Raw genomic sequence first — 60,408 nt, forward strand, 5'->3', positions numbered from 1 at the left:
TAATATTATAATATTTTCTATTCTAACACTCCCCCTCAAGCTAAAGCTTACTAAGCTTTAAGCTTGTTACAAAACTAACCCTGAAAATAAATTAAATCCATTGATAGCAAGCCAACGAAGAGCAGCAACCAAAGAAGCAGTAGAGGAGCGGCTGAAGAGATGAATCCATATCAAATTAAGTAAAAATACCCGCGGATTAAAGTATCGCAAACGGGACTGCCCGCGGATTAAAGCATCACAAACGTGTATGCCCGCGGATTAAAGTATCGCAAACGGGACTGCCCGCGGATTAAAGCATCACAAACGTGTATGCCCGCGGATTAAAGTATCACAAACGGGACTGCACGCTGATTAAAGTATCACAAACGGGTATGCCCGCGGATTAAAGTATCACAAACGGGACTGCCCGCGGATTAAGGTATCACAAACGGGTATGCCCGCGGATTAAGGTATCACAAATGGGTATGCCCGCGGATTAAGGGATCACAAACGGGAAATTAGACCACCAAAATAAGACCAATAGAGACTGAAGATCAATCTTGAAGAAAAAAAACGGTGGTTAAATGTAAAGGATTCATGGAAAAGTGGGCTGCATGTGTCAGGGTAACATATGAATAAGGTTAGAATAAAAACATAACGGGTAACATACAAATAAGGTTAGAATAGAAAGGAAATAAACAAGAACCACAAAGGTGGAACAAAATAAATAAAAAGAAATCCCAATGACGGCTAGAGTTTATATGGAAAAAAAAGGTAAATTAAAGAATAACCGAGAGTTATATTTTCTTGGGAGAAGTTGCAGCGGAATTGTGTTTCAAGGTGGATACCATGGCTCTGATACCATGTTGAAATTTGGGGAATTTAGGTGAAAGAATATGAGAAAATAATAAGAAACAATAAAATATTATTGATAATGATGTCAATAACCCTAATTACAATATTTACATTAATAAAATAGTATGAATAAACTTAAATCTAAACTAAATCCCTTTATTATAGGGCTAAGAATAAACAAACCAAATCGAGATATTTTCTCAACAAATAATATTATAATATTTTCTATTCTAACAATTTATTTATTTATTTTTTAGGAAAACAAAGAAGTTGTGTTAAAACCCAGATATTTGTTGAAGTTGATGTTGATTGAGGCTCAAATTAAGAATTTATTTATGGCTTATCTTTTGTTTTGTATTGGGGTTGTAGATTTGGGTTTATAGGTTTGCTTGATGACTGTCATATTGGGGTTATATAGTTCTCAAATTTAATTTAATTTAATTAATTACTTTGTTACTCATTGAATAAATTGGGTTTTCAGTTTCCACTTCACTAAGCCACTAGCCAGGGATGAGAAAAAGATTATGAAAATAGATAGAAAACCAAAAATGAGGATGAAGAGAACACAAACTCTTGTAACGCGTACGTTTTTCTCTATGTAACTTTCTATTTTGTCTTTTAACTGCTGGATTAATCCGACAGCTCAAAACAGTGCAGTAGAGATCGCAGTGGGCAAAACTGCAGTCGAGGGGAAGGAAAATCTTCGATTTTTAACAGTTTTAATCGATTGAGAGACCCTAAAATTGATATTTTACACTTTTTCAAGCACCAATCGATTGGGAAAAACTTATATGATGAACCGATCGATTGACACGTCATAAGAATGATATTTTGAACAAGTGTAAACCATTTTAGACACAAAAAACTTTATGTGGATGATTTGCTTGTAACCTCCTAAGTTTTAAAACATTTCTCTCAACAATTAGGACAACTAATGTCTTCAAGCTCAAGATGATCATTCAAAGGCATAGAGAAATAGAAACACAAAACCGAAAGAAATTTGACAACATTAAAACAAAAAACGGTAAAGTATGAACTACAAACTTCCCCTTTTTTATGTTGTCAATCCTTGAAGTGGATTTATTGTGCCCTCTAGAAAGAAAAAGAAAATCTGAAAATGTTACTTCTACAAAATTTCCACAATAACAATTAATTTTTAAATAATTTTATTATTTTTAATAAATTTTGGAGAAATATCTTGAAAATTAAGTGAATAAACTCTAGGTTTGAATTTGTTTTATTATTCACAAAAAAGGAATGAAATTGTGTTATTAAATTTCACAAAAATGTAAATTTGGACGTAATGCAATTCACACCACTATTTTAGGTATACACCACCTTGTATAACCATAATCGGGCCAAACCCAATATTTGTCATTAACCCATTCCTCCTACACTATTTTTTTCATCATTTTGTAACCCTAACTAATGTTATACTCTCTCAACTAGACCCTTACCCGTGCGATGCACGCGTATGATGCGATTATTTTTATTTTACAATTGCATAAAAATGAAATATTAAATATTATCAAAATAATAATAATAATAAAATAGAGTATCTGAGATTCAAAAGATTTATTTTTTAAGGAGAAGTGGTGTGACATTATAAGTGAGTGGTTAAATGAAGAAATATTATTGGTTTAAGGATTATGGTTTACTTTACATGAGTAACAGAATGACTATCTAAAATTTATATATACATGAGTAATATGATATATCTCCGCACAACATATAAATCTATTTCAAAACACACAAAAGATTGAATGAAAAGAGATGTGACAAAATCTAAGTCACACAATTGACATATAAATAGTGACAGAATTAGAAAAACTCAAATAAAACAAATAAAATTAAAGGGTACATACCTTTTAAAAATATTCCAAAGGGACATATGTGAAGAGCATCAACCTCACAGTTCAGTTCGTTTGAGTAAGAGATGATGACCCAAAGCTTAAAATAAAAAATTATAAAAATAAGTATATCAATAAAAAAAAAATGAATAAATAAAAAAGTAAAGGAAAGTAAAACAACTATTACATAATTCAATTAAAAATAAAGTATATATTATTTAATTTGTATCATAATAGAATATGAATACACATATACAGTAACAATTAACTAAACATATAAATGATGTGCAACACAAAAGTTGAATGTATGATCTGCAACAAACAAAAAATGTCAAATTCTCTTAATTTTATTTGTTATGCAAAAATTTAATTTTTGCAAAAAATAAAATAACTACAACAAATCATGGTTCTAGAAAATAACATAAGTATTTATACCTGATGCACAAAAGATGAAGAGGCAAGATAATGGAAAGAGAAATTGCACATATAAGATATGAAAAAATCTATTCTCACATTCAACCGAAAAAACAAATGGTAATCTTGTTAAGCACATGATTGAGCATCAGAGGATGAAAATATTTGTTTCTAACATTCGTAATGGTTAGTTAGGAAAATATGAATAAGATACAAATTAAAACAATTGTAACCTATATATTAAAATATTGGTAGAAGAGTCCAAAAGATGAAAATTGAATGATGACTTAAGAGATGAAAAATATATTACCGGGAGTTACAAAGTTAATTAGTGTGTATTTTTGTATTCTCCTTATTATAATATAGTAAGCAAAAGTTATTATATTCGCCAAAAAAAGTAAAGGTTAAGTAAAGGCTTGAGTGAATGTATATTAAAAAGCCATAAGTATATAAATGTAGAATATGAAAAGTATAGAGATGACATTAATAATAATAATAATAATAATAATAATAATAATAATAATAATAATAATAATAATAATAATAATAATAATAATAATAATAATATAAGTAGAAATGATGTGGCATTGTAGAATGGTTTAATTGAATTTAAATAGATGATGTGGCTAAATGAAACAATTTGATTGATCTAAGTGGATTAGGGTTAGGAGAACTATTTAGGAATTATATATATAGATTCTCTGTTCTCTCTCTTACTCTTCATACACCGCCGCAAGATTTCCTCTAACACCGACCGTGAGCAAGTCTTCTTTGACAAAAAAAAAAACAAAACCTCGTTTTCTTCATCTCCTCAATTGTCTCTATTCTTCTTTGTTACCGAAACATCATTGTCAAAAGCTCCATTTTCGAACACATCTGAGCTATCCCATAGAGTTTCGAATATGTAATACTCATCATATGTACATTCTGTTAGACTGCTTTATTTCATGACGTGGACATTGTTATCGGTGACCACCGTATCAGGAGTCATCACCACCGCAATATTAATATTGATAATGTCATCAACAAAAATACCATGATGATGATGATGATGATGATGAATGCTTATGTTGCTACTTATCATCGTGATCTCCAAGCAGTCTCATCATCCCGCTCACAAGAGCCACCCAATGTCAGAAGATTAACATTGATATGTTTGGGGGCAGCAACAACAAGAATAGGAAGAACAACAAGAAAAATATTGATGATGGAAGAGTCCACAGCATACAATGCCAAAAACATGGACCGCACACATGTCCAATTTAAAACATGCTACTCAGGACATCACAAAAGTATGCTAATCATGTGAAGACAATTCACTACAAGAAACTAATTTGCAATATTGACTTGTCTTCAGTTTCGTTCTTGTAGTCAATTATCTTCACACATGACTAGCATTTTTTTGTGATGGTGTGAGTACCATGTTGCAAATTGGAATGTTTTTGGCATGGTAGGCTGTGGTTCTTCCATCATCAATATTTTTCTTGTTCTTCTTTTTTCTATTATTGTTATAGCTGCCCCCAAACTCATCAACATTGACCGTCTGAGATGGTGGCTCTTGTGAGTGTGATGATGAGCCTGCATGGATATCAAGATGATAAGAAGTAGCATAAACATTCATCGTCGTCATCATCATCATGTTGTTTTTATCGATGACATTATCAGTATTAATATTCTTATTAATTGATAATGATGTTGATAATAACGATATATGTGGATGACCAACTACTACTTACTCCCTCTGATATATCTAGTTTAGATATAGACTTAGATACATTGGTTTTTCAATAACTAGGAATGAAGTGTTTTATAATGGAGTAGCTTAGATTATATTAGAGACACACACTCTTTCTTCCCTCCCTATATGGCTTCACACATGTTAGTTATTCAACAAAAATGGCTTCCCACATGTTATTAGGAACAAATTATAAACAAATAGTTTTCATTCCACCTCTGTGAGTAGTAACTATGTTTCATAACGAACCATTTTATTAAGAACCATTATTCTAAAAATTAATTAAAAAAATCATAATGAACCACAATTGATAATGTGAATAATTTCTCACTTATAAGTACTATTCTGTAATTCACAAACTTAAAAGATTCTCTTCTCTGCCAACCATGTCCTTTCTTGGAACAGATTCTGCAGAGGGAGGCAGGCAGGCAGGCAGGAGAGAAACTAATCAACAGTTACTGCCTCTCCCTCAGTCCCACCAAACACAGACAGACCATCATCATCATCATCATCAAGTTGAATGAATTCAATCAGTATAAGTCATCAAATCCGACGGCTGCCAAGCAGAAGCAATTAACAGTGAAAGATCCTTCCAACCAAGCTTGAGAGAACCATTCTCTTCCACCAAAGTATACCCTCTCCAAGGAAACATCCCCAACAATAAACTGGCTTGTGCAGCCGGGTTACCCCGAAGTGAAACGGGTCGAAATCCGACCCGTTTCAATTCATCTCCCCATCTCTCAACTTTCACTTCGCCAGTCCTCTTTGGCCCACCAACGGCAATAATGTTCCTTATCTCACACCCCAACAGTTGCTGCTCCACCATATGCCTCTCAACACTGTCCACACCTAATCCACCCCCAAGCGCGTCGAACAACGCGCTGTAATAATGCAAAGCTTCCACAAACCTCGCGAGGAAGCTACCAGCGTGGCTAAGATCCTGTTCAACGGTGGTGATTAGTTTTGGCCGAAGCTGACTCAGCAATCTCAACGTTCCTAAATCACTTCCGGTTATATCGTATAAACAATGATGCATCCAGTGAACAACGATTGCTTCGTTTGGTCTAACACCGAGTTGACTCGGTTCCGTTACGCTTCCGATTTTGCCTTCAATTGGATGAAACTCGAACGGAAGGCCGAGTGAACTCGCGAAATCGGCGAGTCTTCTTCCCGTTGATTCTAGAAGCTCTGAAGAAGATCCGAAACCGGTGATTCTAACAGAACGAATTTTCTTGGATCGTGAAGCGAGGATGTGAAACAATCCTGGCCATTGAAGTCCTTGCATGATATCGAGGTCGATGATGTGGATACGATCCTCACCGTCCACAGCTTGGAAAATTGCTTGATTAGCGGTAAAATGAGAAAATTTCACCAACGGTGAAACTGAGTTGTAGGATTGAAACGCGTTGAAGATTCTTTGCGACTGAGTTAGGGTTACCGATTTAGCAGTTAACGGCGAGTAACTACCGAGACAAGAACTCACCACACGCGCTTGTAACGCCTGTGCAAAATAAGCTCCGACGCGCTCCGGCGAAGTTCCAAACGGTGAGGAAAGCTCGGTAATCTCCGGTAACAAGTCGTTAGCGAAATCGAGGTTATCCATGGCAACGCACTCAGCGCATTGAAGCAAAAGCCCTAGGAGTTTCAAACCTGTTGATTCACCTTCGTTTTCAGGTTCGAAGGCCTGTGCTTCCTCGTGTTCTTCGGCTTCCGCCGCCGTGTGCTCGGCGGAGTAGTTAGGTCTTTTGAAAGATGGTTGTTCCTGAAGGGTGGAATCATCGTCGTCATGTTCACGTTCGGCGCGTTTGGCATTCATATTATTATTATTAGGTTTGGAAGTGAGAGGTGGACGAGGGACCAAGCTTTGAAGCATGATCGTGATGATGAGGGAGAAAATTTTGTTGAAGGAATCGAAAACTTTGGAGGAAACTTTTGAGAGAAAAGTGACAAAAATGAGAGGGAAAGACAAAGAAAGTTTGTACAGAAGAGTATGTCAGAAAAGGAGTGTTGAGTTCAGTGTTTGGTGAGAGAGAAAATTCTGAGGAGGAAAATTATTAATGTGAGATGAGATAAAGAAAAGAGACAGAAAGGGTTATGACTTTGTAGCCCAGAAAAGGTTTGGGTGTTATTCTATCTTATCATCTTTGGGTGCTCCGTTTTGTTTTCGCTATGTCTTTACCTTTGTTTTGCATGTAGAAATTGTGTCATTATTTATTATTATAGGCTCATAATGATAGATATTAGAGGTACAGCTGAAACATGTTAATTCGGTTGATAAAAAGTTGATTTATATCTCGTAAAGTTGTCGGTTATTGTAAATATTGGTGTAAGAATCTCGTTGGTCAGTGATCATGAAATATCTCTGGGTGCTATGTAAATCTTGAGGCTTGCTATCCTGATGAGTACTTAAAATTCAACGCATCTAAACTTTCTTCTATAAAAATCGTTAACATATATTCTACGGAGATATGTTAAAAAACTCAATATAAAAATTATGTTAAAGATTGTACATTCAATATTAAAATTTCATTTGTAATTATCTTAATATGTGCCCTTAAAATCATCATCCAAAAGTAGTATTGTATTAAGGATAGATAATTAATTAAGGAAAATTAGTTTACTAATCACGTCATGTTTGGATGTTTGGGACTTTGGGTGTGCCACAAAAATTTAATTTAGTTCTCATCTAATGTTTTGTCCTGTCCTACGAATAGGACAATCAGACAATGATATGTCTCATGTATTGTTTAATTATTGATCATCTTACCAGGATTAGATTAAAATACTCCCTACCTGACCATGACCCTTTATTTGATTATCATTACTTGCATGAGTAGCTTTTCACCTAAATTGCATTTCTCTTTCACAGCACAATTATTACACTACTATCCTAATCTTTTTGCATAAGGAAATGATGACAAATTCTATGATCAACCACTTTAATAAGCCATCTATACTATACTAATCCGAATTGAAAAGAGAAATATGGCTCCAAAGAGAATCCACGAATTGCACTTTTGTCATTATGGGTATCTACGAATACTTAAACGTTCAATTTAGTAGATATCAGATGAATTTATAGCGAATAATTTATAAGTTATTAGTTTTTAGTTTATAGCGAATAAGTTAACTAATTGAATTTGTACTCCCTCTGAATCTGATTTTATATATAAGCAAAAATTGGTTTTGGGTATCTACGACTAGTTAAACGTTCAATTTAGTAGATATCAGATGAATTTATAGCGAATAGTTTACAAGTTACTAGTTTTTAGTTTGGCTTTAATGCAGTTTTGATCCTCCTATTTTGAAAAACCTGAACTTTTGATCCCCCTATTTTAAAACTCAGCACTTTTGATCCCCCTATTTTAGTTTTTTGTTAGTTTTAGTCCTCCACCTCAATTTGGTCAAACTTTTGCTAATGTGTCATGCTCACTGATGACGTGGCATTGTACATGTGGACAACTTGCTATGATGACGTCAGAAAAATTGGTGACACACAATATTTGACCTATAGAGATGCATGTTTTGCAATGGGATTCCTTAAAGATGATCGTGTTTACATCACTGCAATCAAAAGATTGGGGCTCGGGACACTATCTAAGGAAATTGTTTGTCCACATGTACAATGCCACGTCATTAGTGAGCATGACACATAAGCAAAAGTTTGGCCAAATTGAGGTGGGGGACTAAAACTAACAAAAAACTAAAATAGGGGGATCAAAAGTGCTGAGTTTTAAAATAGGGGATCAAAAGTTCAGGTTTTTCAAAATAGGGGGATCAAAACTGCATTAAAGCCTTTTAGTTTATAGCGAATAAGTTAACTAATTGAATTTGTACTCCTCTGAATCTGATTTTATATATAAGCAAAAATTGTTTTTTTTTCGATTCATTGAAGACTATATACATAATTTTTTCAATAAATCTAAAAAGTTAATTTTTGCTTATATATATGAGATCAGAGGGAGCAATGTTTGGTAAAATTAACGATTAAACTAGCTTATAAATATAAAATGACATAAAAATTTTATTTTGAATTAAATATATTTTTACGTAAGATGACAGCCGGTAAAATTGGAAGAAAAAATGATAAGCTAATAAGCTACTTAAAATAGCGTTTGAAAAGCAAGTTATAAACTCTTTTGAAAAAACGGTTACCAGGTCTTTTTAAGTCAAATGAGCTTATAAGCTATACTCCCTCCAGACACAAATATAAGAAAAAAAAACACTTCAAATTTTGGACACAAATATAAGCAAAAGTTAACTACTTTTAAACTAATTAATACTATTATTCCTAATATACCCTTATTTAATCACTTACACTTATTTTCCTTTTCAAAAGTTTATGTGATTTCCAAGGCATAAATCACTTTTCAGAGGGTAATATAGTAAACTAAACTCGTGTTTTGCATTAAATCAAGAAAATTAACTACACTTAACTAAATTTCTTAAACACCGCGTAAACGATTTTTTTCCTTATATTTGTGTCCGGAGGGAGTAAACTCTATACTAGCTTATGTGTTCCCAAACAGAGCCAAAGAAAAGAAAATGAGAGGTATTGAGAAATGTTGTTAATCTCTTTTATGAGTGATACTTGTAGATGAAGATTAGACTCTCAGAAGTTTTTACAACGGTTGTCGAAAAATGCCGTTATACTAGCCGTTGCAGGCGTGTTGAGAAAACTTTAATTTTATTTTTGGTTCTGGAGACCATCGTTGGTTATCCACAGATAGGGATGAACATCATGGATAAACCAAAATAATCGTTCATCATAACCAATCCATAACCAAATATCATAACCGGATATTAAAACTAAATATCACAACCGGTTTGGTTTTCACATAACCGGTTATATCCATAACCACTTTTATGACCGGTTTTTGGTTTAATAATTGGTTTTTTTTCACAACCGGTTTGAGTAATTTCAATTCCAAAGTTTTTTCCGGAAAAAAAATTCTGATATTTTATTCGGAAAATTTTTTGATCTTTTTTCGAGAAAAAGTTTTTGATTCTTTTCAGAGAAAAAGTTCCCGATTGTTTTTGTGAATCAAGTTTCGATTTCAGTTAAAAAAACAATTATGTGTTCCCAAAAAATTTTCAGAGAACAATTATGAGTTTACTCCGGAGGGAGTAAACTCTATAACTAGCTTATGTGTTCCCAAACAGAGCCAAAGAAAAGAAAATGAGAGGTATTGAGAAATGTTGTTAATCTCTTTTATGAGTGATACTTGTAGATGAAGATTAGACTCTCAGAAGTCTTTACAACGGTTGTGAAAAAATGCCGTTATACTAGCCGTTGCAGGCGTGTTGAGAAAACTTTAATTTTATTTTTGGTTCTGGAGACCATCGTTGGTTATCCACAGATAGGGATGAACATCATGGATAAACCAAAATAATCGTTCATCATAACCAAATATCATAACCGGATATTAAAACTAAATATCACAACCGGTTTGGTTTTCACAAAACCGGTTATATCCATAACCACTTTTATAACCAGTTTTTGGTTTAATAATTGGTTTTTTTTCACAACCGGTTTGAGTAATTTCAATTCCAAAGTTTTTTCCGGAAAAAAAATTCTGATATTTTATTCGGAAAATTTTTTTATCTTTTTTCGAGAAAAAGTTTTCGATTCGTTTCAGAGAAAAAGTTCCCGATTGTTTTTGTGAATCAAGTTTCGATTTCAGTTAAAAAAACAATTCCGGAGTTCTTTTCGGAAAAAAATGTCCGATCTTTATTCGGGAAAAAAATTTGATATTTTATTTGAGAAAAAAGTTCCTGATTTTTTACAGAAAAAAGTTTCGATTTTAGATAAAAAACAATTTCGGAATTTTTTCAGAAAAATCTGATATTTATTCGGAAAAAAGTACCCGATTTCACATTAAAACATTTTCGAGTTTTTACCGGAATAAAAGTTTCCGATCTTTTTCGGTAAAAAAATTTTGATTTTAATTTTCGGAAAAAAAGTTCCCGATTTTTTCGGGGAAAAATGTTTCGATTTCAGATAAAAACAATTTCGGAGTTTTTCCTGGAAAAAAGTTTCCGATCTTTTTTCGAGAAAAAATTCCGATATTTTATTCGGAAAAAAAGTTTCTGATATTTTCGGGAAAAAAGTTTCCAATATTTTTTCGGAAAAAAAATTCCCGATTTTTTCAGGGAAAAATGTTTCGATTTTAAAAAAAAAAAAGTTCTGAAAAAGTTGATTTGAATTTGAACTTTGAGAAATTTGGACATAAAATTTGGTTGTGGTTATCCACCAATTGGTTATGGATATCCGAATAAAAAAAAGAATGGGTTTGGTTATAAAACTTAAACATAATTAACCAGTTTTTAAAATTGGATATGGATTTGGTTATGGTTAATCCATGATAATTGGTTAAAATGAGCCAACCTACCCACAGAGTATTTCTTTGATGACAACATGAGAATAATCTTCACTCGCCCGAAGATCAAATAGAGGTTGAACAATACATTTTTTTACTATGAGAGAATCGATCTTGGGAGCCCCCTCGAGTCACATGGCAGGTTACTCCATTGAACCAAGCAGTGTTGGTTGGGAAGCTTGATTCTGACTATGGATTTTGAGATTTGGGTCGTTCTATGAATTCGCCTTGAGCCTAGTCCAGAACACATAACATCGTTGATTATTATTAAAGATTATTGGCTTAAATGCACTTTTGATCCCCCTATTTTTAAAAAAAATGAAATTTTGGTCCCCCTATTTTTAAAACCAACTTTTTAGTCCCCCAATTTTAACTTTTTTTGAGTTTTGATCCCCCATCCCATTTTAGGGCTAATTTTGTTGATGTGACATTGCCATTAATACATATCAGCGTCCACGTGGACAAATTTAATATCCATGTCATTATTTATTTTTAATTCAATAAAACTTATTTTATAAAATATTTTAATTATTAAAATTATAGTATTTTTTAAAAAGAAATCAATCAAAAAATAATTCAAAAACATCAAAAATCACACCAAACAATCCATAGCCCCATTAAAAATATATAATAATGACATGAATATTAAATTTGTCCACATGAATGTTGCCACATCATTAGTTACAAGGCCACATGAACAAAATTAACTCCAAAATGGGATGGGGGATCAAAACTACAAAAAATGAAAATAGGGGGACTAAAAAACTAGTTTTTAAAATAGGGGGACCAAAACTTCATTTTTTTGAAAATAGGGGGACCAAAAGTGCATTTAAGCCAAGATTATTTAAATTTAGTATTTTGATACGAAAATTTTAGTATAGGCAAGGGAGTAAAGGTATAGCATTTAAATGGGTTAGCTGACTCAATCCAATGGACCACATTACATAAACAAATCATATGGGGTCGAAGGTAGTGGTTTGGGAGGGGGAAGAAGTAATTTGTTTTCCTGTTGGTTGAAACATATATTTTATCTATTATGGATGTGGCAAAATTTGGAAGCGAGGATTGGTTTGATAATAACTTTGTGAGAGTGGTGGGGAGTGATGAAAATACTTTATTTTAGAAGGGTTCTTGGTTGGAGGGGGAGATTATGTGTTAGTTTTGATTTTTTTTTTTTTAATAAGATAAATTAACCCACTCAAATTGGTTTTGACCGTTTATTTAGTCTTAGTATCAACAAAAATATTTCAATGGCGGAGATGCAGAGATTCGGTCGGGGTGTTGGAGGAGATCTACTTCTTTCTTTGTGTTGATGGATATCAAAAAGAGGAAATTTTAAAATCTTTTAGTTCCATTTATTCATGTTCAACAGTTTAGTGGTTTTGCCCTTCGTTGCATGCATCTTTTCTGTTTACATAGAAACAACTTAAATAACACAAAACAGAATTAGATGTCTTCTGGAAAAACATTGGGTTCTAGCGTTCGAACCATGTAACTCGTCCGTTCGAATTCTAGAGTTTGGACCAACGAAATGCATGGATATATGATGTATGGTCTAAAACGCACCGATAATTTGTGTGGTCTAAAACACAACGACATTTTATGTTGACTACAATACACAAAAATGTGTACAAATAGATGTGTTTGGTCCATTTTCATTCATAGCACAAAAAATGGACTCTTACCCAGACAAAATGAACTCTCACCTAGCTGCAATCTACTACAACATGGGAAAACCTAATTTGTTAACAATAAATGTCGATGTTACATTGTATGATCCGAAGCATCAACTGGACTAACTTAATGATCATCTCAACTACGGAGATGCAACAAGGGTGGTCGGTGTTGAGTATCTCATACGGGCATGTTAGGTTCGACAACATGAAATTTCGAAACAACGATGATGTGAGAATCATGTTCTCTATCTTCCCTCAGTATAGTACCAAGGGACTTATCGAGTTAGACGTGACCATGTCCAGATTTATTCAAGCTTGATTCGTCCGGGAACTTTTGATGAAATCGCGATCTACATGGTTGAACCCGAGGGAGATGAAGTAATTAATTTAGCTCTTTCGGTCTTGTTTGTGTTTAATTGATGTTTTTATTTGTGTTTATGCTGTTGATCTTGATTTTGATGTACAATGTTGTTGTTATTGATAAGTTCATCTATTCTGCTTCAGTTTCTATAACAAACAAATTTGAACCCTATAAAATACGAATATGGTTCGAACTCTAGGATTGGAACCATGTTTATTTCCTCATAAATTGCATTATTTTCACATTCGAATGCTAAAACAGGAGCAAGGCATTTATGGAAATTCAAGAAGTGCACAATGGTGTAGGACGCGAAAAAAAATTTCACCTAAGGCTAAAATAATAGGGCAATTTGGTTCATCCATCATACCAAACCTATTTTTACAACTCTAGGATAGACGAACGATAGATAAATTAACACATTTAAAACATAGAGGTGCATAGAAATGACCACCAACGAAAATCTTATGCTGATAATGAAGTTCATCCTATATAAGTCAACTTCTAACCAACCAATACATAAAAGTCATGACTTTTACAATAGATATATAAAAGTCAAATTTGTACATTTTACAAAGAAATGAAATGTAATTTTGCTTTTTCTTCTACTATCTTTTATGGGCAAAGACATTACTTAGTGGTATATGAAGCTATTTTGGTCCTACCTAATTTTCTGTTTGGATAGGATAGCTATTGGCTATATATCATGTTGTGTTTATTGTATATGGCCTACACATAATATAAGTCAAAATCTGTGTTTTTCTTTACCTTGTATACAATACAAGTATAGTGGCCTAACTCACTTATGTTTAACACTTTAACCTTTGTTTTTGGAATATCATCATTCGAATATTCACGTGACAAACATTCCAATTGACGGCAAAATCAACTCACATACCCATCCAAAGAAGAACCATTGTTTTCTAAGCCAGCCTGGCTCGCGCCAAATAAATTGCGCCAACCTTTATGTTAGTATGTTGCTTTCAATTTGCATAAAACATTTGTCCTAAAAATGTCAATTTTAATTTTCAAGATAATTTATGTTTCCTTTCTTATTAATTATTATTTTTTGTATGGAGAAAATTCGATTGAGAGAGGAGAACTCACATTGTGTGCCCTACATGTTTCCTGACGTCGACGGAGATTAGTCATCGCTAATGGTGGTAGAAACTTCGTACCAATAACCCAAAAAAATTATTATTTTTATTTTGTATTTATAATAATAAAAATATATCAATAACCAACAAAGATAATTTAGTAGAATCATTATTCACTTTCATATGTACATATATTTTTTAACTTGTATAAGATGATGAAATGCAACATCTTCATTATGAATTAGAGATAATTTTTTTATAATATCGAATTTTAACACAAATTTCACCGCTGATCTTCACGAGTTTAATTTCCATTCAATGTTGGTGTAAGCCTTTTTTAAATTTTAGCACATCATGATAGTGTAAAAAATAGTCACTTTTCACTTTTATTTTGTCAAAAAAAAAAAAAGTACTTTTCACTTTTATCAGGATTTGAACGTGGAACTTTTAACACTTCAACTCCTTTAACTATTAGTTCAAACCAGTTGAACCACTTACCTCTCTATTGTAAATCGAAGCTTGGTGGTACCATATGTTTCCAAATATAAGATTAAAACGTCTAACTACTTCTACTGCTTCTAGCCATTATTCTCTTTGGTCAGTTGTGAAGCCTATTTTGATTGGTCACATAACACATAGACACTTCATGATCGAGAATGCTTGGCGGGTGGAGCCTGCGTGCGACAAGTTTGTTCATCAGTACGTTGACAGAATCACGAAACATTTTAAAGACCGGGTTCTAATTTTTAAAATGGGGCACTTAATAAAAAATAAAGTAAATTTTCTTCGTTAGGGGATCTGTTAACACCCTTAATTGTTTATTCTCTGTTCGGAGGGTTCTCGATACTTATTAAACAAGATGTGAGAGCAAAGGAGAAATTTATGGAACTAAGATTAAAGATTTATAGAAATATTCCGATTATTTCTCATCTTTCTATTGTAAATGACTGTTTCTTATTTTTCAAAGTACTGAATAATGAAGCTCTAACAAAGGAAAATTTTCTATCTGCTTATGATGATGAAGTGTTAGTTCAAGTCATCATTTTCCAAAAATCTAAAATCTATTAGAGTTGTATTGTTGACCAAAATATTAAGCATTCTATTGTTGGTATTCTAGATGTTCAACAAGTGTTAGGAATCAGGAAATATCATATTGGGTAGATGAAGAAAAGAAAGACAAACAAATCAATTATGGAGTAGTAACTAGTAAGTGTCTTTCTCAAACATGAAGATAGCTTCTTATCAAATTTATTTTTCAGTTTATCTCATTATATATCATGAATAAGGGTGTTTGTGGTGCAACCGGCTTTAATGTAAAAAAAATCATCCAATCCAAAATAAAGTCCCACGTGTGATTTAGTTTGGATGTCACTTAAATAAAAAAATTATCTTGTGGGTTTAATTTGGGTTTGGTTTTGAATATTCAAAATAAATTTCTAATATTTCCAATAATACTAATACTATAGCACGATAAAATAATAAATTTGACGTCAAAAATAACATAAAATATACTAAAATATAACATTACAGAATGACAGTTTATGTTTCTAATTACTTTTTTTTCTCCTAATTACGTACTTATGAAGTAGAAATAATATAGACTAAATGAAATTAATAACTATTTAAAAAAAATTAGAAACCACAAAAATAATATATAAATACAATATATCATACTAATAAAAGAATAAATTTGCTTCGAGTAAAAAAGAAAAAAAGAATAAATTTGCTCAAAAAAATAAAATAAAAGAATAAATAAGTATCCATTCAAAATCTAATCCGAGCAATTTTTACAAAAGAACATCCAAAGATTCAGTTTTATACAATTTTCAAAATTTTTATTCGATTTGAATTTGAATTTCCCTAATCATGAGTATCTTTTTGTCCCTTCCTCACTTAGTGATGAGATTGAGAAAATGATGCATCCCTTTTGATGGGATCATAACGAGAAGAAGTATATATACATAGGCTTTCTTGGGATGCACAAGAGTGATGGTGGTTTAGGGTTTAAAAGTGTTGGTGCTTTTAATTTTGCATTGCTCGGTAAAAGGGTTTGGAAGCTTTTGATAGATTCGGGAAGCTTGGTCACAAAGTTATTTGAAGCTAAATATTAATCTAGAAGCGGCTTTCTTGAATCAAACATTGGTCACAACTTAAATTATGTTTGACAAAGTATTTGGGGTGCAAAATTTGACGAGTGAAAATTTTGAATCAACTAACTTTGGATCAAACCGAGCTCTTTGCATGAATGATGTGGAATCTTTAAAAGCAACGAAACAACAAAATTTGGAACAAAATTGAACTTCGCTCCTTTGTTTGTGATCGCGGGATGGCTTTGAAAACAAGTTGGAAGCATGCTCAAGATGTGCATCACACACAAGTTGATCGGTCAATTCAACAAACACACGCACATTGGATTAAGCCTCGACTGCCTCGTATAGGTAGATATAAGTGTAATGTTGATGCCTCCTTCTCTAAAAGCAAAAATAAGGTGTGAAATTGGCATTTGTATCCGTGATTGGTTGACTAATTTGGGTTGTAATTCAAGGCTTCTTTAGTGGTAGGCGGAATCAAAGTATATTGTCGAACAAGTCGGTGTAACAAAAGGTGGAATACCGCAAAGAGAAAGTGTACCTATTAAAAAAGATGTTTTTGTAATTGCTGCATGTTTTCTTAAACCACCCATAAAAACCATATTTTGACTTTTATCCGGAGAATATCCAACAATAGTTTCTATTTGAATATGAAAAATATAATACAAAAAATCTCCAAAAGGCCTCATCTCTAGAAGCTCGGCTCGCGAGGCGTCCCTCTCGCAGTAGGGTTCGGGGCTAACTTCTTATATGTCTCTCTCTATGCATGTCTTTCACACGAAGCACCAATATGCACACCCTTTAAACAATAAAGCATCGCATTGGAGTCCAAATGTGAAGCTCAACCAAACAATAACCCCTCTCTTTTGCCAACTTCAAACCTTAATTATGTTATGACTTATGATTACGACATGTAGTGGTCTTCATCTAATTGATTTAAATATGGGCAATGTTAACTTGTGCACCTATGACACATGATAAGGAGTAATAAATGATGGTTGGTTCCACATTTTTTTTTTAACAAAGGAAAAATTAACTTCAATCAATTAAATATAAAAAAGTTATCAATCGTTAGTTGGTTCAGTGGTGATTGACGCTGAACTTGGTAGGGAGGACCATAGTTCGATCCCCAACAATTGCGAGGGGGCTGGAACCACTTGATGCCGAAACTAACCCCCGAACCAGATTAAACTGGTGGTGAAACTTTTATTTTTTATTTTGCCAAAATTACCCTCACCCTATAACACGACATAATCAATTTGTTTCTCTCCTAACCCGACCCTTTATATAATATTTAAATCATTTATTTTTTTGACGCAATTTAAATCATTTATTAAGCAAATCCTTAATTTGTCCTTCATATAATCCTTAGTTTGTAACATGAACATGTGTAGGTTTTAACTTCTTTTGAATATTTTTATTTAAGCATATACAATTTTTTTAAAAAAATATGATCCACACACAGTAAGGAGTAGATAGGGAATAATAATATTCTTTACACTTTACACCATAGTTCACCAGTTTAGGAAACTGTTCTATAGCTGCCCCAAATACTCATTCCAGATATCAATTGAGAAGAAAAATGGACTCCAAAACAAAACCATCCGCATCCAAATTGTAAAAAAAAAATCCAAACTAAAAACAAAACATTATTCAACTCCCATTTTTTCTGCACACAGGCAAGGGATAGACACAAAAATAAGTTCCCTAACCAACTCAAGACTGAAGTTTGAAACCATGCTTAGAAAGCTTTCAATCTTATAGAAAACCATGAAGAATAAAAAGAAAATCGAAAAGATATATTGGCATTACTAATAACGCTTCCCAAGAATTATGCCGAAGATAATGGATACAATTGCTACTCCAAGGATGAACTTGAAATTTATGACAGGCGAATCCGGGGCAGTTTGAATAGGAGTCTCGGATGAAGATGATGATGCTTGAGCGGCTGTTGTTTCTGACTTTTTCTTGCTCTTCCTTTTAGATGGCGATGAGATGCTAAAGTCTCTGGATTTAACTTCTAACCCGTCTTTCTTATCAACATTCTCCTCACCCTGGAACATCATTAGAAAATCAAAACATGAAATTTTGCTAACAGATTATAACACAACTTCAGTTCAATGATTCCTACGCTAACAAATGTAAATTAGTTTTACAAAAACTTCTGAGCATTACTTACATATGTGATGAGATTGTAAAATATGATTATGCAGTAATCCTAGACCATAATGTTGGAATTTTTCAATTAATGAAGCTTTTTGTTAGGCATGTTTGGGAACTTATGGGAGGATTAATTACCTTGACTGAAATTTTCTCACCACCCTGTTGCAATTTCTGCTCAAAATCTATTACTTGTTTCTGCAGAAGAGAGATTTCCTTTTTCTTAGTTTCAAGTTCCTCCAGAGAATTCTTCAAGGCTGCCTCTAGTTCCACCTTCTGAGATTCTGCTCCTTTCTGCTTTTTTATATTCAAAGAAAACAAAATCAGTATAACACAAATCACTAATATAAGTTATATTTATCTCAATCTCAGCATACAAGAACACCATTGGTAATGAGAAGATTAAGTTCAAATATTAATTGATTTTAGAGTTCGTGCGCACACCTGGTTAGCTACAGTCGCCTGCGCAAGTTGCAACTCTTTCTCAAGTTCTACCACTTTTCCATTCAGCACATTTATTTCATTGACCTTTTGTTCATAATCTTCAAATTTTGAACTCAAATCAATTTCTCTTTGAGAAGCAGCAGCCTGAACACTTCCAACCTGTGAAACATCAGGTTAATCAGCAAAGCTATTTCAACTTACAATTTAGATTTGAAAGATACTTTTGCTTCTCAATTTGCACTTTTTTTACAAGATATATGCACTTTAATACTTTATCTTTACCTCTTCATGTAGTCTAGATTCAGCTTTCGTGAGTTGCGCTTCAATTTCCTGCAGCCGGCTTTGCAATGCAGATTTCTCAGTAATCTCAGTTTTGAGAGTTTCGACCTCAGATTTCAAAGAGTCTTCATTTTTCTGATGATCCTTCAACTTCTCTTCAAGGTCAAGTATCATAGACTCAAGTTGCTTCTTTAAATTCTGATTAGTCCCATCAAGCAAGTTCTTCTCATCAATTAACGAAGATATCTGCTAGTTGATAACATTTCATTGAGATCAATTCTCTACTAACCATGGTTTATACAAAATTACCATTTCATAAAATTGTATTACGTAAATAGCAATAGGCAAAGAAAAGAAAAGTAAAGGAATATCAGTGTTTTTAGTTCGTATTTTGTGTACCTGAGACTTCAATGTCTGCAGTTCTTCACTATGCATTGTCACTAAATCTTCAGCAGCATTTTTGGATGTGAGTATCTCTTTAACTGTTTCCTCCTTCTCGACAACTGCTGCAGAGAGCTTTGACTGTAAATCACTTAATTTTGATTCATAGACGGCTATTTCCTGAACAAGTTTCAGTTTCTCCTCATTTATCTGTCCTTCTAAGGTACTCAGCTTCTCATTCAATTCTTTGGTTTCTGTTTCCTTCTCATTATGCTTCTGCAATGCTTCTTGCAATTGTGATTCGACTTCAAGGATGCGAGCTTCATTGGAAGATTGAATTTCCGCGGATTTTGATTGTACATCATTCAATTCAGCTAGTAAGTTCTTATGAGAAACAAGTTCTTGAGCAGTGACATCCTTCTCCAATAGAGCACTGTTCAATGACTCCTGAAGTTCATCAATCTTGGTTTTCAGTTGAATGTTTGTTCCAACCAGTAATTCATTCTCAGAAAATGACTGTGAAGTCTTGTTCTCAGCTTCAATAATTTGCCTTTTCAAATCTTCATTTTCGGTTTGCAAAGCAGTGACTTTGCTCAAAGTCTCTTCAAATTCATTCTTCAAAGATATAGACTGTTCCCCGGCTCCTGCAATAGTTTCCTCCAAAATTTTGATTTTCTCAAGAAGAGACTGAACCTCAGAATCTTTACTGTTGAATTTCTCTATAGCTTCTTTGAGCTTCTGTTCGGAATCTCTCGTCAGAGATTCATGTAAAGATTCAAGTTCTAAGTTTCTTGCAGCAGTATGCTCCAAGTCTCTTCCTCTCACAGCATGATTTTCTTCACTAGCTTTAAGTTTTTCAATTATCTCACTCTCTCTCAGTTCTGCAGCCTTGAGATCATTTTCAGTGCTTTGCAGCTTAGCTTGTGTAAGATTTAAATCATCCCTCACAATTTCCAATAGGTTTTCTGCCTCAGCAAGCTTCTCACTCAAGCTGTTTAGACCATCTTCTAACTTTTTCTTTTCATCTGTCAAAGCATTTAAAGAATCTTTTACCTCTATTTCCTTTTTATTCGCCGCTTGCAATGTACTTTCAAGGCTTGAGGTTCGCTCTCGAAACACTTCGAGTTCTGATGTCAGATAAGACACATTGTCGAGATGTTTATTGGAATTTTCTTCTGAATCACTACATCTCTTTTCTAATGTGCTTATTTGTTGTTCAAGCTCCTGAATTCTGTATTTCTCTGTTTCAAGTAGCAACTCCAAGTCACTCACTTTCTTTTCAGCACTTTCCGATTTGGAATGAGAGCTCTGAATCAAATCTTCCAGTTCTCGGCTGCGCTCAGTGTACATGGTGGCTCGATCTTCATGCTCAGAACATTTTTCGTTGACTGTCTTCAGCTTCTCCTCCAATTCTGAATTCAGGTTGGATGATTGAATTAAGTCTGATTCAAGTTGACTTATCTTATCCATGTGCTCTTGCAGTAAGCTATTAATAAGATTCTTCTCTTCAGCAGCATCTTTCAATTTCGCGTCGAGATGTGCAATTTTCTCAGAGAATTCAGTCACATCTCTCTCAGCATCATTGGCTTTCAATTGTGCTAAATTTAATTGTTGCTCAAGCTCCACATTCTTCTGCTCTGCCGCTATGAACCGTGTCTCCAGCTCTCTTAGCTGCAATTTTGCTTCTTCTGCAGCTGCATTTGTAGCTTCAATATGTCCCTCAAGCTCAAGACTCCTTTGACTAGCAGTAGCTGCAACAGCTCCAGATTCATGATGAAGATCTTCCAAAGACTTCACCTTCTGCTCAAGCTCTGAATTGTTCGAAAGCGCCTGAGATAAAAGAGAATCTGTTTTATTAAAATTTTCGTCCGAAAGCTTTAGTTTCTTCTCTAAATCAGTGCTCAACTCCTTGAAGTGTTTCGCATTAACGGTTAGATCTTCAACAGTTCCCTCAAGTATTTCTTTCTCTGCTTTAAGCTTAGTCAGCTCCTCTTGTACAGCAACAAACTGTGCTTCTTGACTCTTCAATGCAACTTCTACTGATTCTTTCAACTTTTCCTCCTCCTTCAGTTTCAGCCTCGCACTTTCCAACTCAGAAACTTTTTCCTGTAGCTCTTCTTTTGTAGTTGCAAATAGATTTTGAAGTGCTGACATCTCTTCTTTTAGCTGAGTTTCTGAAGTCTTTTTCAGGTTTAATTCCCCAGTCAACTCGTCTACTAGCGAGTCTCTTGAAGACAGTCTTTGCTCAACTTCCAACAGCTGTGTTTTGGAGAGTGTCAACTCCTCTTGGATGGTAGAGAGTTCTGCAGCAGTTGTTTTAAGTGCTTCTTCTACCTTTTCATTTTCAGCAATCTTATCATTAACTCCCTTCAATTCTTCCTTCAATTTAAGAAGCTCTGCCTGCTTAACTTCTTGACTTTTCAGTGCCTCTTCAAGAGTGCTGAGCTGCAGATTGTATTTATTCTCAGCTTCAATAATCTGCTCCTGCAATTTCTCGTGACTTAGTTCAAGCTCTTCGTTTTTCTTTCCACTTTCTTCAAGTTTATCTTTTGTGTTTGAGATCTCTCCCTTCAGCTGAGAATTTTCATGTTCAGAGGTCTTTAAAGATTCTGCTTGTGTTTTCAGTTCAACCTCAAGTTCCCGAACCTTCTCTTGTGCTTCAAGAAACTCTCTGCTCGGAGGTTCTGAGCTTCTTTCTGTTTTGTGGGACGTATCATCCAACACATTCTCTTCCCTCTCGACTTTAATGAATTCTCCATCAGAGGCATTATCTTCCTCGTCTTTCTTTCCTTCAGCTATTTCCTTAGGCAGCAAGTCTCCATTTGTTTCCTGCAAGAAATCACAAAACAATGATACATATCAGTTTGCACTAAACATTATTTAACCAATATGACTTTTGCTTAATGACTGGATGTAAACATTTGAACCATAGTAAATATGATGTCCTATCCCAAAAAGTGAAATTGAAGTTCCAAGTAATACTACTAGGTTTATTATACTCTTTCAAGTGATCAGCAATTGTCAAAAATAGCTTATAACTTCTATGTTTCATTGTCTCTAATAATCTCAATACGATCACATAGTTAAAGTATATAAATGAGTATACGAAGAAAAACCAGAACATTGACATCTTCATTTGTTTGATTAGTGAGTTTATGGATACTGAAGGAATTTTAAGAAGAAAGTCTTGGGTTCAGTCACCGAAACCTAATGCAATCATTAATTTACTAACATTTGTCTATAAAAAATAGTATACATAATTACTAATTTAGTACCATTTGTTTATAAAAAAGTATTGTATATAGTAAGCAACCACCTAAATAATGAAAGCAAAGAAAATGATACCTTAATGTTAACATCTTTATGATCCGCCTCTTCAACAACCTTTGTCACTGAAACTTCTGAAATGGCTTTTGTATCTTCTTCCATGTTTGCTTCCAATTGACTGTTTTAGAAGAAAAGAAGAAAAATGATTAATGGAGATGTAGTTGGTTAGGATAGACTTGGCAGTCATTGTGGTCTTTGTAGAGATACGTCTCTGACAATCCTTCTAGTGTTACATAATACTAGTATATTATAAATGTCACACTAACAAGTACCCTAATAGCACTCTTTAGCATTTTTCATATTATAAAAGTAAGTCAAAATTGAAGGTATTAAGATTTTCTCCTGTAACAAAAACACACAGTTTCACACTGTTTTCGATCTCGGCTGTCAATCTGAGATTGGGCGATTTAAATTAAAAACTGCGTCTTTTCAGTAACAATGATCTCGCCGTTGATTTATGATCGAACGGAGAATATCAATTACTGCGTGTTACGGTGTGCAAATAATAACAGCAGGGAATCTTTTTCCAAATCAAAGTATCTCAAAATTAAAATATAAATCATTTCATTTTACAAAATTGAAGTAACTCGAAATCACCTATAGCAGAAGTTTACTCAAACACACACTAATTAACTGTGCCTCAAAAGAGTTAGGTCCACAAATATTAATTTTAACTATTCAAAATTGAAGTAACTCAAAATCAACTATAGAAGTTTACTCAAACACACTAATTAACTGTACCTCAAAAGAGTTAGTTGGGTCCACAAATATTAATTTTAACTATTACTAGACATTGTAGCACAACCCTGAAGAGAAACAGAATACCAGTAGTACATAGCAAATGGACCAAAAACTGTTTGTTTATTGCATAAAATCTTCCAAGATCCTTTTAATTACTACAAACATTTTTGGTTACAATAATTACTACATACATGTAATGATGTAAGTTGGACACTGGACTTGGCTCATGTGGATAGGAATATGATAGCATTTTGACAGAAGAATATTTTTATTATTTCTATAATATGACAAAGATAAATAATTTGTTATAAAATATACACCGTCAAATAATGAATTGCAATAATTACAAATCAAATGACATAGATCTTGTCGACAACTTGTGAAAATATTCCAGTATAAAACATTAGTGAAAAGATTATACTAATAATAATAGCAAATATTGACATCCATTTAGTGTCTAATATCAGGAGAAAAATAGATATAGCTACCAACCAAACCCTGTTGCACCGACTACTTAAAACGTGCACCAGAATAAGGTTGACATGAAATAAATACAAATATGACAACAAATGGCATGCATAACTGAGAATTTAAATGAAAAATTCGACATAAGAAAAATAAAAAAGTTGTACCACTATAAATTACTATTAGAAACATGTATGGAAAATGTTACCTTTTATAAATAACACTGACAAAAATATTAATTAATATTCATAAAAAAAAAGTATTTATTAATCAATAATTCTTACAAAATACTCCTATTTTCTATTAGATGTAGTTCACTACAATATACAGACATACACATACACATACTGTATTGTGCTTGTGTGGTGATGACAAAGATGTCACATGGTAGAAGCACGCATGCAGGTCCCACAGTGCTGTTTTACAGCTTGATCTCACACATAAGACATTTCTATGACCACCCCCAAATCCAATGGCCAATACCATAGCTCCTGTTCTTTTCCTTCATGGCTTTGTTTGGGGTACCTATCTTTCCTTTTTCCTATTTTTCTCCTAAAATTAATTCTAGCTTTTTTGACCCAAAGAAGAAAAGAAAAAATCCACCGTTTATTTAATGGGTCATGTTAACATGTGCACCAAGGGCACATGTTAAGCTACCTAAAAAGGAAATATAGCATTTAATGATACAAAATATTTAATGTTTAAAGAGTTGAATTCACAAACTTAACATTTAATGTTTACCACATTTATCTCCTTAACATGTGCCTTTGGTGCACATGTTAACATTCTCCTTATTTAATTTTCCATTCTAATTCTAATCTGGGACGTTGGTTAAGACTTAGACATCATGGGACCCAAAGATCAACATTCATCAAAGAATAAAAATGAATAAACTCGGAATTTGCAAGAATCAACTTTAATTCTTGTGTTTGTGGGTATGAGTGGGTCCACTTTTCATGGTAAGCACGAAGCTACTACTACACCTCTACCAAACTTTTTTGCCTTTTACGGTTTTACCCATTCAGAAATTTCGTTTTTGTAAATCAAATAATCATATTAAGAAAAGTTTTCTTATAGTGGGATATTAAGAAAAGTTAAAACGCGTTAATTTCATACTTTTCATTAGTTATTGGTAAATCATCTGCGCTCTTCACGTTGTTTAGTTTCTTATTTCCTTCTTCTGCAAAATTGTGTATTAAAAAATGGAAATTTACAGATTTTAGTCGACAAAAAAAAAAAATGAACTCCAGTATAAATTAAAAAAAAAAATTGACAAAAGTATAAATTAAATTATGACATATATCTTTTTAATTTTTATTATTTTTAAGAAAATTTCAATTAAAATGGGATCCTCGTTCCTCTCGTTTTGTTCAAAAAAGACAAGTAAAAAGTGAAGGATAGATTCGTGTTTTACAAAAAAATGTAGGGGTAGTTATGAACTTTATGAATAAAAAATTGCCAGCAACATTGATGCTGCCATGATGGCAGAGCTAAGATTCCACAGAAAACACTGTGACAGTGAGAAAACTTTTCTTTCCTTTCAGTATTAAAACTAATTTTCTGACCACTGCCATTTTCCTAAGTTGTTAAGAAATATTAAACTAAATAAGAGAATCATGTACTCTGATTCTCTAATCATGTAGGGATACTCCCTATCCATGGTTTTTTTACCCAAAAGTAAACACATAGTTTTTTTTTTTTTTTATAATGAGCTGGCGATCAAACCCCATAACCTCTAGCATACTCCTCATCACTGGACCAAAGCTGGTGGCTTGTAATTGTATACACATAGTTTTTGGAAACCAAAAAATATATACACTCTTAATTAATTCAATAAAAACCACCAAACGCCTAAAAGCCAAAAGTCAAAAAATCAATTAAATGAAAAGCTCCTAAATTAATTTTATAGAAACGGCTGAGAATACTAGTACTTTTTCACAGAAATGGATCTGATGTAGATGATCAAAAACCATATCATCATTGATCAAAGTATGAACAAATAAAAATCGAATATGACATGATCGCATAATTGATCAACTCCAATAAGAAAATAATATGATCAAGGAAAAAATAACCATTGATCAAGATGACTCTATCATCTATACTATGCACCACAACAGAAAGTAACAAAAACTAGAATCATGAATCATAAATATACAGAGTATCACATAACAGATTCTGAATTCTGATCCATCCGAATAACAATCAATAGTCTCAAAAGATCAAAGATACCAGAAATATTATACGATGCAAAGAATCAAAGCACAGTATCAACTATCAAGTAGATTAATAGAATTAAGCAAATAAAAAATTCAGTGGTAACTGAAAATAGATCAAAGGTTTGAATAAGCCGATTATTTAGTTAATCACGATAAATAAAAAAGGAAAAGAGAGAAAATTCTTGCCTGAGAAAAATTGAATTGCTTTGGATTTTGCTTGAAGAAAACGTTTGAGTGAGAGAGAAAATGAAATTGAGAAAATGAGAGATTGGGGAAAATAATAGTGAAGGTGGAATTTGAAGATGAAGAAATAAAGAGAAAGGGTAGTATATAAGTTGAGAATTCTGTTCTATTTTTTGGTCAAAAAAGTTGAGAAAGTTTTTTTTTTAAATAAAAGAAAGTTGAAAGAAAGAGGAAATTAGAATTGAGATGATGTCTGTGGGTGGGCCCAGTAACAACCAATCCGGCAATAAACGGGCCGGAACGCCGATGATTTACCACCGCTTTTTCATATCAAAAAAATAAAAAATAAAAAATAACTCTCAATTCTCAATCGGATTTTACTTAAATTATAAGAAACAATTATAAATAAAAAATTAAAACACAAGTTATTATGATTTTTTTTAAGAAGGTAAATATATATATATATATATATATATATATATATATATATATATATATATATATATATATATATATATATTAAAAAACTCAAGTTTTGTTAAGACGAGTTAAGAGAATAGCGACTATCAAAGGAACTTTAGAAATATTAATTAAGGCGGCATCGAAATCTATTATAGTCTCATAATTTTAATAATATATACAATCAAAAGAAAGAAAAAAAATATAAGGGAAATAAAAACTTTGGGGACATAAAACTTAACTCAGTAAAGTGTAGGTCAAGTCTAACAGATTATCACCAAACACGAGCATAGTGGACGTCTGCAAGCACCGACCATAGTTTGAAAAATGACGAATGAACCGATCATCAACACGGACCGATTCACATTTCAATAGCCCCTTACAATGAATCACAACAAGTATTTAAGACTCTTTTGAGTCAAACAGTCTTGTTGTGTCAACCTGAGAAAGTGACAAAGATATCAGAGTCATTCTGAAATCCATCAGAAAGATTGATACATATAATTCGACGACAGTGGAGGCAAAGAACCTGCAGATCTCAACAAGCCTGGAAACATGATAATCATAATGAGTTTGATTTTGGAGGGTCACAAAATTAAGAGTATGACTCAATTCTAAAATAGTACTCCCTTCGGTCACTATTATAAACAAAAAAAATATTTTTTAGGTTCATTAAAAAACTGATGTATTTGGTCTATATTATAGTCCGGATACATAAATTTTGCAATGAACCTAAAATGTAATATTTTTATAATAGTGACCAGAAGGAGTATTAGTTTTGAGTAGGGTTGGGAATAGGCCAGGCGGCCTACAGGGGCCTTCGGCCTGGCCTGTATAAGCCTGGTCTGGCCTGGCCTGGTTATTAAAAATGTCAGGCTTAGACTTTGAAAACGGCCTGTTTACATAAATATGTCAGGCTTAGGCTTCTAAAAAGGCCTACGAAGCCTGATAGGGCGGCCTGTTTATAATAATAATTATTTATATCTTATAAAAAAAAATATTATTTATATAAATATTATTAGCTTTTAATTATTGCGACTTTCCGTAATCGTATTTGTTATTTTATTAGTTTTTAATTATTGTGTTAATCATATTATTAGCTTTTTCTTAATGTTGTAGAAATTATAAAAATTTAAATGTGAACTTTTTAAGGCCTGTTTAGCCTATTTAAAAAAAACTATATAGAGAAGTTTTAATGTAACACATGTTTTTAAACAGGCTACAAGGTCAGGCCAGGCAAAAAAAAAAACATTTGATAGGCCACAGGCCAGACTCAGGCCTGAAAAAAAAATCGTAGGCCAGGCTCAGGCCTGGCCTGGCCTGGCCTGTTCCCAACCCTAGTTTTGAGTCAACTTCTTATGAATTAAATCAATTATTTAATAATTATCGATAAATTTATTGTTTACGTAAATTAAGTATAATAATTTATGCATATATAATAATATTAATCGGATGATAGACTTAAAATAAAATAATTGTTGTTACATTGAAAAGATAGAATTACATTTATATTTCAACTATTTTTTTTAGGTAGCCTAGTGGCTAGAAATTTTACCCTTAAAATGTATAAGTGAGTTTTTCGAGGTTAAAACTCCGGCATCTACATATAAAATACAATGTGCCCTTGTTCAAAAAAAATAAAATACAATGTGCCTACAAACTGAACTAAGCTCACATGAACAACTATTTTTCTTTTAAAATATGATATTTATGTCCATAAGCCAAAATTCAATTGACAAATATTGCTAGATTAAAAATATTCACTTAAAAACTCGTAGTATATGTGAATTTCAGTGGAATTTAACATTTCGTCTACATAAAAAAAATGATGTTTATGAGCTCATGAAGTATCTACATAATAACTCAAAGAGTAAAATATATTTTTACTCTCTTTACATATCTTAAATTTCGTTTTTAGTTCCTATAAAAAATTTAAGTAAGGTTTGATCCTTCAAAATATTTGACGTTACAACTATTAATCTCTGCTTTTAAGAAATTCATGTACATTTTTGAATGAGTTTTTTTTTTTTTTATTTATGTACATGATATTATAAGAATCTCTCCCACAAAAATTTAGAATTTTTTTAACAACAGATGAATTAAATATGAATTTTTCAGCGTAAAGAATTTTAAAATTCATATTTAATTCATCCCTCCTTAAAAAAAAACTTTTTGTAAGAGATTTTTTTATAATGTACCACAAAATATGAGTCAGAAAAAAAATTCATATTATAGACATTAGTTTATTTAAAAGTAGAATAAAAAGTTGTGACAAAAAATATTCGAGACTAAAGTTTGTTGAAATTTATTTAATCATAACTCAAATAATAATCATTTATACAATTTAAGATATTGTTTTTATTTTTACATCTTTAATACGTATCTTTAATGTTTTGTTTGGATGATGAGAGAAAGTTAAAGGAAAAAAAATAAGAGGAAAGATTGTTAAAGGAAATAAAGTAAAAGGAAAGTGAGATGATTTTTTAGTGGTTTGGTATTAGTGAAAGTGAATGGAAAGTGGAAGAAAAGAAAGATGTATATTTATTAAATTACATAAATATCCTTATGTAAAAAATATCAAAATATAAAATAAAACACCACATTCATGTTGCACGACACCCAATACATGGGCAGTTTAGCCATTTTTGCACAAAATAGTGCTTTCCGTCCAATATTGAGATTGAGAGGAAAGGTTTTTAAAAGTAGGACCCGCTGATTTCAATCTTTCCTCCCTCTTTTTAAGAACAACCAAACGATGGATACACAAATTCCAACGAACTTTCCACTATATTACAATCTTTCCTTCCAGTTTCTGTTGAACCAAACAATGCGTAAGAGACATGTTAAGTTAAAAACAAAATGAATTTAAACGTTGTTAGGAAACATTAAATTTTGAGGTAAAAAAAGGTAAAAACATTATCAAGCCCCCAAGTAGAAAAACATAGTATGTTAGGAAAAACCAGTGATAAACACTAAGACTCTGTTTGGTACCACGGAAAGAAAGTTGAAGGAAAAAAAATTACGAAAACCAATGCATGAACTTAAATAAAATTTTAGTTCAAGTTCATGCATTGATTTGCGTAATTTTCTTTCTTCTCACTTTCTTTCCGTTGTACCAAACGGACCATAAATCCATCCGGGTGCATGTGGAAACAGTTTAACTCCTACAACTTAATAAATTATGGTTCGGATTCTATTTAAAAGTGCATCGTTAGGAAATATTTTGAATATAATAAAGTGAATGATGTACAAGGAAAAAAATTATAAGATAGTATAAATCAATTGACAATATTAATATTGTTAGATTAGACATTTTTACTTGACTTCAAATCTGAAATTTCATTTTATATATATGCGAGAAAACGAATAAATATATTTTAAGTGTTACAAAGACCAAAAGCATCTTGAATAATAGTTCAACTGTAGGAAAATGTAGAAAACTTGAATGTAGACGATAACTTGGATTTACTGAATTCTTTTTCAGTTCAAAGACCAAAAACACCTTGCATTCATACATGATAAATGTAGGAATTGCTGGTGAGTTCAACTGCCGCGAACCAAAATCATACTCGTCCGACCTAAAATATAAGTAAAAATGAGTCAAAAAACTTGATCTAATTGGTTAAATATTTGAATCAAATATATTCATTTTTGTTAACCTACTTTTACTTAAATTTTGAGACGGATGAAGTACACGATAAAGAAGATTTAGTAAAAGTACTCTTAATCTATCTTTTATTCAGAATTAATCTCAGTTTTTGGTTTAAAAAATGTTAATTTTAATTTAAGGGTCATGTGTCCTCGGGACACTTGTTAAGGAAACCAAAAAAAAGGAATTTTTGAATAGAAAATGACATTTTTTTAACTTTTGAGGAGTTTGACTGCACAAGTTTCAATACCAATTATTATTTTTGTTTTCTTAACAAATGTCCCGAAACACTGTTTAACATTTTTCTTAATTTAATTTCCTAGTAAGCATTTTCTTGTCCCACTGAAAATAAGATAGAAAAGTAGTAATGGCTTTTATTGGCACAAAGTGGCAGCCACAGTCAACCGACCAAACCGCCCTCTTATTTTGTGTAAACATGAATGACGACTAGTCCTGTCTTTTCCTGGAACCAATCAAATACCACACGTAAGATCATGTCATGCCTGTTGCTATAAGCTACCCAGTGCCCACCCCCCTATTCCTTAATCAAATTTTTAGGGCGGTTTTGTGGAAAAAAATTAGAAGGAAAGAAAATGATTGAAACTTATGGATGAATTTGGACTAACTCTATTCCAATTTCATCCATTGATTTTTTTAATTCTCTTTTCTTTTACTCTCTTTTCATAAAACCAAACACACCCTTAACATTTGGCCCTTAACATTTGGAGTACTCCTATGTCTTGAACTACTTAAAAAATACTCGCTCCAATCTCAATTATACAAAAAAAATTCACTTTCTAGATATGTTTAAAGTTTCATGTATTTAGACAATAGTATAGACTAGATATATTAAAATTTTGATGTAAAAGTATCTAAAAAGTGAATCTTTTTTTATAATTAGGACCGAAAGAAGTAGTAAATATACATTACTCCCTCCGTCTAAAAAAATTGTCTTTTAAGGTTGTTTCACACATATTAAGAAATGTAATAATATTGTTAAAAGAAATAATATTTTTACTAAATTACCCCTATTAGTTATAGCCTTATAGGTTTGTTTCCTTGTGAATAATGCATAGTATAGTAATTATTAGGGGGTACAATTGAAAAATATTACATTAAAAAATGAGAATAACAATTATTTTGAGACAAAATTTTATTTCTAAAGTGACAATTATTTTGAAACGGATGAAGTATTTTTTAAAAAGTTGAATTTGCAAGTTATAAGAAAAATATTTATATATTTATTTTCTGTATCCTTATACATGTTAACATTTTTTTTAACACTTAACAAATAATGAAGTTTTCAATAAATGTGTTTGATAATTTAATTATTTTTAAAGAAAATGGTTCTGTGGCACTACTTAATGATCCAAATCTCAAATATAAGTAAAATTTTGATTTTAGGTTTATTGAATTATTATATATTTGGCCTAAAATGTATATCAAATAAATAAATAATTCAATGAACATAGAAAAAGAATCTTTGCTTATATTTGAGAAATTGAGATCTTAGTACTACCTATTTTAGAATTTGAGTATTCCTTCTTAGCGGCGGTAAAGTGGACAATCTGCTATGATTAAAGCCGTCTACAAGCGAGGCAGGGTAGGGTGGACCAATTTAGGTGTCCGTAGTCAATATTTAAGCACGTCCCATTTATTGACGGGTTGGTGGGTTAGCGGGCCGGCCGGTCAAACAATTATTTTATTTTTAATTTGCCCGTGAGATATTTATTACATGATTTACATTTTTTTTAAACAAAAAATAACTATAAAGATTAACAAATTTAAATACTAATGATTAAGAATTTAATATGAAATCAAATTGCTTTTCGTAACCTATAACTAGTTAACTTGATTTCAATTTATCACATCTCATTCCAATATCAACGTTATTCTTCAACATAAAGTTGACACACTTACAGGCCGCCTCCCTCTGTGTCGGCCACCATGTTTTCTGAAGCTCCCCTTGTGGTTGAAGAATTGACATTGTTCTCAAGTGTATTAAATTGTTCCCTAAAGGAACATCATGTGGTAGAGATGGTTTGCGGATCCAACACTTATTAGACGCTATCACTCTAGTGGTTAATTTGTGGCTAGGAGGAAGATGCCCAAGAAGTTTGTCAGAGTTTGTAACTTCCGCGCCTTTGACACCGTTATTAAAGCTTGATGGTGGGACACACATATTGTAGTAGGTACTATTTAGAGGCGTATGATATCCAAGGTTGCTATGAAAGGGGTCGATAATGATGTGGCTAAATATCTCAATGTGTTTCAGTTTGAGGTCGGGATATCATGTGGTGTAGATGCCATTTTGCATAGTGTCAACAAGGTGCTGAGCCAGCGACATGAAGATGGTTCTTTGTCTATGCTCACGGTAGATTTCTTGAATGCTATCAATATGGTAGAAAAGTCGACGCTACTGCGTGAAATGAGAGTGAGATGTCCATCTTTTTCTTTGTGGGTTGGTTTCTTATGATCAGGCAACAAAGTTGTACCTTGGGGACGAACATATCATGTCACCCACTGGAGTGCAACATGGAGATCCGTTGGTGCCACTCATTTTCGCTCTTATGTTATTCCCTCTTATTCATAAGATCATAGAAAATTGCAAGCTTCTTATCCATGCTTGGTATCTTAATGATGAGACTGTTGTAAGACATTTAGGGGAGATGACTAAAGCATTTGATATCAATGAGTGCTCTAAAAAAAATTCCGTTAAAGGGAGCACCAAAACAAGTAGAGATTGTTTGCCTCAGATATGTCAATGACAACCATTTCATGTAGATACATTTGAATCCAAACATCCCATTACCTCATACTAGTCTGATAGGGGAAAAATACTGTCTGCAAAATGCATTAAGTTTGTTGAACAGATGTATTCATCGAATGACTACGTATAACGATCTTAGTCGTGCTCAAGGTGGTGGGATAATTGGAAATTCTGTAACACCTCAACAAGAAAAGAATGTTATAGACCTTGAGAAAGATGACGATGTTGTGAAGGTTGAAGATGGTAGTATTGTGGATAACAAAGTAGATCTTGCATAGGATTAGTTAAATTGTATGTCATTAGACTAATCACTTTTTGATATTTTGACGTGAAATGGTTAAAGTCTAAAATGTATATGACTAATCATATTATTATATTTAAAATGATATTTTGATATAATTTATGTGTGTGTCTATATATATATATGATTATTGTCTATTTTCGTTTAATGTTCTTATTCATTGATGATGCTGTTTCTCTGCATTTTGGGTTTTGGTATTGTTCGCATCTTAACTTGTGAATCTGTCTACGGGGTTTCACAACTTCACAAGTTAACTTGTGAACCTTACAACCAAGATTGTCTACATTTATGCAATTGAAGCATCAATGTTCCTTCACTAAAGTTCAGACAATTTAGATTTAAGTTTGGTATTTTGAATTATAAAATAAAGGTAAAATTATATTTTCATTCCTTTAACTTTATTTTAAGTAACAATTTAGTCCTTTATATTTTTTTATAACATTTCAGTCCCTTTTTTTTATGTTTGGATATGAATTTCAATCATCAGATTTTTAGTTTTCATTCTTTGTTTGCTTTCAATCATAAATTTATCTTATGCCGTAAAAGAATATAATAGTTTTTTTTTTTACAAAAGAATATAATAGATTTGAAGCTTGAAAATCATATACAAATATGAATAAATGACCAAAAAGAACAAAAATGACGTAAAAAATAAAATAAAGGACTAAATTGTTACCTGAAATAAAGTTAAAGGACTAAAGATGTAATTTTGGTGCTTTAGTTATCAGGATCCTACGGGGGATCTGAATTCGGTAGAAGCATATCTTATCTAATATCTATACCTCTCCGTGTATCACATATTCACATACAAAAACACAAAAAAAGACAGGAAAAAAAAGGAAGGAGAAAAAAAGAAAGAAAGTGAAATACAGAGAGAGATATCAGATATGGATGCAATGCAAATAGCTCTACCAGTTTTGGGCATTGTTGCTGCTGCAGCTGTAACCTTCTATGCAGTGAGTTTCAATGAGATTAGAGAGGTAATTAAGCAACATCATCAATTATGTATATAACTATATGCATGCTCTCTTTATCAATCTTATTATTATGTAATAAAATTGAATTATGACAGAAATCACTTCAAGATTGGGATGAATCTGAATCAGAAAATGGAGGTTACAGACGATTATCCAGCTCGTCTCGAGAGAGGCGAGCTAGAAGACAAGCTAAGAAAAATAACAAAACCAATTAATTACTACTATCATCTTTCAATTAATGTTCAGTTGCTTTTCATTTTATTTTTATGTTTAGTTAATGAATTATACTACTCTTTATTTTTGCTGTCACATTGCTACAAAGTGTAAAGGCTTAGACTCATTCAATGAATGGAGTAGCATTGTCCCATCCAAGTTGAACTGGCAGGACTAATCCAGAATTTATAAAGCTAAGTGAAAGTTGTGATTATTAAGTAGAAAATTAACTGTTAAAAGTATATATTTTTCTTTATTGAACTGTTAAAAGTATATTTGTGGTGTGTGAAAAGTAATGGATATGGTTGGTTTCCCATTTTTCTCTTTCAAAAGTAACTCAAATTCTTCAGTTTTAGAGTAAACGCTCTCTTCCCCATCTATAATTTTCTTCTCATTTTAAACAACTAGAATAGAAAGTAAACACACCAAGGATAAATACCCTTTTATAAATCACAATGATGTTATAATATCAAACAATTCATAATACAGATTCACGAAAGGTTCAGCAGATACTTCCATTTCATTAAACTAAGTCATCAGGCTCACATTAATGGATGGTTATTGACCTCCACTAAAAAGACGAATCATTTGAAAAATTCCGAATTTAATTTTTGAATTTTTTTATCATGCTTTACTTATCTTGCGACCAAAAGAAAATGATACTTCCATTTCATTATAAATTTGTCACATTCAATTTATGTCATAAATTTGGGCAAAGGTATAGATGAGCCTGCAAATGCGCTCTTTTTTTTTTTTTGACACGCCAAATCCTAGCTTCTCATTTTCAACATTTGAGAGGCTCTAGACGCGCGGCTGCGGTAGCCCACCGCGCAACCAAACATGCTATTAGTCACATGTTCCTCGTGCTTTTCGGCTAGCTATTATAGTTTCTCTAGATCAATAATGCTAACCTCACATTTCAACAATTTTCATCACCTCATTACAGTTTGGCCTATTAAGATTGCTACACACCTCAGATGTGTAGCAAGCATTATTGAATTGTCTACATAACCGTACTGGAATGTGAGTATATAGATTCTGGAATTAAATTTTTGGAATTGCGCCTCTGCCTTGTATACTTTATCAGGTATCCGAATTATGCGCACAGATTATACACATTAATATTTACAATAACAAAAAGGTTGGAACAAAGTTCTATTAAGAGTAATTTGCCTGATAAGTTATTACAAGGGAACAGAAATTATTATTTCGTCATCATCGGCCTCAACTACTTGTGCTGAGACTTGAGCTCTTGGACTCTCTTTTCCGTATCTCTTAAAGCTTTGCCATAAATGCTGATTAACTGGGAAAAAAAGAATACAAACCTCACTTATAATAAAGTCTCAATTATAGTAAATGGCACAAATTGTCTACTAAATCACAATAAAAATGAGGGAGATAAAAAATTGTCCTAAAATATATGCACAATGTAATATTTATGTTACTTAGACAGAAAATATGTAACAAGTACACGTTGGAGTTCTGACTCTTGAAAAAATCACAGCAAAATTCAATAGAACCTTGAGCTATCATATTAATCAGTCAATCAATTTGGGCAGTTGCAATCAATTCAGTTTGAGAATAGAGTTTCCCTTGATGGGAATGTGCAGAAGCAGAACTACATGTATGTTTGATGTGTGTGTGTGCGCGCGGGGGGCGCAATATAGATAAGAGTACTTATGGATGCATGTATGCGCTCAACAATGAGGTCTCTAGGGACCCTGGGAATATTGAACATAAAAGTTGTTTCTTCGCGTCATATTCAATAATTTTTTTTTTTGCGATACTTTTTTCTAGTCCAGATGTCAAAAATTAAATAAAACATGAATTTCTGTTCTTGCGAACAGAAATTTGTCTGTTAAGTTACCTACCTCATCAACTTCTTCAGGTGACATAATAAATGGTGGAGACATCATGATACCATCTCCAGCTACCCGAACTAGCATCCCATGTTTCTCACATTGTTTTCCGAAATAAGCACCTATTCCTGTAACGTACATCAAGTGTCAGAACAAACTGGTAAATAAGACAACAACCACATAAAAACAGCATGCTTATTCAATGTTTAAACCAGTGAACCGATTTACTACAATAAATAAGAGTAAAGCGGCAAATATGAGCCATTATAAACCTAAAAAGAAATTTATCTATCGTTTTTTATAGACTCTAAACTTGAAAGGAGGCAGCCCACTTAATGTTTATGTGTCACTCGGATTGTAAGTGATTATCAAAGGATAGCCATATATTAGATAGTATGCTGCTTAAACTACACATAATATCACCAAACAGAATAAAAGCCATGTTGTATAAATTAATCGGGCACAGGAATGGTGAAAAATAAGTCTTGAACTTGCCCCATTCAGGAGGAAATGGATCATTAGGTGATTTGTTGTCTGTGAACTCAGTCCCAAGGATCAAGCCAGTTCCCCGTATCTGCAAATGGAGAAGTGTCACATTTTTCTTGCATTTATATCAACCACAAACTTAAAATTAACCAGCAAATAATATATACCTCTCCAATGATGGGACTATCAGAAAAAGCCTTTATGCCATCTTGGAACTTTGGAGCTATCTTGTTCACGACGTCAACAATATTTCTTTCCCTGTGAAAATAAGGAATTATCACATTCCATAGCCAAACAATGAAATAATAAGCATCATATTAGTTTTAAAATGGTAGAAAAAAAGGAACACACTTGTAGATTTTGAGTGTTTCAAGTGCAACAGCACAGGGTACAGGTGATCCAGAATAAGTGAACCCATGAGAAAAGGAACCTAACATAAACAAACATGTGTCAAAAATACTAAACCTAAAGATGAGGTGTTGAATGGATGAAAATGAACCATTATACCAAGTTTGCTGCTTTGCGAATGTATTACTTCTGAAATTTCTGGGCTCACAAGGACAGCTCCAATTGGCATGTATGCAGAAGAAAGTGCCTAGAAGTCAAACAGAACATGAAGAACATAGTGCAAACTTCTAAAATTATGAAAAGGTAAATCTGTAATTAGAGATGTTAATATTACCTTTGCCAAGGAAACAAGGTCTGGCTTAATGTTATATTTGTCACAACCAAACATGGCCCCAAGCCTCCCAAAGGCGCAGATGACCTTGAAAAAGAAGCCATAAAGAAACATATAAGACAACAATCAGAATGGGAAACTCCAAACAGAATATTTTATATAATAGAATTTGAAGAGTTAAGGAAGTACCTCATCCGCAATAAAAAGGATATCATACTTCTTGACGACAGCTTGGATCTACATAGAATTAAATGTTACAAAGAAATTTTTAAAAGTGTAAAATGGTATCAGTTCCATCCCATTCCATATATTCATCCTACTTTATTCAATGGCTTAACTATATATTTGGTCCCTTACGTTTATTTTAGGTTTCAATTTGGTCCCTTACGTTTAAAAAGTATCAATTTGGTCCCTTACGTTTATTTTAGGTTTCAAGTTGGTCCTTTCCGTCAATTTTGTCACATGTGGCAGTCAATTTGCATACGTGGACTGACACGTGACACTTGGACACGCTGACACGTGTACTGTTCAAACGGTGTTAGTGACAAAACTAACGGAAAAGACTAACTTGAAACTTAAAATAAACGTAAGGGACCAAATTGATACTTTTTAAACGTAAGGGACCAAATTGAAACCTAAAATAAACGTAAGGGACCAAATGTGTAGTTAAGCCTTATTCAATTTATTCCACTTGTTAAGTTTTTTCAGAGTTTAGACAAAAAAAATCATAAAGAGAAAACTACGGCCAACAATGAATTATTAGATAGGCAGTACTGAGATGTTACACGAAAATACACCTATTTATTTATACAAAGTAATACTTACAAAAACAGCGAGTCAAATATTAGAGTTACTAGTTCAAGCAGAAGTCCAATATTACTAGACTGTAAATGCATTACAAATAATTCCTTCTAGTGATTTTTCTTCTCTTTGGGACCAAGAATACAAATGAAAATGCATTACTGTAAATTACTTAAAAGAAAATTTTAGGGCCTATTGGGTTTGAGAAATAAGAAAACATTTTGCTTTTCATAATAATTTTGTTTACACCATTTCATATAGAAATGGTTGAAAATTTCATATAGAAATCCTTGAAAACAGAAAATAAGGTGAACTCAAGTCTGAAGCATTGATGATGAGAAATTACCTTGTCAAAATAAGTTGCTGGTGGAAGTATTACACCTCCAGCCCCCATCACTGGTTCTGCAATAAATGCAGCAATCTGTAACAAAAAAGAATGTACAGGTCAGTGATAACGCGACGTTCCGGTAGAAGGAAACACTTTGCATGCATATTAATATATTATTACCGTCTCTGGTCCCTCTTTCAGAATTAGCTCCTCCAAATTCTTGGCCAATCTGGTCGAAAATTCTTCCTCTGTCTCACCTGAGATGTCATAAACATGCATAATATTTATACCTTAAGATAGATATCTAACATATCAAAAAACATGTCCATCTAAATAATAACCTGGAAGATGATACCGCCAGTAGTGTGGACAATCAGTATGCAAAACAAAAGGAGCTGGCAGATCAAACTTTTGATGCAAAGCTGTAAGACTGAAATACACATTGTCGAGATAATTGAATAAAGATTTTTTTATAACTTAAAACCGTTCTACATAAGCACAAGTTTACTGGAAAAAATGGTTGTTCATGGTACCCCGAAAGACTGGCTGCTATCAATGTTGAACCATGATACCTGACAAAATACAGAAATACGCAAGTTATTATGCATACTTTTCAGGTATATTAGATACAACAGACTTGATTGAGTTGTCATGCGTACGATTTAGTCCGAGCTATGAATTTCTTCTTATTTGGTTTTCCAAGGGCATTGAAATAATACCATACAATTTTGACCTGTGAGAAAATATATATATGAAGGTGAAATATAACTAAAATTTATTCTACATAAACACTGTACTTCAATATATGTTAACACGACATCTACTCAAACCCTTACATGGGTTATATTTATTTTTAAATAACCACATTTGGTTGAGAATATATTTCATTTTGTCTTTCTGCATTTAAGGTGCTTGAACTTGACAGCTCCTACTCCTAGATTTACCCTGCCAATGGTACCTGTTGTATCCAGTATATGTTTTCGAGTTTCTAGGTTTGATGCTAAACTTTAATTTTGCAGAGAAAGTAAACACATTTGATTTGAAATATCAATCCTAAAGTTGAATTAAATTTTATAGGAGAAAACATGAGACACTAACAAATAAGAGGATAATTAATCTTAACACACCTGAGTGTCGTTGGCTTCTGACCCACTATTAACAAAAAAAGCTTTAGCCATTTTTCTGGCTGTAAAAAATTCTAGGAGCTCCTTGGCTAGATCCTGTATGTGGAAATATATATTAATAAAATATCGAAATGGAAATCAAATTATTCATTTGTTTTCTACAATCTACTTTATCGTTAATTCAATTAATTTATTTTCTACATAATGAGGAAGCATCTTTCATATTAATAAGCTTTTTTCCACCATATTACATGCATCTTCAAGAAGCTTTGGTTCAAATATAAATTCCAACAAGTAATTGATAAAATTGCAAGTATCAGCTTTTTATTGAACAAACACATTATTCAATCAATTACCTTCATAGTCTCATATAATAAAATGGCACTATAAAGTTTATTTCAATTATTTTTTTATACTGCATTATCGCATTTCTAAATATTCAAAACTTTTACTAGAAACTAAAAGCTTCTTTATTACTCTGACAAACCATATGAACTCCTAGTAACAACTATAGAGAAGCTTCAATACTTTTGAGCTGGAAAATTTTCAAGGGTCTCATTGCAACTCAACGCTTCTTTCTTGTATCTCTCTTTAGCACTTCAATAGTATGTTATAGTAAATCATGTCTAAAAAGAAGCCATTTAAATTTAAATCCTTTATAATAATTTGCCAAAGTTTAGTTTGTCAAAGTTTAAATCCATATGATGTATGGTCCATTCATTGGTACTATATTATAATATTACTTGGTTTTCAGGCTTGAACAAACAAGCCTGTACTCCTTATTGGGGATTCTACAAGTCATTATACATGCATGCATGAACTACCTAAGGCTAGATTGTGCATCTTCTTCCGATTGGTTTTACCCAGACATTTCCTCCAATGAATTCATTTTTAACTCTATCTTGCCTTGTGGCCAATGTAGTGGATCTCTTGTATAATAGGGAAGAGCAATAGAAAGAAATAATATAGAAGTAAATTATAAATAAGAAAAATAAGCAAGCATAAAATAATGTTGAGTAAGTTGTAAGAGATTGATATGAATACCAATGAAGGTTTTGTGGTTCGATTCCAAAAGGAATGGTAAAATGGCAACTTCTTCAATTGTGCAGTGGCAGCATCAACAAGGCGCTGCTCGCTTCCCCCTGTAAAATAAAATTTGCTTTCAAGAAAACCCCTTCCATTCACAAAAATTATCTATATCAACAAAAAGCATGTTGACATTTGCAATAACATTCTTATGCTAATATACTGTGTTGAAACACAGAATATTTTTTATGTTGACACGGGCATTCTGCAAAAATAGCCGCACAACTCTACCATTCATTCTTGTTACCAAGAAAAAAAGAAAAACAAATTTCCATAATAAATAGAGCCTAGAAGGGAGGAAGACGGATCCTTGAAAAAGCTAAAGTATCAAAGCTCAGCAAGATGGATTGAGAACATATGAACCAAAGGAATATGACATTAAGAAATGATAAAAAGGGAAATCTGAGATATCAAAGCTCAGGAAGAGATAAATAAATAAATAAGCAGAAATAAAAATCATATATACCTAAAGCGGTGCACCATAGACCAGCAAGTGCGTCAAGATATTTCTTCCCATTAATGTCATATACATAGCTTCCCTGGATTAATTAATCAGGTAAATGTGACACAAAAACACTAGTTATCTTTTGAATAAAAACAAAGTGAAGCTTGATTTAGTAACATATACTACATTACAGTAATACTATAAAAATCAAAGACACATAGCATGGAAGTACACCTCAGACTTTTCAATAACCAAAGGATTCACATCGGTAGTATGCCACCCAGGTGTGAAAGGGGCAAGCATATCATGGCCCTTGAACCTGAAATAATCAAAATATTTCAGCAGATTTACACCTGGTAATCATATGAAACTTAAACTTGGATTAATTTTTCATTGTTTTTGTTTTAAAAAATAACTAAATAAATAAACTTCTTGCATGGACTCTCCACCAGAATTTTTTTTCCTTGACCTATGGTTATGAACAGCTGCTACAAAACTCAAAACAGGGATCTAAAGGAAGAGAAAGGAATCAGATTATGTATCCATCTATATTCATGAATGAATCTGAATTATGAACACTAGTCTATAGGGGCGATTGTCCAAATCATTCAATTCTCCATTGGATAATAAAAGGGTATTTACACCTCCGCTTTAATACAATTAGCCTGTTGGAAATCTCAACATAAGCAGAGAGACATCATACTTTATCATAGAAAACAGTGGTTCTCGTATCAAGTTTAAAGGTGCCAAATTAGATAAGTTCAAGATAGTGCTATATTCAGTTCTCAAAACTGCACACATGCAAAAGTGGTAAACAGTTAGCTCAGAAGAACCATATACCCTTGGTCAGTTTTCACATCTGAAGTTGAATTATCCGTAGCCAAAGAAGATTCTGAACTACTTGACCTAGACCATAAGGGAGCCTGAATAATACTTCCCCGAAAACTTCTGGGAACTGCTGCACATACTAAAGCTGAAGCTGTCTGTAAATAGAAATTAAACCAAAAACATAGTAAGAAGAAGAAAAAAAAACAAGTAAAAGACAGGGCTGCTAATGGACCATGACCATCCATCAATACCGAATCAGATCAATAAAGTTCTGGACAAGACAACATATTCAACACCTTAACTAAGGCTCTGTTTCATAAAAAAACGGATAATTTATAAGCTAGCTCATAGCGGATGAGCTTATAGTAGATAGCTGATAAGCTAAGCTTATAGGGATAGTTGATAAGCTACCTGATTGAATTTGAAGTGTTTGATAAAATTAGCAGTTGAACTAACATATAAATATGAAATAACATAAAACAAAGGTGTTTAATTTATGTAAAATTAAGAGAAAAATTATAAACTTTAAGCTATAAGCTAATTGAATTAACGAATCAAAATAAGCTATAAGCTAGTAAAAATGAGTTATAAGCTCGTAGGAAAATAACCGTTACCACCAAACAGATCTTTTTTAATCATATAAGCTAAAAAATGCGTCATGCCAAACAGACCCCAACTTGCTTTTTGTTAAGGCTTTAGAAAAGAAAGGAACAATGAAATAGAAGAAATCTAAAAGCATCTTCTTTGTTTTTTCATCACATTGAATCAATCATCATATCTCTCCATTTCTTAAGATTGGCAAAATGTGATCAACATTGATTGACCTAAGTAAGATATTCTAGAAATTCAAAGGATAAAGGATTAATTAGTAGATTTCCATTTCCATAAGCTTGAATATTGTTGAATTTCATAAAACTCATGTTCTCTCTAATTGTAAAGGTAAATTTTTTTTTTCACCACCGGTATCAGGCGCACTGGACGGCCTAATTTGGTTCGGGGTGACATCAAGTGGTTTCAACTCACTCCCGATCGTAGTTGTGGTGGATCGAACCCTTGCCTTTCCTACCAAGTTCAGTGTCAATCACCACTGAACCAGCTAACGATTAGCACATAAATTAGTTTTAGTTGCAATCACATATCCAAAAAGGTAATTAAACGTGAATAATAAGCAATTGAGAGTTGAATTAAACAAGATCAGAATGCTTTGATCAAACATCAATCAAATCCATAAGTTCAATTCCATTTCGCAGATTATAACATAAATACATATAAGAAACAGATTTAACAGAGAAAATTGAAGAAATGAGAAGAACAAATACACATGCCTTGTTTCTGAGAGTGGATCGGATGAGGCTATTCATGGTTTGTGGGAAGACTGAAGAGCGAAGAAAAAGAGAAATGCTGGAGAGTGAAGAAATGTTGAGAGTATATAGTACTAACTAGTAGTAGTTAAACTCTGTCGTAATCATAAGCCACTAGCGTGAGCGTGATGGAAGGGATGGGACCCGCCGAACCGTAAGGAATATGTTTGTCTATGTGGATTTGGACTGTGTTGATTCACTACTTACTACTTTGGACTCTTTTTGATTGATACATCCATTCATTCATTTCTCATTTTAATAATTGTGTGTCATCTCATTAATCAATTATTGGTAGGTTGATTATGTTGGATTCATCTCGATGAGTATTTTCAAAATATGATATTTTTATAATTATAACAATTAGAAATATTAATCATTAAAATTATACATTAACATGCATGACGTAGTCAACGAGTTCACTCATTATAGGACGGAGGGAGTAGTAAATTAAAAAATGGGTAATAATAAGACTCGATTAAATAATCATTCAACCTTTACTTAACTCGGGTGGGCGGACCACTTGTCCAAGTGTTGAATGCATTAAGGTGGTTTATACATCGTATAAAATAATCAAAGATGCAGGTTTATTCTCACTGTAGATAAGTTTATTTTTTTTTTTTTAATTTAAAATTGCAATAAAAAGATAGGGACAATGAGGGGAAAAAAGATTACGATGACAAAATTACACTGCAACTAGAATTTTCGACCCGTGCACACACATGTATGATTAAAAGGTATATGAAAAATTGGACTAATATTAACCATAAATTTGGATAAATTTTCATACAACGAAAATTATGATATATTACGAAATACTCCATCCGTTCCAAAATATAAGCAAAAGTTAGTTAACAAAAGTGAATGTATGTAGTCCAAATTTTTAACCAAATACATCAAGTTTTTTTGACTCACTTTTGCTTATATTTTGGGACGGATGGAGTACTTCCTTATAAACTACAATAGAAATTTTATTTGCATCTTCACCGTATTTGTCGATAATTAGAATCTTTAATCATTCTCTTGAAGTAACTCTTGAAGATGCAACATACAACTGACCATGTGAAAACATTAGCGACGATAGATATATATATTAACATGTTTAACAGATTGTCTTTACTCTTTATTTTAAATTTTGATTAAATATTAAAAGTTCACATTGTGATCTTAAATTGAATTATCATTTTTTTGGCATAAAAAAATAGTGGCAACGAAGAAAAAAAAATGAGACATGTTTTGTAAAAAAAAAATTTTAAAAAAATTGAGTAAATATTTTTTTGTAATCGGACATGTAAATTATATACACATTTCGTCATATCCCAAACTTTTTTTATAATTGGTTTACGATTAGTTTATGAAAAAAGTTGAGTAACATTAAACGATAGTTCAACAATAATTTTGGATAAATATTCATACAAAGAAAATTATGTTATATTATGAAAGACTTCCTTATAGACCACATTTGAAGTCTTAGTCGTATCTTCACCGTCGTCATCGATGATCAATATTTTTAATCCTTTTCTAGAAGTAACTCTTGAAATTGCAACATACAACTGACCATGTGAAAACACTGGCGACAGAAGATATATCCCAACATGCTTTAAAGATTGTCCTTGACTCTTATTAATAGTCATCGCAAAAGAAATCATTATAGGAAATTGTCTCCGTTGAAATTTAAAAGGAATTCTCACGTCAGATGGTGTGTCAGAGAAAATCTAGGTATGAATACCTGATCACCAATATTACTTCCTAAAATAAATTTTCCTTCAAGAGCACGTTTTCACAATCTCGTAATAATAAGTCTTGTTCCATTGCATAATCCTAATTTTTTATTCAAATTCCTTAATAGCATAACTGGAACTCCAACTTTAAGTCTCAATTTGTGATTTGGAAGTCCCGACGTAGAAATCATGTTCAAAAATTCGGGAGTATGAACATCATCCATTGTTTGACCGTCTACATTTTGTGTGAGTGGAGTATCATAACTCAAATATGTTTTTTCTTCACTAGGAATTAAATCTAACATATAATCATTTATTGTGTCGACTATTGAATTTTTAGGAGCTAGTATAGTTCTATTTTGGAAATACGTTATATCGTTCATGTTTTGTAAAAGTTGGGGATAAGTGCTTTCAACGATAGAAGCAAGAGGATCACCTGAATTTGGAATCAATAAATCTGATGGAATGTCAAGTTCTAAATCATTGTCGTTGTCATCTCCAATTTCTCCATCGCCAACACCCAAAACCCTTTCAGAAAACAATCTTCTTTGTTCAACGTCTGCACTCGAAGCACCACCGAGAAGCCTCATGTTTTTACTCAATGTTAAAACTTCACAAAAATTCCAAAGAACCGAAGAATTAATAGTAGCATGAACAACTTTTGGCCTTGTACCTTTGGGTATTACTGGTAGAATTTGTCTAAAATATCTGCCAAAAACAACAACTTTTCCACAGAAGGGAATGTGTTTATTTTTTTTATCAACAGACTTGAGAATAAAAGTTCGATCAACAGCTTCGAAACAGTGTTTGTGCATCATTGGTGCTTTATCCCATATAATGAGCTTTGCTTTTTGTATTAATAGCGCCAAAGGGCTTTTAGGAACTATGGTACATGTTGAAAACTCGTCAACATTTAGAGGAATACAAAACCTTGAATGTGTTGTTCTACCGCCAGGTATAAGCAATGCAGCGATCCCACTTGAGACAACTGTTAAAACTATCTCACCTTTTGAGCGTAATGCGGCTGACATGGCCCTCCAGATAAATGTCTTCCCTGTACCGCCACAACCATAAAGAAAAAACACACCAGGTTTGTTTTCGTTAACTCTTGTCATTATTGTGTCATATACTTTACGTTGCTCTGAAGTCATAGTTGACATCAATCTAACATGTTCCTCAGCTAATGATCGTTTGTTATAATTCAATTCGTCGTGTATTAAACTATTTTGTATATCAGGAACTAATGATGTGTCTGCTCTAGGCATTGGAGGATAATCTTTTAAACTCTTCCCACAACTACGAAACATCATCTCAATATCTGCTAGTGCATATTGTATCAATTGATCATCGGTTAATATTAAATCTGCAATGTTAAAATCAAAATAATGAATGTGATTAGTGACATGACTATGGTTGTGTTTGGTTGTATTGCAAAAATAATTGATTTAGCAGAATTGAGTTTGATAGATTTGATTTTGGTTAAAAGTGAGTTAAACAAAATTGATTTATGTTTGGATACATTAACATAAAAATAAAGGGTATTTATAAAAAATATCAATTCTTTTTCCATTATTTTTTTTTTGACAAAATTCTTTTTCCAATTTTAAAAAACTACAAATTTAATAAACTGCATAATAAATAATTGGCTTTAATGCACTTTTGATCCCCCTATTTTAAAAGCCAACTTTTTGATCCCCGATTTTGAAAAATCTAAACTTTTGATTCCCCTATTTTAAAAGCCAACTTTTTGATCCCCTATTTTGAATAACTCAAAGTTTTGATCCCCCAGTTTTAGATTTTTTGAATTGTAGTCCTCAAACTCAATTTGGTCAAATTTTTGCTGATGTGTCAAACTTATTATTGACGTGGCAGTACCATGATGACAAACTGTTTCTATGTCTTTAATTTTTTTACATCAAATATTTTAAAAGTATTAAACAATGAATTAATTAATTAATAATAATTTAAAAAATCAATAAAATTAACCTCTATACATATATATAATAAAAAAAATCAGTAAATTACCCAAAAAAAGTTAACGATTGAGAACAAAGTCAATGAACGATTGAGAGGGAGCGAACAAAGCCAATGTAAAAGGTTTATTTTATGGTTTTATAATTATCATTAATTATTTTAATACTTTTAAAATATTTGATTTTTAAAAAATATTAATGACATGAAAATGTTTTATCAACATGAAAATTGTCACGTCATTAATGAGCTTGACACATCAGCAAAAGTCTTACCAAATTACGCTCATAAATATGAATATCGTCCCCGCAATTTAATTTTCTTTCATTTACAATACATGACTACCGACCCTTACAAACTTGTGTATTTTCAAACACATGTAATGTAAGGTTAAATGAAGGAATATTAGGCGCATAAATAAAATAAGTAAATAAAAAATAAGAAGAAAGAAAATAAGAGAGAAATTTTGATGTTGAATTGGTGGGGTGCGCCAGACAATTGCAGTAGTGCAACACAAAAGCGACACATGAGAGTCCCAACAGCAAGCTATTTTAGTGGACTCTCCCCTTCAAGAAATAAATTTAATATCGCGTGGACCATTGGCCCACATATCAGATATTAAACTGATAAGAACAAATACTACCCTTGATCTTAGCCAAAAGGCCGAGAAAGGTATGAGTTGAAATACATCCTTGCTGCGGGTTTTATATTTGACATGGGCTCTGTTGCTCTTTTGACTATGCGATGTGGGACTCTTATGCTATAACTTCTAGTCTACTAGTGTTCTGTTAGCTACACTTTTATGTAACAGTATTTAAAAATATTCACAACAAAAGTTGTTTGGATAATCAGCTTGATGGCTTATAGTGTTTCTATACTAATGCTCGTCTTCTAGTCAGTATGCATGACAAATATCTTAATTATAGTGAAAGCATGTTTTTTTAAATGCTACCTACCAAGTGTTCTCATTTTTTGTTCCATTGCTAGTTCAGTTCAAGTGAAATCATTTTCAATTACAGCTTATGAATTTTTTTAACAAATCAAAGTGGAAATCTTTTTATTTAATATTGTCATTATGCAATGAATAACAACTTCATCGGTAAACAGTAATTACTATAAGTTTTTCATGAGCTGGCTTCTAAATCTTGGTAAATTTGCAGTTTGGTTTGAGTGGTCTTTCTTCCATAAATTTCGAGTGGTTGAGATATGATCCAAATTAAAATGTTAAACCTTTGTAGTGCTGTTTTTAGGACTGCATTTGGGCCAACTGCAGATTATGGAAGGACAACGCACATAATTCGCCAAAGAACTGGACTGTTACTCATGAGAATGCAGAAGTAATATGATTAGTTTATTCATTTTGTATGCATTTTTGCCATGTTTCCCTCAAGAACTTGTCTAGTCACTTTTTTATTAAATTATTTCATGGATTCGTGAAATATAGTTTCCAATTTTTCACGGGAAAGATAGTCGTGAGTTAACTAAAAAAGAGACCATAAGAGTGAGAGAAATTCAAAAAAGGTTTCATCATGATTTCAAAACGTAATTCTTACATATTTCAAATCCTATGTTTTTTATAAGATATTTCATCTCCCATGATAACATTTTTTTTTGTCAAAACGTTATAACATGTCAAAAGTGATTGTTAAAAAAATACATGTCAAAAGTAGTTGGGGAGAACCAACATTTAAGAAACCATGTTCCAATTTAATACTACACCATCTTGGATACATTAAGTCCCACATCGGCTAGAATATGGCACAATTAAGTGTTTATAAAGGCTTGATATGCTAGTAAGTTCGCCGAGCTGAGTAGCGACAGCTTGTGACCCGAGTGGGGGCAACAAGGTGATGGAACATGGCTTAGGCTTAACAGGTTGGACTGGTTTGTGCACCATGCTGGCCTGCCCGCTCCAAGTTGAGAGTTGAGCCACAGGACTTGAGCAAAGGCACGAGTCTTGTGGGTCTTAGACAGGAGGGTACAGCGTGAGGCTGGTTTCACAGAGCAGCGAACACCTCCTACTCCTAACAGTGGAGGGATTACAGGCCGCTGCATCTCCGGCCCACAACACCTGGTGAGCCTAGCCCCTTGAACCATCATTTTTTGTGGGTTCCTTTTGGGGTGCCATTTAGGGAAGATGAGCCTCCGCAATAAACTTTATTTATAATTAAAAGTAATATCTTATTGACTATAATATCTTATACTCTCTTTGCGGAGAAATTCTATGTCATATATGAGTATTGAAATTAGTATTTTTTTTGGTAATGAGTTGAAACTTTCATGTAAAATCATTTAAGCTCATAAATATGAAAATCGTCCCCGCAATTTATTTTTTTTCATTTACTAGACATGACTACCGACCCTTACAAACTTGTGTATTTTCAAACACATGTAAGGTTAAATGAAGGAATATTAGGCGCATAAATAAAATAAGAGAAAATTTTTGATGTTGAATTGGTGGGGTGCGCCAGGAAATTGCAGTAGTGCAACACAAAAGCGACACATGAGAGTCCCAATAGCAAGCTATTTTAGTGGACTCTCCCCCTCAAGAAATAAATTTAATATCGCGTGGACCATTGACCCACATATCAGATATTAAACTGATAAGAACAGATACTACACTTGATCTTAGCCAAAAGGCCGAGAAAGGTATGAGTTGAAATATATCCTTGCTGCGGGATTTATATTTGACATGGGCTGTGTTGCTCTTTTGACTATGCGATGTGGGACTCTTATGCTATAACTTCTTCTACTAGTGTTCTGTTAGCTACACTTTTATGTAACAGTATTTAAAAATATTCACAACAAAAGTTGTTTTGATAATCAGCTTGATGGCTTATAGTGTTTCTATGGTGCACAAACCAGTCCAACCTGTTAAGCCTAAGCCATGTTCCATCACCTTGTTGCCCCCACTCGGGTCACAAGCTGTCGCTACTCAGCTCGGCGAACTTACTAGCATGTCAAGCCTTTATAAATGTAACGACCCAAAATTTAGTATTCGTTATTTAATTATTTTATTACGCGAGGGCGTGATTTATAATTAAATTATTAAGCGGCGAATAATCATTTAGCGAGAACGTAAGTTAATGAGCGAGAAGTTATGTTGTTTGGGCCTTTGGGCGTGGAATAGGCATTGGGCCTAAGCCAAGTGGGCTTTGATCCATGAGAATAGAGAGAGAACTATAAGTAGCCAAGTCAACCATGAATAGTCTCATAAGTTGCAATCCATGAGAAGTTGAAGAGCTTAGCTAGGGCAAGGAGCTCATGAGGGAGAGGGAGAGCTCGTGGGAGAGAAAGAGAAGAGCAAGCTTGTGGATTCGTCGAGCTAAGGTACGAGAGTTAGATTACATATTCGTGAGTGATTCGGAAGAGGGGAGGATGTCGATTCCTCCATTCCCAAACTCTTTCCACTCTATTTTCTTGTGGGTTTTGTGGGTGATTTTCTTAATGGAAAATGGATTCTTTTGATCCTAACATGTGTAGTGAACTCATGGTAGATGAGGTAAACAACTTTGGGGAGTTGAAAATGGGAATATGTAGATGTTTGATCAATGATTTGCATGTTTATGCAACTTTGCTTATTTTGCAAGAAATTGGCATGATTTTGATTATTTGAGGTATTTGGATGTTTGGAAGGGATGATTAATGTTCCTTGATACCATATATGTTTGGAATGGCTGTTTATATGAATTTATAACATGTTTGGATGAATTTTTGAGTTGATTCAATGTTAAACCGCCTTAGAAAACTCAAGAACAGATATTTCTGGTGTAGTTCGCTACGGATTCGCTACGGATTCGCTCAGCGAATAAGTTCGCTACGGATTCGCTACGGATTCGCTTAGCGAATAAGTTCGCTACGGGTTCGCTATCTGTTCGCCATGTACCTGCAACCCTCTGATGTAGTTCGCTACCTGTTCGCTACAGCGAACGTGTTCGCTACGGGTTCGCTACGTGTTCGCTACGTGTTCGCTACGGGTTCGCTACGGATTCGCTCAGCGAACAGCACTGTGACAGCAACTTTTTGATAATTGTTTTAAGTACAATTAGGCACTTGTACATGGTTTAAGGGTATCCTTACATGTTTGTTGATACATGTTGATGTTGTTAATGCTTATTGTTAATCGTTATATGATTCGCACGCGTATGCAATGACTTGTAGTTCAAGTGACTATGTTTATGTTTTAGCATTAATTTGCAATGTTAAGGAAATGATGTGTGTTTTATGACATAAGTGTAAATGAAACTTATGTGTATAAAAATGGTTATGCAGATAATTATCATGTGAATAATTATGATTTGAGTGATAGGATATTGTGTTATCCTAATGTGTTAGATGTTGGAATTGTGTTTCCGCATCAGTGAATGAATAGCTTCGAGCTAGATAGCGTCATGTATTTGATGTGTTTAAAAGTAATCATGCATTCATGAATAATTGTGTTATGGGAATCATGTGAATTCCAATAATTGATGAAAATAGATTATGTTTATGAAAAGTGGCCGAAGATGGGATTATGTTATCCGAGATCTGGAGCCCATATCCAAACATGATATAAAACTGTGAGACTCCTCTTTATGAGTGAGATGGTTGATGATAACCGAGATCCGACATGATTTAAAACTGTATTGATGATGATCCTGCATGATCTAAAACTGACACCATCCAGCAACGATGTAAAACTGATGTAGAGTCCGTGCATGACTATAATCTGAACAGTCCGTGCATGACTATAATCTGAACAGTCCGTGCATGACTATAATCTGAACAGTCCGTCATGACTGAAATCTGAACAACGTGGAAATGGTACCACATGCATTAGTCGTGTCTAGGGATGACATGACATTGGATAATTGGCATTAGATGCATTAGGGTAAATGCACATGTATTTGATAATTGTTATGTGACATTATCTGATCGGATTGTAATGTGTTTTCCGTATGTGTTAAGCTTTGGTATTTACTAATTGTTTAATACTGTGATTGTTGCCATGTCTTGGTATATGAGTAGAGTCCGTCATGACTATAAAATGAACAAATGTAGAGTCCGTCATGACTATAAAATGAACAAGTGTAGAGTCCGTCATGACTATAAAATGTACACTTTGGTAGTGTCCGAGAAGACGTGAAACTATATGATTGGTGTGTTTGTAAATGAATGATTAATTGGTAGTCGTATTTGACGATGTATGTGCGTGAGTTAGAAATGTATGATAGCGTGTGAAGTGTGTAGTATACTACTCACACTTATATTTATGTTTATGTTTTCTAACTCTCTGCTTTGTGTTAATTGCTGGACCTTTGGGGGTCCAGGTTGACAGGTAATGTGTTAGCCTCGTCCGAGTGCAATGGTGAAGCTCTGCTCTGATTGAGACACGGGAAAAAGGGGTTTTTATATGTATACGCATGTAGTCCTCTTAGTATACTCTGTTGGTCTTAAGCTTTCATTTGAAAAGTATCCGTTTTGTATAACTAATAACGCATCGTTCGATGCGAGGTTTTGTTTTTAGTTCATTCGAATATTTTACTAGATAAATGTATTAGTATTATCTTTGAATGAAGTTTGTGATATTCAAACCAGCGCTTTATAAATCAGATTTTTAATTTTTCCGCTGCGTATTTTCGAAAAAGATTTTATAAAGGCAGAGTTAATTAAATAACGGGTTTGGGTGTTACAAAGTGGTATCAGAGCAGTTGTCTTCGGACTGTGAGGTTGTGTGTCAATCAGAGCCGGTCTGTGCAGTCAGATCGAGTGAGCGTGTGTGCCAGTTGTGTCTGTCTTTTCTTGTTGTGTGTACTTGATGCGATTGATACTTATCATTGTTATAAGTTATCAAGTCAAGTAGTGGTTGAGTATTTTTATGCTTAAGTTTTAAAAATTTGTGTGGTTTGAACTTTTGGTTTGTAGATGCTTATTGCTAACAGTTGATGATCCAGCATGATGTAAAACTGCATGTGATGAAGATTTTGTTGAAAATATAAGATTATTTTCTTTTGAGTAAGTGAAAATGAATTTTTCACTAGAGTGAGAAAGGAGTAGGATGTAAGTAGATCCTAATGTGTGTTGTTATATGTTTGTTTATAACATGTGGTAGATTGATTACTAGTACTTAGTGTGGTTCTTTAATTGAACTATGTGAATGTATTCTCATGATGGGAACTTGTTTGAGAACATGCTATGTTTTATACATGTTTGAGTAGATGTTGTAAGTATGCGGACAAACGAAATGTAATGCATGTACTTGACTCGATGTCTTGTGTACATGGATGTTTCATTGTCTTACATATAGTTTAGTTATAAATATATGTATAGACATGTGGTAGTAATTATGTATGCTAGTTGTTACGTAGGTTGTTACGTTAGCATAGACGGGAATAGTGTGTTTATGTATTTTGCAGTGGTGTGTATGTCAAGAGGACTGCACCGGGGTTTTGAGTAGATGCTTAGATATCTTACCTTATGTTTACCCTTTGCATACGACATGCATGTGAATGCTGTCGGTATTAGATTTCTCTTGAGAGGAATATATTTGGAATCGATAGGACGGTTAGGTGCTTACACCGGATGTTCTAGTGGAAGTGTAAAGGTGGGTTTGAGATAAGTGGGGGAGAAGATTTTGTCTCTCCAAGATGTTTCGAACGCGAGAAGTAAGGACGAATAGAGATGTTCTTGAAGTGGATTGTTTAAAATTGAGTAGCATTGTTCGAAGTGGAGTTCTTATTTGGAGAATACTTTGGAGGAAGTATCAGATGATCATTTCGGAGTGAGTCGGAATGAAGTTGTTTAGCCGTAGGGAGAATGTGGCCATTGGGGGACGATGGAGCAGATTGAAATGTTAAGTGAAAACCGTTGCTGGGAAACGGGAAGACGTGTGCGTCAAGGGTAAGAAAACCTAGTGATGATCATACGACGAGTATGCGAATGGTGGGTACCTTGAGGGTTAAGTTAAGTGGGAGATTGATGTCAAGGATGGAAGGTGTGGTTAGGGAACCAAAAACCCGATTACAATAAGTGGGACTGGTGGTGTTTCTAGCGGAACTCGTAGCAAGAATGTTCCATTGTTTGGTTGTCTTTCACTTGATGGTTCATCCTCAAAGAGGAGGAAGAGTGATAAAGATGGAAGCTTTGTTGATGAAAAGTTTTCAGAGGAATCTGATGAGAGTTGTGTTGGAATCAACAAGACGGAGATCATGGTTGTTTGGAAATCAACTTTTGATAGTAGCTGAGATTTAAATACAGAATTACTAGGTGATCAAGAAGAGCCTAGGAAGGATTTGTAAAGGTTGAGTATGTTTGAACCGAGTGGTCATTTCTTGGAAGGATTTGAGAAGCTAAGTGCGAAGTGTTACCTTTGGATGTTTAGGGATAAGAAAGTTAGCCTTTGGAAACGTGTCGAGCACGAGTATTAGAGAGACGTAAGAAAGTGACTTATGTCAAGTAAGAATTTGCGGAAAGGACTATCTCACACATAAGTGATTGTTGTGTTTGGAAAATGTGTATTAAGAATTTGGAAGCAATGCTCAAAGTAAGTGTCAAATGATGTTTTGTAGCAATTGGAAAAAGTTAACTATGAAATGGAAAAGTCGGTGGAGATTAGAGATGTCGGACACATCGTATCTATGGGAATAGTATAGTAATACCATGTGGGAAGGAAATAAATGATTATGGATATTTTCGTCGTGAACGGTGGGATGATAGTGAGTCGACGAGTGACTTAAGGTAATATTTTGGATAAGAATATTTCGACAGGAAATGATATCGGGAAGGTCATGTTAAGGAAGTCAGAAATTGGATAAGAGATTATTTGGAAAATAAAACAGTTATGTTGAATGTTCGACGCAATGATTTGGGGAATTGCAAGGAAAAAGAATTTGACGGTTGGATAGTATATTTTTGGCATGTGTTAAGAAATTTGAGAAGTTAGACAGCAGATGAGCGTAGGAGTTGTGCTACCGAATGAATGGTTGGAGTGAGATTCGACGCAGTTGAGAACTTATGGAATTTGGAAAGTTGTGAAGTATGCAACGGAAGGGTCTTTCGGAGTATTTCGAGTGGAGTGGTTTTGTTTTGGAGTAGTGCTGCGAGTACCGTAAGAGGTTAAGTTAAAGTTTTAAGTAGTTTGATGAGAATGGTTTATGCCATCATCACGATTGTTGACTATCTATCGACAAATCAAGGGATTAGCTGTCCTTGATCTATTGTTGATGAGTAGACGAAATTGTGTCGATTGGGATTGACTGATTTTGTCAAACTTGGTTTGGTTTGGAGTTTGTATGTTTTGTTGGTACGAATCCGGAAGAAGTGTGAATTTGAATCGGAGTTTGTGTAAGAGACCGTATCGGTTAAGGTATTATGACTAGAAAACCCGTTGGTTAGAATGCAAGTTGGGAATTAGCAAGTCGGATGAGGGAGTTTATCCGGAGTTGTGTTTTAGTCGGGTAATTTTCGAGGGCGAAAATCTTTTAAGGGGGGTAGAGTTGTAACGACCCAAAATTTAGTATTCGTTATTTAATTATTTTATTACGCGAGGGCGTGATTTATAATTAAATTATTAAGCGGCGAATAATCATTTAGCGAGAACGTAAGTTAATGAGCGAGAAGTTATGTTGTTTGGGCCTTTGGGCGTGGAATAGGCATTGGGCCTAAGCCAAGTGGGCTTTGATCCATGAGAATAGAGAGAGAACTATAAGTAGCCAAGTCAATCATGAATAGTCTCATAAGTTGCAATCCATGAGAAGTTGAAGAGCTTAGCTAGGGCAAGGAGCTCATGAGGGAGAGGGAGAGCTCGTGGGAGAGAAAGAGAAGAGCAAGCTTGTGGATTCGTCGAGCTAAGGTACGAGAGTTAGATTACATATTCGTGAGTGATTCGGAAGAGGGGAGGATGTCGATTCCTCCATTCCCAAACTCTTTCCACTCTATTTTCTTGTGGGTTTTGTGGGTGATTTTCTTAATGGAAAATGGATTCTTTTGATCCTAACATGTGTAGTGAACTCATGGTAGATGAGGTAAACAACTTTGGGGAGTTGAAAATGGGAATATGTAGATGTTTGATCAATGATTTGCATGTTTATGCAACTTTGCTTATTTTGCAAGAAATTGGCATGATTTTGATTATTTGAGGTATTTGGATGTTTGGAAGGGATGATTAATGTTCCTTGATACCATATATGTTTGGAATGGCTGTTTATATGAATTTATAACATGTTTGGATGAATTTTTGAGTTGATTCAATGTTAAACCGCCTTAGAAAACTCAAGAACAGATATTTCTGGTGTAGTTCGCTACGGATTCGCTACGGATTCGCTCAGCGAATAAGTTCGCTACGGATTCGCTACGGATTCGCTTAGCGAATAAGTTCGCTACGGGTTCGCTATCTGTTCGCCATGTACCTGCAACCCTCTGATGTAGTTCGCTACCTGTTCGCTACAGCGAACGTGTTCGATACGGGTTCGCTACGTGTTCGCTACGTGTTCGCTACGGGTTCGCTACGGATTCGCTCAGCGAACAGCACTGTGACAGCAACTTTTTGATAATTGTTTTAAGTACAATTAGGCACTTGTACATGGTTTAAGGGTATCCTTACATGTTTGTTGATACATGTTGATGTTGTTAATGCTTATTGTTAATCGTTATATGATTCGCACGCGTATGCAATGACTTGTAGTTCAAGTGACTATGTTTATGTTTTAGCATTAATTTGCAATGTTAAGGAAATGATGTGTGTTTTATGACATAAGTGTAAATGAAACTTATGTGTATAAAAATGGTTATGCAGATAATTATCATGTGAATAATTATGATTTGAGTGATAGGATATTGTGTTATCCTAATGTGTTAGATGTTGGAATTGTGTTTCCGCATCAGTGAATGAATAGCTTCGAGCTAGATAGCGTCATGTATTTGATGTGTTTAAAAGTAATCATGCATTCATGAATAATTGTGTTATGGGAATCATGTGAATTCCAATAATTGATGAAAATAGATTATGTTTATGAAAAGTGGCCGAAGATGGGATTATGTTATCCGAGATCTGGAGCCCATATCCAAACATGATATAAAACTGTGAGACTCCTTGATGACAAATCGTCACACTCTCTAATCCATGCCTATTTTAGCAACATTAGATGCATTTTAGTAGGTTTTTAGCAATAAATATGAGAGAAATCTAACCATTAGCTTGATTACTTGTTTTGCAAGAAAACAGGAAAAACTGCAGGATTTGAATGATTTTCACTACGCTGGGGGCGTAGCCCATCACGCGCCGCGTGGTGGAGCTCACAGAGAGCCAAGATTTTCACTCTGATCACGCGCGGCGTGATAACTGACCACGCGCGGCGTGAACCTTTGTGCAGGAACTGGATTGCTCTCTGCCTTGCCTACGCGCGGCGTAGCTTCGATCACGCGCGGCGTGAAGTCTTGATTGAAGAAGAAGATTGCCTCTGACTTGATCACGCGCCGCGTGACTCTGTTATCACGCGCGGCATAGTGATGGATTTGCAACCACGCGCGGCGTGGTAGATCTGACGCGCGGCGTGGTTGCCTTCTGTATATATATTTTCTGCATATTTCTGTTTTGGGGTTGGAAAATTCTGCGAAATTGGACTACATTCTGATCTTGGAACTTGAAGATCGTGATTCACACTCCAGCGGAGAGCTCCAAGCGCATCAGATCATGGATTCACAAGCCGTGGCGATGAAGCGAGGAAGCGTACGAAGAACGATGAGGAGCTAAACTCCCTCGGAGGTAGAATCTAGGTAGTTTAGGATGTAGTCATCTGAATGTAACCTGCAAATGTGTAAGATCATACTCTCTTTATAGTATTCATTCAATTCAAGTCTGTTTCTAATGCTTTACGATCCTTCATTAGTGTTGTAATGATTTTGAGTTAAGTCACGTGCGAGAGTATTGATTTAATGTCTGAACTGAATTGAATTGAGCGCTCGAGTGTCTCCGGTCGAGAGATTGAGGCATAGAGTGTAGCAAACGATTGACGTGCGTTAATATCATTCGTTGTAGGTAGCTTCCGCCCGAGAGATCGGGGGAGTATCGACAACGAATAGAGTGGATTTTGACAAGAGATTGCGATTCACTATTTTGTCGATCTAGTTGTGAATACTTGAGTAGTTCTTATACATTGTAGGTTGCATGCGGTTAGCTATAGCCTAGATGATTCCGATGATTCTACCTCACTTTTCCATATTATCAAGCACATTTTCTAGCAATTCATTACTCAACATACCCCCAATTCATGTGTATTTTTTGTATAATGTCTATGAACACCGTTCGACTAGTTTGATCACACAATCCCTGTGGATCGATATTTTATTACTACGTGATTTTCGTACACTTGCGAAATTTATCATCAAGTTTTTGGCGCCGCTGCCGGGGATTGTGATTGATTCAACTAGGCAATAGTGTTCATATTTTCTGTGTTTCTTTATTATTTTCTGTTTTATATTTTTCTCCCGGAGCGTTCTACTTGTGTGTTTCATTGTGCATGCGGAGAACAGGTCCTCAAGAGTTGCACTTTGATCCAGAGATTGAAAAGACAGCTCGCGCAATTCGAAAGGCAACAAGGGAAGCTCAAGCTTCAAGGGGAACAGCTTTGCTAAGTGATACACCGGACTGTCAAGGAAGGACTGCAGCAACAATGGAGGAAGAACAGGTTCCACCGGTTCCTCAACCGCCAAGGCGTACCCTTGGTGATTATGGGAGGAGAGACAATGACGCGTTGGCAAACCAAGGCTTTCAGCCGGCGAATCCTGTCTCATTCGACATCAAGAACACGGTCCTTTCCGCCTTAAAAGAGAATCCGTATTCAGGTTCGGAAGCTCAATGCCCGAATTTACACTTGTCTCACTTCTATGAAGCATGCGACTATACCGATCCACCGGGGGTGAGCGAATCGGACAAAAGACTTAGGTTATTCAAGCATTCTCTCACCGGCCGTGCTAAAGATTGGTTAGACACGATACCCGCCGGAACTATTGAGACTTGGAGACAGCTGGAGCGGAAGTTCTTAGATCGTTACTTTCCTATTCATAAGTTCCTAGAAAGAAGGGCTGAAATTAGCAACTTCGAACAAGCGGATGGTGAAACGTTGTATGATGCTTGGGAGAGGTTCAAAGTCTGTCTTAAAAGGTGTCCGAATCACGGTTTCGATGGCCACAATCAGATGCAAATGTTTACCCAAGGTTTGAGGGCTCAAACGCGAATGATACTTGATGCATCAGCCGGTGGTTCGTTGAAGAACCGTGACGAAACCGAAGCAAGAGAATTGGTGGAAAGCATGGCTCAAAACGAGTATAGAGCTACTAATGATAGAGGAGCCAAAAAGAAAGGCGGAGTGTTGGAATTGGATACTCAAACAGCACTATTGGCGCAGCAAAAGCTCATGACTAGCCAAATGGAAGCAATGATGAAGTTGCTGTCCAATCCGCAAGTCCAAACTTCTCCAATAGGTAAAATTGACAATGTGCGCTGTGATTTTTGTTTGCAGGATCACCCAAATGGCGGATGCTTCCCGGAGGGTTCAGAGGAGGCTCGCTACTTGGCCAATTTTCGGAAGCCGTACAACAACAACAACAACGGGTCCGGATGGGGGAACGGTATGCAAAGTCAAGGTGCACCGCAACAGCAGCAAAGGCCTCCATCAAGGATGGAAGAGACTCTAAATCAGTTCATGCTCATGACCCAAAGCAACTTTGAAGCGATGAAATCGA

At 33.8% G+C, this 60,408-nt stretch overlaps 4 protein-coding genes, 2 non-coding genes and 1 pseudogene across 7 annotated transcripts; 1 reads left to right on the forward strand and 6 right to left on the reverse strand.

Annotated features, from left to right (window-relative positions):
- Nucleotides 1-5,054: 5,054 nt before the first annotated feature.
- Nucleotides 5,055-7,221, reverse strand: LOC123917632 (scarecrow-like protein 23). Its single transcript, XM_045969403.1, has one exon. The coding sequence runs from the start codon at nt 6,704-6,706 to the stop codon at nt 5,360-5,362; it is 1,347 nt and encodes a 448-aa protein (XP_045825359.1). The 5' UTR covers nt 6,707-7,221; the 3' UTR covers nt 5,055-5,359.
- Nucleotides 7,222-17,906: 10,685 nt separating this feature from the next.
- Nucleotides 17,907-26,935, reverse strand: LOC123917633 (putative leucine-rich repeat-containing protein DDB_G0290503). Of its 2 annotated transcripts, none has more exons than XM_045969405.1 (7): nt 26,637-26,935; nt 23,044-23,143; nt 19,717-22,527; nt 19,321-19,563; nt 19,039-19,197; nt 18,733-18,888; nt 17,907-18,488 (listed from the first exon to the last, which is right to left on the reverse strand). In XM_045969405.1, exons 2-7 carry the CDS (start codon nt 23,125-23,127, stop codon nt 18,246-18,248), a joined length of 3,696 nt encoding a protein of 1,231 aa, XP_045825361.1. In that variant the 5' UTR covers nt 23,128-23,143; nt 26,637-26,935; the 3' UTR covers nt 17,907-18,245. The 2 variants fall into 2 exon arrangements, with proteins under 2 accessions (XP_045825361.1, XP_045825360.1); XM_045969404.1 differs by having other exon boundaries at nt 18,733-18,891; nt 26,637-26,894.
- A 7,644-nt stretch (nt 26,936-34,579) lies between these two features.
- LOC123917637 lies at nt 34,580-35,244 on the forward strand. Its single transcript, XM_045969407.1, has 2 exons — nt 34,580-34,792; nt 34,885-35,244. Exons 1-2 carry the CDS (start codon nt 34,700-34,702, stop codon nt 35,002-35,004), a joined length of 213 nt encoding a protein of 70 aa, XP_045825363.1. The 5' UTR covers nt 34,580-34,699; the 3' UTR covers nt 35,005-35,244.
- Nucleotides 35,245-36,051: 807 nt separating this feature from the next.
- On the reverse strand, nt 36,052-44,169 carry LOC123917634 (gamma aminobutyrate transaminase 3, chloroplastic-like). The gene is made up of 19 exons (XM_045969406.1): nt 43,964-44,169; nt 42,651-42,793; nt 42,045-42,129; nt 41,832-41,904; nt 41,324-41,421; nt 40,283-40,375; nt 39,815-39,888; nt 39,689-39,727; nt 39,497-39,585; nt 39,336-39,412; nt 39,174-39,248; nt 38,216-38,263; nt 38,030-38,113; nt 37,855-37,942; nt 37,699-37,777; nt 37,515-37,605; nt 37,357-37,435; nt 36,874-36,989; nt 36,052-36,305 (listed from the first exon to the last, which is right to left on the reverse strand). The coding sequence occupies exons 1-19, from the start codon at nt 43,997-43,999 to the stop codon at nt 36,231-36,233; spliced, it is 1,542 nt and encodes a 513-aa protein (XP_045825362.1). The 5' UTR covers nt 44,000-44,169; the 3' UTR covers nt 36,052-36,230.
- A 1,263-nt stretch (nt 44,170-45,432) lies between these two features.
- On the reverse strand, nt 45,433-46,334 carry LOC123917635 (annotated as a pseudogene).
- A 1,834-nt stretch (nt 46,335-48,168) lies between these two features.
- On the reverse strand, nt 48,169-48,364 carry LOC123919098. The gene has a single exon (XR_006813028.1). It is a non-coding gene; the product is annotated as a U2 spliceosomal RNA (small nuclear RNA).
- A 1,781-nt stretch (nt 48,365-50,145) lies between these two features.
- LOC123919280 lies at nt 50,146-50,341 on the reverse strand. The gene has a single exon (XR_006813187.1). It is a non-coding gene; the product is annotated as a U2 spliceosomal RNA (small nuclear RNA).
- Between the last annotated feature and the right edge of the window lie 10,067 nt (nt 50,342-60,408).

This window comes from Trifolium pratense, linkage group LG3, assembly GCF_020283565.1.
Source record: "Trifolium pratense cultivar HEN17-A07 linkage group LG3, ARS_RC_1.1, whole genome shotgun sequence".
Classification (NCBI taxonomy): Eukaryota; Viridiplantae; Streptophyta; class Magnoliopsida; order Fabales; family Fabaceae; genus Trifolium; species Trifolium pratense.

Coding starts and splice junctions, on each gene's coding strand:
- LOC123917633 (XM_045969404.1), bottom strand. CDS start 23,127: ATGGAAGAAGATACAAAAGCCATTTCAGAAGTTTCAGTGACAAAGGTT. Junction 19,564..19,716: donor TGCAGACATTGAAGTCTCAG/GTACACAAAATA, acceptor ATCAACTAGCAG/ATATCTTCGTTAATTGATGA. Junction 18,892..19,038: donor AGGCGACTGTAGCTAACCAG/GTGTGCGCACGA, acceptor AATATAAAAAAG/CAGAAAGGAGCAGAATCTCA.
- LOC123917634 (XM_045969406.1), bottom strand. CDS start 43,999: ATGAATAGCCTCATCCGATCCACTCTCAGAAACAAG. Junction 42,130..42,650: donor GATGTGAAAACTGACCAAGG/GTATATGGTTCT, acceptor TGATTATTTCAG/GTTCAAGGGCCATGATATGC. Junction 36,990..37,356: donor TCCATTTCCTCCTGAATGGG/GCAAGTTCAAGA, acceptor TGTACGTTACAG/GAATAGGTGCTTATTTCGGA.
- LOC123917637 (XM_045969407.1), top strand. CDS start 34,700: ATGGATGCAATGCAAATAGCTCTACCAGTTTTGGGCATTGTTGCTGCT. Junction 34,793..34,884: donor GTTTCAATGAGATTAGAGAG/GTAATTAAGCAA, acceptor GAATTATGACAG/AAATCACTTCAAGATTGGGA.
- LOC123917632 (XM_045969403.1), bottom strand. CDS start 6,706: ATGCTTCAAAGCTTGGTCCCTCGTCCACCTCTCACTTCCAAACCTAAT.